We start from the raw sequence: 51,465 nt of genomic DNA on the forward strand, positions 1-51,465 counted from the left end.
TGCCGCTGTCCGTCTCTGGAACCAACTGTTCCTTACCTTGAACAAAATTCAATCCCCTGCTGCTTTTAAGAAGAAATTGAAGCATTTCCTACTATCATCCTAATAGCGTTTTCCACAAAATTAATGTACAAGGCCAGTCTTCCCCTATGTCAAATAGCAAAGCTAGTGTCTCCTATCTTGCTCCTTTCTCTTCTTCCTCTTCATCTATCTCCATTAGCCACACAATCTTCTATTACTTTATATTTACTTAATTATGTTTCACCATGTCCCTGTTCTTCTCCTCCCTTCACCATTGTAAGTAGGCTGTTTAGGTTCTTATATTGGCAACGCCACGTAGTGCTCTGTATGAAAATCACTGGCTGTGCTGTGTGCAGTCTGTGGGTAGTTTGCATTGTTGTCTGCCATTGTAGTGTTTGGCAGCTGGATGTTAACAGCGCATAGCGTTCGGCAGTTGGAGGCGAGCCGCCAGCAGTGGTGGATGTGGGGAAGTGAGATGGCGGATTTTTGAGAATGGATAATCTGGAGGTGTGTTCATCAAAAACAGTACATTTGTAAGAATGGATGTAATGAACTGCTATATGTATTATGACTATTAAGGTAAATACATTGTTTGTTCTCTATTAATATCTTTCATTTGCTAACTATGCCTATCAGTAGTTAGTGCCTTTCGTAGTTTGAATCTTTTATTTAGCTGGCAGTAGTGGCGCTTCCTGTATTGCAGTAGTTCGAATAGCCAAGATTTTTGTGAGGTAAGTGATTTGTGAAACGTATAGGTTCATGTTAGTTAGGGCCATTCTTTTGTAGGGATTTTTGAAAGTCAGATTGCGTTGCGCTAAAAGTATTGCGTGTCACTTTAGTGGATGGTTGAGTACGTTCAGTTTTGCTCAGCTGTTTGAAAAGCAAATAATGTAAGAGGTTTATCAGCACAGTAATTCAGCAATTTTTCTAAGGGGACGTTTCACCATCAGTCTGCCTCATACCCGCTGCTGCTAGGACTCCTATCTAAAATCTATCATAATGTCTAGTTACAGAAGTACTTGTCATCTACGAATACAAACTATATATGTATGCATATTTCCAAGTGTGCCTTTGTAATTGCTTATTTCAGTTTTTGTACTAGATGTAGTTTAACATGCCTACTAAAACGTATGAAAGCAAAATAAGTAGAATGCCTGGTTAGACGTAAGATAGGGCCTGATGGCCCTAATTTTGCCAAGTTAAATAAATAAATTTATACTATGTGAAAATTCTTACCAGACCGAGACAGTACCTCAGATATGAAAATTTTATGAGTGATGTTTCATATACAGGGTGATTCAAAAAGAATACCACAACTTTAGGAATTTAAAACTCTGCAACGACAAAAGGCAGAGCTAAGCACTATCTGTCGGCGATTTAAGGGAGCTTTAAAGTTTCATTTAGTTGTACATTTGTTCGCTTGAGGCGCTGTTGACTAGGCGTCAGCGTCAGTTGATGCTAAGATGGCGACCGCTCAACAGAAAGCTTTTTGTGTTATTGAGCATGGCAGAAGTGAATCGACGACAGTTTTTCAGCGTGCATTTCGAGCGAAGTATGGTGTTAAACCTCCTGATAGGTGGTGTATTAAACGTTGGTATAAACAGTTTACAGAGGATAGGTGTTGGTGCAAAGGGAAAAGTTCTGGACGGCCAAGAACGAGTGATGAAAATGTAGCACGCATCCAGCAAGCATTTGTTCGCAGCCCAGGAAAATCGACTCGCAGAGCTAGCAGAGAGCTGCAAATTCCACAATCAACTGTATGGAGAGTCCTACGAAAAAGGTTAGTTATGAAACCTTATCGTCTGAAATTGGTTCAAGCACTGTCTGCAGCTGATAAGATTAAAAGAAGCGATTTCTGTGATTTTATCCTTGCTCAAATGGAAACAGATGAATCTTTCGTTTCAAAGATTGTGTTTAGTGATGAAGCAACTTTCCAAACTAACGGGAAAGTCAACCGTCACAATGTCTGATATGGTACAGAGAGTGTGGAACGAGTTGGAGTATCGGGTTGATATTGCTCGAGTGTCTGGAGGGGGGCATATTGAACATCTCTGAACTTGTTTTTGAGTGAAAAAAAACCTTTTTAAATACTCTTTGTAATGATGTATAACAGAAGGTTATATTATGTTTCTTTCATTAAATACACATTTTTAAAGTTGTGGTATTCTTTTTGAATCACCCTGTACAAAGATCGCATTACATCAGAATATTTCCAGCAATCAGTTCTCCATCATCTGAATTCTAATTATCTTAAGGCCCTATTCAATGTTCTGCGCATGAGAGCATTCGAAATGTTAGTTCCAGTGACGCGTAGCGCCGTATAACGATCCTGCCTTGGAGGCGGTTAAGTGGGAGATGTGTCTCAGAGCTGGATAGTGACAGATGGTGATGTGAGACAGGATGCACACGTAGTTTATTTATCAGAAGATAGAGGACAGTATTGGATAGGGGAATGATTCAGTTTCGATTGTGCCCAGTTGAGTGCACTAAAGTAATAGAATGTTTTTCATAAACTGTTCTAGTATTTTCATAAAGTGTTATTATGTCTTTTTGTGAATGTAAAATGTTATAAATGTGTTTTAGCAGTATGAATGATGCGTGAGTGTGATTTAAGGTTAATATGAAGATAATTGTTTAACGAGTTATATAGTAGGATTTAGTGTGGGAACATTTCGAAGAAGTATGGATATGAACAAAGGGGATTTTTGTAGAATAGTTTTGTAAAGTAAGTTTATGATAAAATGAAAGTTAATTCAGGTATAAATAACAATAGTAAATAACTTTATGCATAATCAAAACTTCAGCATATTAGATAATTACGTCGGTAAAAAGTGCAGTCGTGAGGTTTGCTATTTTGCGATTGGTTATGGATGAAAAGCGCGGACTGACGCGGGAGAATGTTGTTTTGCTATTGGCTGTTGAGTAAACTGACCAATGGTAAAGCAATATTCTTCGCGCGCCTTTCTCTGCTGGTAGAGAAGACTTAGTGTGTTCTAGAGAAGGAGTTGAAGCCTAGCCATGAAAGAGATCGGACATGTGCAGTAGTAGTTCCGATGGAAATGATAAGTTGCCGGATCTAGCAGTGTTTCACACATCAAAAGTGTTGGAAAGTAACGGCATAATTATTCCGATGTGTGAGCATAAATTTCGCAATTTGTAAGTGAATTTTGTGACGAGAAAAGTCATATATTCCGCGTGGTGTATTGCGCAGGTCGGTGGCTAAAAACTGTGACTGCATTTGGAACCGACAGACTTAATATTTGGCGAGCATAATCAATCAAAAACAATCAGTATTTTTGCCGCTATTACGTTTTCGGGAAATGGAACACCATAAACTTGCTAACGTGTGTGAAAGGGATTGTGAGTGACTGTGTTAAGACTAGCAGTGATACCTGTTCACCTAAGTTTCAGAATATATTAATTGAGGACAAATTCTCCAACCTTTCATTTCGTGTTTCTCCCGAAACGTAGATTAGTGACTTTAATTGCAGCCTGGTTGACGTCGACGTACAGTAGGTTTCACTCGGCTTTCCTATTGATGATCTGCTGAGACAATGTTCACAGGTAGGTGCAGGTCCGTCATAAAAGGGACAGAAAGAACCGCGCCGCCGCACTAGCTCCGTCCTAAAGATTTCTTATCATAGTGTCTTCCTAAGATTGTGTCTCTTGCAACTGACATCACTCAACAACTGATTCCTCGCGCTCTTTGCTCATAGTTCAGTTTCACTTAACGGTATCAGAAAAGAAGCACGTTCAAAACTCTGAGCTGACAGATGACACCGGATAGGTGTATTTAAAACAACACCTGAAACAATGTAGATTTCTTTTGCGCCTTAGTGCCCCTGTCCAAATTTCTTTAGCTCCTTAGTGCGCCTGTCGGAATATACACTACGGTCCATTAAAATTGCTACACCAAGAAGAAATGCAGATGATAAACGGGTATTCATTGGAAAAATATGTTATACTAGAACTGACGTGTGACTACATTTTCACGCAATTTGGGTGCATAGATCCTGAGAAATCAGTACTCAGAACAACCACCTCTGGCCGTAATAACGGCCTTGATACGCCTGGGCATTGACTCAAACACAGCTTGGATGGCGTGTACAGGTACAGCTGCCCATGCAGCTTCCACACGATGCCACAGTTCATCAAGAGTAGTGACTGGCGTATGTTGACGAGCCAGTTGCTCGGCCACCATTGACCAGACGTTTTCAATTGGTGAGAGATCTGGAGAATATGCTGGCCAGTGCAGCAGTCGAACATTCTCTGTATCCAGAAAGAACCGTACAGGACCTGCAACATGTGGTCGTGCATTATGCTGCTGAAATGTAAGGCTTTGCAGGGATTGAATGAAGGATACAGCCACGGGTCGTAACACATCTGAAATCTAACGTCCACTGTTCAAAGTGCCGTCAATGCGAACAAGAGGTGACCGAGACGTATAACCAGTATGGCGATGACGAATACACGGTTCCAATGTGCGTTCATCGCGCCGTCGCCGAACACGGATGCAACCATCCATGCCCGAGGCAGAATTCGAACCTGCGACCGTAGCGGTCACGCGGTTCCAGACTGAAGCGCCTAGAACCGCACGGCCACACCGGCCGGCGATGCGACCATCATGATGCTGTAAACAGAACCTGGATTCATCCGAAAAAATTACGTTTTGCCAACCCAGGTTCGTCTTGAGTAAACCATCGCAGGCGCTCCTGTCTGTGATGCAGCGTCAAGGGTAACCGCATCCATGGTCTCCGAGCTGATAGTCCGTGCTGCTGCAAGCGTCGTCGAACTGTTCGTGCAGATGGTTGTTGTCTTGCAAGCCATCTGTTGACTCAGGGATCGTGACGTGGCTGCACGATCCGTTATAGCCATGCAGATAAGTCATCTCGACTGCTAGTGATACGAGGCTGTTGGGATCCAGCACGGCGTTCCGTATTACATCCTGAACCCACCGATTCCATATTCTGCTAACAGCCATTGGATCTCGACCAAAGCGAGCAGCAATGTCGCCATACGATAAACCGCAGTCGCGATAGGCTACAATCCGACCTTTATCAAAGTCGGAAACGTGATGGTACGCATTTCTCCTCCTTACACGAGGCATCACAACAACGTTTCACCAGGCAACGCCGGTCAACTGCTGCTTGTGTATGAGAAATCGATTGGAAACTTTCCTCATGTCAGGACGTTGTAGGTGCCGCCACCGGCGCCAACCTTGTGCGAATGCTCTGAAAAGCTAATCATTTGCATATCACAGCATCTTCTTTCTGTCTGTTAAATTTCGCGTCTGTAGCACGTCATCTTCGTGGTGTAGCAATTTTAATGGCCAGTAGTGTATATTGGCGCATGCCTTCTGTTTGCTTTCTTCCTCCTGCTTCCCCTTACTGTCTAGCAGAAAGTAACGACTTGGCTCTCGGTCTATGGCCATCTTGCCCCGGACGTCAGGTTCCCCCGTCATTCCTCACTATGAAAGGCGGCCATTCTCCGCTCCAATTAGCTCCAGGCGGTTCCCAGCTCCTCTTGTTGTGCAGTCTGGGGCGGGTGAAACTAACCTGTACGGGCAAAGTTCAGCTGGGGTCATGCTGCTTGCCACACGCCTTCGCAACACTGGAGCAAAACAAGAGATCTCTGCTTGTATCACAATATGCCCTCAGTGCTGACGAAGACTGATACATAAAACCGATACATTTTCAGAAATTAAAGAATAGATGCTCCCAGTGATTATTATTCTTAGTTTTTTCATATTTTGCAGAAAATCCCGAATTTTTATTATTTTTCCTTCAGCATCTTCAGCTGATGATGTTTTGATTAAATTTCGAAAGTTAAATTTAATAAATACACATACAGACATTAATCCTTATTCCATAGATCATGAGTACGACTTTTCGAAATGATGTGGAACTTGTCATTTTAACATAAGTTTTCTTTACACAAAATAATTAATTAATTTTTTTTTTTTTACATTTACTACTTTATAACTAAGAATTCATCTATTGAGTAGAAGGAGTTGTCATTCAGAAATTCTTTTAATTTGCTTTTAAATGTTGGTTGGCTATCTGTCACACTTTTAATACTATTTAGCAAATGACCAAAGATTTCTGTGGCAGCATAATTCACCGCTTTCTGTGCCAAAGTGAGATTTAATCCAGAATAGTGAATATCATCCTTTCTTCTAGTGTTGTAGCTATGCACTTCACTGTTATTTCTGAATTGAGACGGGTTATTAATGACAAATTTCATAAGTGAATATATGTATTGCAAAGGTACAGTGAATATCCAGAGTTCCTGAAATAAACGTCTGCAAGGTGATCTTGGGTGGGCTCCAGCTATTATTCTGATTAAATACTTTTGTGCAATGAATACTTTCTCTCTTAATGACGAGTTGCCCCAAAATACGATGCTATATCAAAGCAGTAAATGAAAATAGGCATAGTAGGCTAATTTACTGATATGTTTATCACCAAAATTTGCAATAACCCTAATAGCATAAGTAGCTGAACCTAACCGTTTCAGCAGATCATCGATGTGTTTCTTCCATTTCAATTTCTCATCAATGCAGACACCTAGAAATTTTGAGTATTCTACCTTAGCAACAGATTTCCGTTCATAGTCTATATTTCGTCAAAGGTGTGATGCCATTTACCGTACAGAATTGTATAAACTGTGTTTTCTCAAAATTTAGTGAGAGCCCATTTGCAGGGAACCACTTAATAATTTTCTGAAAGACATTACTTGCAATTTCCTCAGCTGATTCTTGCTTCTTGGGTGGGGTTACTATACTTGTATCATCAGCAAAAAGAACTAACTTTGCATCTTCATGAATATAGAGTGGGAAGTTGTTAATATATATTAATAACAATTTCCCCTTTATTCTCAACTTCTTGCATTGCCTCACCAACATTAATCTTTGAGCTTCTAATTTCTGCACCTCCATCTTACTAACTCCTTGGCTGTGTCCTTACATCTGCAAATGTTAACAGTCAAGGTTTCCTGCTTTAAATTTCCTAAAACGTTTAATTATAACAATTGTTTTAAAATATGCAAATTTCAGTTATGTAATATTTTGGTAGTCTTCAATTACATAGTTTTCAAGGTTGAACTTTTATTATTTCGTACAAAAAACTGTCTGCTGTCATGCTGAAAGTCGGTAACATACTAAATATTTATGTTTTTAATATTTGGCTATAATCTCTCATTATTTTCCAGTAACTTCCACTGAAACAGGTTAAGTATTTTAAGCGAGTATTTTATGCAAAAATTACACTACTTGAACAGGTGACTGTATAGGAACATGTATGCATGACGTTTCAGTTTGTACCTGATCGTAATTTTTCATAAGAAATGGTATGATGAACTTCTCTGCTGTATAATATTAAATTACTTCATATGGTGTTAGACAATGATGTAATATGTGGTCTGGTCAGAAACATAATAGTAAATGCAAAACAACATAATGAAAATTTCATACTTTTGCATACTTCACTAGACGCCTGTACTGTCTACACCTATACACATATATAGAGCTGCGAGTATCTGTGAATCCATAAAATTTCAATATTAGGCGTTGCGACGTTTTGATACGAAACTGGAGATCATAAGTTGGTTTGCAAATGAACACACATTCGATGTACTGATTAAAATTATGTACATTGCAATTTACACATGCATCTGAAATTTCTTAGGTCCCATAGAAGTGTTCTTTCTGTTGAAGGGGTGGCTTACACTCAAAGTTGGGTTTCAGTAGCATCTGAAACAGAAGGAACAACAAGAGCAAACACAGCCGGCCTCTGTGGCAGAGCGGTTCTAGGCGCTTCAGTCCGGAACCATGCGGCTGCTACTTTCGCAGGTTCGAATCCTGTGTCGGGCATGGATGTGTGTTATATCGGTAGGTTAGTTGGGTTTAGGTAGTTCTAAGTTCAAGGGGCTGATGACCTCAGAAGTTAAGTCCCATAGTGCTCAGAGCCATTTGAGCCAAGATCAAATACAACTGGATTTGAGGGAGTTATTGAGTGACAATGAAAATGAGTCACTCATAGAGTGTTGATGAAAAATAAAATGTCAACGTCCTATTAATGATATGCTTCCGGATATTTAGACATGTTGTTGATTCCATTTTCTGAACGGTTTCCAAGCCGCACGCTGTCGTCATCTTCAGTTATTGTGAAATGTGTTATTATGCATAAACGAAGCATGAACTTCAACAAGGCTGTGAAGTATCGTTTGTGTCACACTGCAGTCTACACCCGAGTTCGAATCCTGGCACCCGCTAAGCACTTTTATTCTCATTTGATTGTCTGAACCATTACTGTTATTCTGTGAAACGCATATATTCCTCACCTTTTTCCAGTTATGTTCTATGAGATGGCCGGCAAGATTTTAACAAACCGTTTACTGCATCCCTTAAAGTAAAAGCAGAGTTCCATTTCATTAGATTTTCTGACTTCTCTAGTTCTGTAGACTCCTTAATTTGGCTGCCCCAGGAACTTGGCGTTTGCACCATGACACGGGTCTGTCATAGTTTACTTCATGATTAAGCCCGAAGGAGTTCTCAGCCACCGCTAATTTGCTTCGATGTTTTAGCCTGTTTAGTCGCTGATTCTCCGTGCTTCACTTCTCGAATGTTCTTATGGTGTGCCCCACAACTGTGTTGCACACCCAGAAGAACACCATTAATCAAGCAAACACAAAATATCTGAGAGATCAATCAGTGTTCTACTTGCGGTCTCGGCAAACATTTTCATCTCATTTTACATGTGTATCATATTTTTCCCTACGATAAATGATAAGATTTACGAAATTCTTACTTGATGGTCGCCTAGAAATACTCCTAAACATTAGAATGACTTATGTAATCTACTCAAAACAACAAAACCGATGGATTGATTTCCTACAACCCTTTTATTCTAGCGCTGTATTAGCTGGTAGTTGCCTTAGTATCAAATGTGAAATTAGACGGCATCATTTGTAATTGTAAATTATGCTTAGTTTTGAAATATAATAGATAGTGACCAAAGATTGCTAAACAGTTGCAAATCGTAAAATAATCAGTACGTGACTGATGTTATTTTGGTTTCCAATCATAAACTGAAAAGTTGTATCCAGGTGCAAATTTCAGTATGTCGTGGGTGTGAATTAAGTCGCTGTAGCAGATTTTTATGGTATATAGTACTTTCTCTGTAAACCGCAGAGAATACTCTACGCACTTGAAAAAGTCATCGATTACTAAACACTTTTCTTTCACTGAAATTACCATCATTGCAAGGGTGAAGTTATGTTCACGTCTGGATAACAAATATCTTGAAACTGTTTCGTGTTCCCACCTTCATGACGTTAGTTCTCAAGATAATCGGTAGCGACGCCTTCATTGCATGGACGCAACGACTCCTCGGTGTTACGGAAGACTGGAAAGTCGTTTTCAGGTAACTGTAACATACATGTAGACTGTTAAGTGAGAGCATGGTCGGCTTTGAACACTGACAAGATATCGCTTTAATTCTTACAGCCCACTAAAAGGAACCTTTGTCCTTCGTGCAATGTCCATAAAGCATTAGTTTACCCTGAATTCTTGACTGAGATTTGTACATGTTTATCGACAATTTACATGCACAGAAAATGTTAGAAATCTATCAAAGATGATAGGTGTCGGCTTCCGACCGTTGGTTCATCGACAAAAATGAGAACTGGATACTGCAGGATGACAATGATCTGAAGCACCGCATCAGGCATTACAGCAACTGGGAAAAGGAGAAGGTGTGCAGGTACTAGATTGGCCCTCACAGTCGCCTGATGCTAATCCTATTGAAAATGCATAGTTTTACATCAAAATGACGTAGCAAGGAGAAAAAAATCTTCACTTTAAAACAATTGTCAAAACAAACTCGACGTATGAGTTCTCTTACATGTGATTACGTGGAAAACCTGGTTTCAACCATGCGTCAGAGATGCCAAGCAATTATTGACGCTGCAGGTTACTCGACGTATTATTAACTGTAACTGCATTTTTCTTTCGTTCATATATGATGTATGTTCATTGTCAACTTAACAGACAGTAAGTCAACGAGTAATGAACATTACCATAGAAATATGTGTACCGTGAGTTAACTTAATACGTGCAACATACAACATGATATAAATGAAAGGTGAAGTGCGTCCCAGAGTAATATCATGTTCAAACATACAACATGAATATGACATTTAAGTGTAGTACAATTATCATTGACAATTTGTGCTCCAAACAGACTACTGCATATACTGGTGAGGAAATATGTGATGCCGTGGTTGAATTTGTACACGATAGTAACTGAGGGTGTAATTGCTACGGTGCTGCTTTCAGCAAGGTAAGTGTCTCGTCTGATCTGTGAGAAGCAATTTTCTTTCTGAGAGCTTCCAAACGTCCTCATGAAATTTAGAACAGTAGCCCAAGCGAACTGTCCTCACTCTGAATTGTTTGCTGTTGAAGATATTTGAGAGACCACTGTTCTACTATCGAAAGTTACTAGTCACAATAACATCATCTATAAGTATGAAAGATGTTTACCTGTGCTGCCGTCTGATAGACCAAATTATCTGTGGACGTCATCGAGCTGTAAATTCGATTCCTTACCGTAAGAGAGCAGGTCTCACTTTATACATCTATTTTCTTTCACTTTTTGGTAGAACAACTTTGTGTTCAAGGGTGTAAAGCAAACAAAACGCGTTTCTTTTTAATAATGTTTGTTTACTACGAACCGAAAACTACCTTAACTAGAAAGAACTAGTACACGATTCCTTATTTAGGTAAGTTATCCATGCATTTAACCTTAACTCTGAAATCTGGTAATTATTAAGCATAATTTATATAAAAGGTGTCATTGTTCACATTTATTTTTGCAGCTAGGATAAAATGATTTATAAAGTAACAGTGGAATTTACAAAACCGCTTGTGCATACTATACCACACTGCTCTATTAGACTGAATTATAGGAACTAGACTAACTGAACAGGATTGCACTTGTTCATTACCTGACCCAGACTCCACATTTCCTGGTTATATTTTCGTTGATACTTTCTTGGTGACCTATATGGGTGTCATTGATAGCTCATTTTGTGTTCCTAATAATTCTCAGTTTTATATTTTTTGCACTTGCTGTGCTCTTGCTCCTATTAGAATGACCAAGATAACTTCGCATGACTTTAAATTTTATAGCTAGTCTACTAATAATTGTGATCAATAATCAATGTACTGGGAGTTCTTGGGAACATGAATAGTGTCTCTTACTACAAACTCTGTATTTACGGTACTTCACACCAGGTACTTACAACCTGTTTAATATTGCTTGTATTTGTTCTGTAGCGTGCAGTACTCTTTTTTCCATACTGTGGCATTATATTAACACTATTGCACGATATATAACTATCTGAGATTTCCCACTGCAAAAGACAACGCTACTAGTTATGTGTCGATGCATATTTTGTATTGGTCATTGGAGTTCATGTGATGTTCGTACTGAAATGAGTCTCTCATCTGTCTATCATCAGTTACATAGAAATCTATCCACTTTCTTAAAAATTTTCTGCTCAGATCTAAACATGACAGATAATGAGAGCCATTATGTATTGTAACTTTGATTCGTTACACACATTACGAGAATTCAGTTTGACGTTTCGTGTCTTATTTCATGACTATGAATTCTATGAGTTGGTAGTGTCATAATTTTTCGATGATTTTTGTACCTGTACAGCAGTGTCTTCTGTGAACGTAGTTATTACCTCAGTTAACTCATTAACTCAATAAAATTGTTAAAGTACACCCAATAAATGACCTAGTAGATAGTGTCGGAAGTTGATGCGGCTTTTCGCGGATGATGCTGTAGTATACAGAGAAGTTGCAGCATTAGAAAATTGTAGCGAAATGCAGGAAGATCTGCAGCGGATAGGCACTTGGTGCTGGGAGTGGTAACTGACCCTTAACATAGATAAATGTAATGTATTGCGAATACATAGAAAGAAGGATCCTTTATTGTATGATTATATGATAGCAGAACAAACACTGGTAGCAGTTACTTCTGTAAAATATCTGGGAGTATGCGTGCGGAACGATTTGAAGTGGAATGATCACATAAAATTAATTGTTGGTAAGGCGGGTACCAGGTTGAGATTCATTGGGAGAGTCCTTAGAAAATGTAGTCCATCAACAAAGGAGGTGGCTTATAAAACACTCGTTCTACCTATACTCGAGTATTGCTCATCAGTGTGGGATCCGTACCAGATCGGGTTGACGGAGGAGATAGAGAAGATCCAAAGAAGAGCGGCGCGTTTCGTCACAGGGTTATTTGGTAAGCGTGATAGCGTTACGGAGATGTTTAGCAAACTCAAGTGGCAGACTCTGCAAGAGAGGCGCTCTGCATCGCGGTGTAGATTGCTCGCCAGGTTTCGAGAGGGTGCGTTTCTGGATGAGGTATCGAATATATTGCTTGCCCCTACTTATACCTCCCGAGGAGACCACGAATGTAAAATTAGAGAGATTGGAGCGCGCACGGAGGCTTTCAGACAGTCGTTCTTCCCGCGAACCATACGCGACTGGAACAGAAAAGGGAGGTAATGACAGTGGCACGCTAAGTGCCCTTCGCCACACACCGCTGGGTGGCTTGCGGAATATAAATGTAGATGTAGATTAAAAGATGTAGATGTATTTATTATGTTGTACCGATGTAGCATCTTCACCACAATGGTTGTCAAATAAAGAGTGTTTAATTATTGGAAGTAAACCCTGCGCATATGTTGTTTGTTGAATTGAAATGAGCAGTAGGCCGGCCGGAGTGGCCGAGCGGTTCTAGGCGCTTCAGTCTGAGACCGCGCGACCGCTACGGTCGCAGATTATCCAGCCTCGGGCATGGATGTGTGTGATGTCCTTAGGTTGGTTAAGTTTAAGTAGTTCTAAGTTCTAGAGGACTGATGACGCCAGATGCTAAGTCCCATAGTGCTCAGAGCCATTTAAACCATTTGAACCATTTGAAATGAACAGTAATTAACCCATATTGAAATGGATATAGTAACGTGGGACGTGTACTATGCTCATCGTCACGACTCTTAACCTGCCTGTGTTTAGCTGCATGGAGACCAGATTTACGCAGAGATCAGGTAAACTGTAGCCAAGGGTGCCGTGAGGAATGGGGGCCCCGTGAGACCTCGTCGACGATAACATTTTCAGTAGACGTGGTTTCACTCACACATAAAAGAATTGATTGAAATTTGAAAATGTGGAACGTAGGTCAGTAACCACCCACACTATCGTTGCTCATTGTTGAGTTCCGCTGGAGGGTAATTGTCAGCGTCGTTTGTAGCAATTGCTGTTTCACGTCGCTTCATGTACAAGCTATTGTTTTGACTACCAGTTTCCAAAAGAAATCTCAATGACAAGATATAATAATTTCCCATTAAAATACATTTGAGACGCTCAGGGCTAGGTAATAATAAGCCACACACTGAGCAATGTTAATATCTGGAAACTATTCACGTCTATTGGGGGATGACAGGTCACTGGTGTGGTAGTATTTGAAGAAACCAAAAGACAGTAGCACACACTGTACTGTTGCATATTGCATCAAGAAATAGCACGCCATTTATGTATTTTAGTATCAGAAGCCACAGCTTCTCCAGTGGAAGACTCTGCAGGAGAGACGCTCAGTAGCCCGGTACGGGCTTTTGTTAAAGTTTCGAGAACATACCTTCACCGAGGAGCCAAGCGGTATATTGCTCCCTCCTACGTATATCTCGCGAAGAGACCATGAGGGTAAAATCAGAGAGATTAGAGCCCACACAGAAGCATACCGACAATCCTTCTTTCCACGAACAATACGAGACTGGAATAAAAGGGAGAACCGATAGAGGTACTCAGGATACCCTCCGCCACACACCATGAGGTGGCTTGTGGAGTATGGATGTAGATTTAGATGTAGAAGATGGCATCTTGTAGAGAAAAAAGCTGGAACTGTTCAGATGAAAAGCATTCGAAGCATTACAAAGGCCGATTGTTTTGAGAGTGAATCCTTCTGCAACGACAGGGATGTAGATGTGTATTATATGTCAAATCAATGTGACATTCCATTTTCATCAGCGCTAAGCAACAACAACATGTATTAATGTGGTGTGGCATAATTACTAGGCGACTTATCATGACTTTGGAGTGTATGTAGTACTCTTACATAATACTAATATTTACTACAGTATATACTACGTACTACACACTATATGCATATACTATATATTACGTACTACATACTATACACTATATAATACTAATATTTAATGGAACAACAAGCAATGAGACAATTTCTTACATATTAATCTGGAGCCCATTGACACCAAATGATTGTTAGTTACATGTTCGATGGATAATTTTGCAAGCTGGATCAAAATGATGTGGAACAAGTCACTTTACATCCACATCGCAAATTAATTTGTGCATATGGTTAAATTCCGAACATTTCTATGTTATGCAGATACGAGCCAGCAATTCCTACCAACCATCTTTTACACATTACAGTATTATAAACCCTTCTATAGAATAGAAGGAGTTATGCTGCATACACCCCGCAGAAGCAATTCGTAGTACACCACACAATCGCTGATCTGCTAGATGGATAACATTGTCTTTTGTTGATGCACACAAGTCTTTGGGGGGGGGGGGGGGGGGGGGGAGTTGCTGCTTTGTTCGGGCTCAACCATTCCTTTCCTTTCCTAATAACAGCATCAAGACACCAATTATTGTCACCAGAAACGATACAGGATAAGAATATTCCACTATGGTGAAATGATTACAGTTCATGTCATTTACCAGTTCTCGAGTAACTGAAGTGCACCGTTGTGGATTAATGCATTTAAATGATCTTTACGATGCCTTGAAAGTCTTCCTGAATGTGAAGAGTCACTAATGTCAAAACGGTCCTCCTCAAAACGGTCCTCCTTAAAATAAAATAAAAATAAAAAAAAATCTTTCCACGCTGTGTCCAATGGCATTGTCCTCATACATGATGAAAATGTTTCTGGCTGCCTCCACTGCTGTCATCCCCTACTGAACGCAAAAAGAAGAAGACGTTGGAAATACTACGATTTCTCCACTTGGCACTCCTTTTTCTAGCGACCATAGCTCCATTCAGTATCTCCAAATGACAAAATCCCAAAACTCAAATAGCAACAATGATCTGGAAATAAAAAATGACAATGGATAAATAACCATATAGTACCCGGGATAGTAACAAGCAAAACAGAAACGCGACGAATTTATGCACCAAACTAATCTAGCTGCTAAATTGTGTTGTTCATTGTAGTTTTCTAGGTTATGCTGTTAGGGTGATTTTTGCTTTTTTCCTTCCGTAAGAAGGAATGCTTAGCTCCTACAACAAGAAAAAGAGATATAGAAACAGATGGACGTCATACTAACTTTTCAGAAGCTATCGTGTTCAAATTTTCTGATCCAGATCCTAATTCAATTTTCCTGAAGTATGCTGTGCACCGAGAAATCCGCAAAATTAATGTAAAGAAGCGTGGCCGTGCTACACAGACATAATATATTACGATCTTAATTCCGAAATATCGTAGGCCTGTTCCTGGACAGCGTAAGAAACTGTCTGCTTACCTATATACACTGAAGAGCCAAACAAACTGGTACACTTGCCTGATGCCGTGTAGGGCCGCAGCGCGCACGCAGAAGTGCCACAACACGACGTGGCGTGGACTCGACTAATGTCTGAAGTAGATCTGGAGGGTACTGACACCATGAATCATGCAAATCCGTAAGAGTACGAGAGATGGAGATCTCTTTTGAACAGCACATTGCAAGGCGTCTCAAATATGCTCAATAATGTTCATGTCTGGGGAGTTTGGTGGCCAGCGGAAGTGTTTAAATTCAGAAGAGTGTTCCTGGAGCCAATTTGCGGCAATTCTAGGCGTGTGAGGTGTCGCATTGTCCTGCTGGAATTTCCCAAGTCCGTCGGAATGCACAATGGACATGAACGGATGCAGGTGACCAGACAGGATGCTTACTTACGTGTCGCCTGTCAGAATCGTATCTAGGCGTATAAGGGGTCTCATATCACTCCAACTGCACACGCCCGCCACCATTACAGAGCCTCCTCCAACTTGAAGAGCCTCCTAGTGACAATCAGGTTCCGTGGATTCATGAGGTTGTCTCCATACCCGCACACGTCCATCCGCTCGATACATTTTCAAACGAGACTCGCCCGACGAGGCAACATGTTTCGAGTCATCAACTGCCAATGTCAGTGTTGACGTGCCCAGGCGAGGCTTAAAACTTTGTGCCGTGCAGTCATCAAGGGTGAACGAGTGGGCCTTCGACTCTGAAAGCCCATATCGATGATGTTTCGTTGAATGGTTCGCATGATGACACTTGTTGATTGCCCAGCATTGAAATATGCAGCGATTTGCGGAAAGGTGGCACCTGTGTCACGTTGAACGATTCTCTTCAGTCGTCGTTGGCCCCGTTGTTGCAGGATCTTTTTCCGGCCGCAGCGATGTCGGAGATTTGATGTTTTACTCGATTCCTGATATTCACGGTACACTCGCGAAATAGTCGTACGGGAAAATCCCCACTTCATCGCAACCTCGGAGATTTTGTGTCCCATCGCTTGTTTGCCGACTATAACACCACGTTCAAACTCACTTAAATCTTGATAACCTGCCATTGAAGCAGCAATAACAGACCTGACAACGGCGAGTCCATTTCTTCCCTCCATATAATAGCCTAAGTCTTCAGCAATCCTGTCTTTCTGCTTCAGGAAGTTTGATAGTGTGAATGACAGAATCCCCTTCAATGACAGTTGTAGTTGTTTGAAGCCATTTTTGGAACTCTTTTGTGTAGTGTAGTACGTTACACATTATCAGTTGAGTGTGATGGAAGGCTTAATGACAAAATAGTAATCTGAAACGTTGTTGAAACAGTTCGAATCACTGAGTTCCAAAATTACTGATTTCAAATTATATAGTGTTTGCACGGCTGTCAATTATGAAGACTGCTTCGATCTGTCGAGTATGCCAAAACCAATAACATTTCTTAGATCGATCGAACATATTTTAAGGGATCTGCCAAGTACGACTTTTCGAAAAAAAATTATTTATCGATGCTCCAATTATTACGGGTTGACTGTAATAAAATAATTGTTTTTTTTTTAATTTTTGAGTAATATGGAATCTTAATTCCATAAGAGAACACAAAAATGTTTGAAAACTAAAAATGTCGAAAAAATAAAGTAGAAGAGAGGAGAGGGGAAGGGGATGCCGAAAAGTCCGACTGTGCCTGTATATACTCTCTACGCTCGAACTAAATCACTTCCAGTACCTGTAATGTCCGCCCCGATAGCTGAGTGGTCAGCCCGCACAGTAGCTCAGTGTGTTCGGTCAGAGAGCTGGTTAAAAAAAAAAAAAAGTACTAAGTGGAAGGATCAACAAAACGAACTTGACCGGATGTCATGTGACGTCCGCAGCGACCAAACACATCGGTCAACAACGAATAAAATTAAAAAAAAAAAATGGTCAGTGTGACGGATTTCCGTTCTATGGGCCCGAGTTCGATTCAAGCCTGGGTCGGAGATTTTCTCCGCTCAGGGACTGGGCGTTGTGTTGTCTTCAACATCATTTCATCCCCATCTAGCGCGTAGGTCGCCCAGCGTATCCATTTTTTTTCCAATAGGGGTTGGGTTGTTTGGGGAAGGAGACCAGACAGCGAGGACATCGGTCTCATCGGATTAGGGAGGGATGGGGAAGGAAGTCGGCCGTGCCCTTTCAGAGGAATCATCTCGGCATTTGCCTCCAGTGATTTAGGGAAATCACGGAAAACCTAAATCAGGACGGCCGGACGCGGGATTGAACCGTCGTCCTCCCGAATGCGAGTCCAGTGTCTAACCAATTTTTTCCAATACCTGTAATTAAATTTGTGACCGACAGGTGCATGGAAATGTAGGTCAAGTGGTTCAAATGGCTCTGAGCACTATGGGACTTAACTTCTGAGGTCATCAGTCCCCTAGAACTTAGAACTACTTAAAACTAACTAACCTAAGGACGTCATACACACCGATGCCCGAGGCAGGATTCAAACCTGCGACCGTTGTGGTCGCGCGGCACCACACTATAGCACCTAGAACCGCTCGGCCACCCCGTCCGGCGAAATGTAGGTCAGTATGGGGGTGAACGTTTCCAGTGTCAAAATACATTTGGCAATTTTCTTCACACGTGGAAGGCCACAACTAAGGTGGCTAGTGTGCTGAAGATGCGCCGGCCGCGAAGCTGCCGGCGCTGGAAGGCAAGTGGCGACCGTGCCAACGGGTGATCGTGATGCGCTGCGGCCTCCCGGTGTGGCGGTTGCATCACGACCTTGATCCGCCGAGGAGAGAGTGGCGAGCCTCCGATTACGGCAGCGCATCCCGACCTCGCTCCACCGAGGGAAAGCGCCGGTCGTTACGGCAGCGCATCCCGCACCGAGTCACGGCCGCCGCGCCAGCCGCGGCCAAGTTCACGGCAGCCCAGCCAGACACGTGTTGTCGTCAGGCCGCAGGTGCGCCGGCAAGGCCGCGCAGCCAGTTAGGCGGGGCAACGGCCGGTCGCTGCACCTGCAGCGCGCAGCGTGCGTAAGCGCTGCGGGTCACTGCCACACACACACACACACACACACACACACACAAGGCCTGTCTGCCGACTGGGACCGAAGCGAGGGCGTGCCGGCCGGCACGCTGACCAGTAAACAGCCGCTTTGTTTTGAAAACAGTTCATCTGCCTGCACATTCACACACAGTACCGTTTCGGCTGTTACTGCACATCTTCAGAACGCGGGGCAGATGCCATAGCACACTTCAACCACTGTGGAAATCACGTTGTCCTCCGTGGTTGGAGTGAACTACGGAGAGAGTCGAACGGATGTGATAAGCGAGTTGCGATGGTAATCATTAAGCCTCCGTTACTCGCGCGAAAATTCGTGACACGCTCACTCGCGCGGTTCAGCAATGGCTCTGAGCACTATGGGACTTAACATCTGAGGTCATCAGTCCCCTAGAACTTAGAACTACTTAACCCTACCCAACCTAAGGACATCACACACATCCATGCCCGAGGCAGGATTCGAACCTGCGACCGTAGCGGTCGCGCGGTTCCAGACTGAAGTGCTTAGAACCGATCGGCCACTTCGGCGGGTCGTAACATATCTGAAATGTAACGTACACTGTTCAAACTGCCGTCAGTGCGAACAAGAGTTGACCGAGACGTGTAACCAATGGTACCCCATACCATCAAGCCGGGTGATACGCCAGTATGGGGATGACGAATACACGCTTCCAATGTGCGTTCACCGCGATGACGCCAAACACGGATGAGACCATCAAGATGGTGTAAACAGAACCTGGATTCGTCCGAAAAAATGACGTTTTGCCATTCGTGCACCCAGGTTCGTTGTTGAGTACACCATTGCAGGCGCTCCTGTCTCTGATGCAGCGTCAAGGGTAACCGCAGCCATGGTCTCCGAGCTGATAGTCCACGTTGTTGCAAACGTCGTCGAACTGTCCCTGCAGATGGTTGTTGTCTTGCAAACGTCGCCAATTCTTGACTCAGGGATTGAGACGTGGCTGCACGATCTGTTACAGCCGTGCGGATAAGATGCCTGTCATGTCGACTGCTAGTGATACAAGGCCGTTGGGATCCAGAACGGCGTTCCGTATTACCCTCATGAACCCACCGATTCCATATTATGCTAACAGTCATTGGATTTCGACCAACGCGAGCAGCAATGTCGCGATACGTTAAACCGCAAACGCGATAGGCTACAATCCGAACTTTATCAAAGTCGGAAACGTGATGGTACGCATTTCTTCTCCTTACACGAGCCGTCACAACAACGTTTCACCAGGCAACGCCGGCCAACTGCTGTTTGTGTATGAGAAATCGGTTGGAAACTTTCCTCGTGTCAGCACGTTGTAGGTGTCGCCATAGGCAGCAACCTTGTGTGAATGCTCTGAAAAGCTAATCATTTGCATATCACAGCATCTTCTTCCTGTCGGTTAAATTTCGCGTCTGTAGCACGTCATCTTCGTAGTGTAGCAATTTTAATGGCCAGTAGTGTATTCTGTAACGTTTGAAACAGTTCGACCATTTGAAGTACAATATCTTCAGCTAAATTACTGGCATTACATAATCCCTCTGGTTGCCTACCAACTTACGGTTCTATATTCAAAGTGTAAGCTATTTTTACATCAACCAAAGCAAACACTTCTAACCCTTACTTTGCTGGTTTGCTAGGGATATATTTATTGCCTGAATGGAATGGGCAGTTTCCTCTAAATGCCAAGGTGAAAAATATTTTTGGCAATTTTTCGTGATTTGTTCAAGTACCTCTCTGATAGCCGGCCTGAGTGGCCGAGAGGTTCTAGGCGCTTCAGTCTCGAACCGCGCGACCGCTACGGTCGCAGGTTCGAATCCTGCCTCGGGCATGGATGTGTGTGATGTCCTTAGGTTAGTTAGGTCTAAGTAGTTCTACGTTCTAGGGGACTGATGACCTCAGATGTTAAGTCCCCTAGTGCTCAGAGCCATTTGAACTATTTTTGAACCTCTCTGATAGGAGCCAACTTGTCAGTCTCTCTGCGAACACCTCTCACCTCTATCACGGATATTATCAAACCTAAGACATCTCAACAGAAACCTGAATCAGTTTTCACTTATGCATAAATAACACGATTCAAGTCCGTTTCTCTTTGAGTGATCCCAAAATTTCGATATACTCTTCCTAGAACATCTCAAAGATCTCCACAGACATAACAAACCAATGAAAGCTCTGATCTCTATGGCATCCCTTTACCTAGAGAAGTTACGATGAACTTCACTGACCGATATATTTGTGCATGTTGCGACAATGCTTTTATGTTTACATCCAAGAACAAATTCAGAATTTCTATTTCTGTTTTACACGAGCTTGATGTTTTGGTCCAGGCAAATGCGTAATAATACTACAAGATCAGGTTCTAACAATGGTAGGATATTTATGTTTCCTCAGTTTAGTTATTCCATATTTCCCTAAAAGTAATGCATGCTCTTGAGTTACTTCTTCCTGTGACTCATATTCATCATTCTCTGGCACTTCTTGTTCTGTTCCTGAATCATGACCACTTTCATGAACACAGTCTTCAGTCTCTGAGTCAGCGCTATCACTGTGAGCTTCTTCGTCACTGAGGTCATTGAACCATTCCAACCACACATTAGGATCTCTACTAAACTCTGTCCGAGGCTTTTCTGCTTTTGACATTTCTTCCTAAATCTAAAAATAAAGAGAATACCAGGTAACACGGAAGGTAACTGCAGTCAGTTTCAATAAGCCCAAATTTATGCACATGAAAGATCGGCTGAATCTAGTAAAGCAATAAAGTAGACTTACTTTATTTCAGATTGTGGCAGCAGAGCTCGCTCGGATGACTGGTGTCCTCCAGACTACAATAATGTTTCATAAACCATTTATCTATCATAACTGAAAGCCAACAATGATTGGAGCTAACTGCTGGAGAGTTAACAGAAAGATACTGAAAACGAGTGTAATCCGCGCGAGCGACGGAGGGTTAAAAAAAAAAATACTTTGTTGCGACGAGATCTTTTCACGAAATTTCAGTCAATTTGAATCACTATCTCTCTCCTTTGAATGTGAAAAGATTTTTCTGTCGCCAACATACATAGGAAGAAATAATCATCATAACAAAACAAGAGAAATCAGGGCCCGTACTGAAAGATTTTAGTGTTCATTTTTCCTACGAGCTGCCAGAGAATGGAACGATGCAGAAGTAGCCTGAAGGCGGTTCAAAGAACCCACTGCCAGGCCACTTAAGTGTGAACTGCAAGTAGCCAAGTAGATGCAGATGTAGATATGTGTAATTTTCTGACGATGGCTAGTGACGGAAAAAACTGGTAATTTAGAAAAGCCGGCCGGTGTGGCCGAGCGGTTCTAGGCGCTACAGTCTGGAACCGCACGACCGCTACGGTCGCAGGCTCGAATCCTGCCTCGGCCACGGATGTGTGTGACGTCCTTAGGTTAGTTAGGTTTAAGTAATCCTATGTTCTAGGGGACTGATGATCTCAGAATTTAAGTCCCATAGTGCTCAGAGCCATTTGAACCATTTGAGGACTGTGCAGCTCGTCCCGGCGGAGGTTCGAGTCCTCCCTCGGGCATGGATGTGTGTGTCTGTTCTTAGGATAATTCAGGTTAAGTAGTGTGTAAGCATAGGGACTGATGACCTTAGCAGTGAAGTCCCATAAGTTTTCACACACATTTTTTGAACCATATGAATTTAGAAAGGATTTTTTCCGTGTGAACTGTCAAAAGTTTATTTATTCACCTGCATCGTGATTTCGGCTTATGATGCCATAGACACGATGTCTGCTAGTAGCACCCAGAACGAACGTAGAGCTTTAGTTGTCGAATGTCACACCTGGTGGAAGCATAGTGAAACTTAGGTGCGCAGATCACACGGATTCGGTAGCCGGTATTTGCACGAAGTGCAACGTTCTTATATATTAATGACTTACGTTCCTGTTGCCTTATACACATGTAATATTTCGAGAAAACTGTCCTTTAAAAGCAAAAATGCGTTGAGGCAGTTCTTAGTGATCTGTCTGTTGAAACTGTCTTAATAAGCCAACATCACGATCGTGATGAATAAGTAAACTTTAGCAGTCCAGGCGGAAAATTGCCATTCTAAGATATTGCATTTTTCGCCATTTGGTCTGTAAATGGGTGGATGTACCTAAATTTGGGGTTCTGAATTAACTGGTAAAATTTGTTTCTGTCTATCTCTTCACGGTTCCTAAATAGGGAGCAGAATCAAAACCCATACTGGCGAACATTGACAGAATTAAAACAGACAAGAAAAAATTCTTCAGAACTTTACAACTCAATACTATTTAAAAGGTACACGTGAACATGACGCCACCAGAACGTCTACATTAGTTCACAACATATTTTCAACTTTAATCTTCTTTGGAATTCGAAAAAAGTGCCAACGATACTCTCCTTATGCCATTTCATCACTCTCCATTAAAAGCCACCAGTAGTAATCACCCATCATCGAAGTACTCCAGTGGCCCTGCTATGCGTTCACCCCACTCACGCTTCTGGTTCCCAAAAGTTCTGGAAAACAAATTAACGCGGAATGAAAAAAGTAAATTTTAATTGACGTTCTTCACCCCAAGTTCTTGTAACTGTCTAACTGACTATCCGCAATAGAGACATAGCCATAATCTCTTTCGTCGCCCAAAAAAGCCTTTCACAATTACTTTGAAAAGTCACCAAGCAGCTGATTGCATATTTTAGAGTCTGGTACCAAATGTTGTATCATTAGTTTTCTCATTTGTGGTCCAAAAATATATATCTTCTTTAAGGTTTGCTTCTCTCAGTCGAGATAACTTTTCTTTCGAATGATCGAAGGCTCGACCTATTTTATCCACACCTTTAACAAAGTTCTTAATAAGGCCCAACTTGATATGGTTTTATCGGGCTCAGTCAATGGAGTATTTTTCACATTTTTCTTTCCAGTAACATATTATTTCCCTGTAGGTCATTGCTTCATTCTACGATGGTCCTTGCTGTCATGACTGTCCCATAGGCACAAAAAACCGCAGAGTTTCGTGATACCACCATGTAAACCTATAAGGAGTGCAACAAGTTTTGAATCACAGCAAAGTTGCCAGTCAAGGTCTTTACATGCGATTGCCTCTAGTAGCAAAGTCATGGTTTCATAAGTTTCTTTCATGTCCACTGCACAAGCCAAATGCATTGATGGAAGCGTATCACCATTATGCAGTAGTAGCGATTTTAAGTCGGTTTTATTGGAATCAGCATAGAGTCAACACTTTTGTGGGTCATGTTGTTTACCTAGGGGCCTCATCGGACTATTGATATCTTTAGATAGCCTTAACACATTGGATTCGGCACATGGAAATACTGAACAAAGAAAGTACCAACTGATCTAAAACAAAAATTAAAAATGATAGAAGTCTAAACAAAAAACAAGTGAACAGTGAATATATAAAATGAAGAATAAACAATAAAAATTCTTAAAACTCAAAAATCTTACGTGCTAGAACATTCTGAAACTTAGATTTTAATTCTATACACCAAAACACATATTAACTGCCAGTTGCAAATTATTGTAGAGTAGAGTAATCGAACCTAGTAATATCGTATTGATATTTGTGCCAGAAAATAAAATATTGACAGCTGAAACGTTTCAACAATCACTGACGACCCCAACACGAGTGAGATGTACTTTCCGCAACATCTATATGTCATTCAGACTTGTCATGGATGTCTGAGTGTTGTCATAATTCCAACTAGGGATTTTCCGCTGTTTCCGTATCACTACAGGACAAATGGCACAACAGCTTGTCATTCCCTGATACTTCCTCTACTTCGGAATGTTTATTATAAATTATTTTCTGAAAGTTAAGCCTTATGTAGAAGTGCAGCTCTTAGAGTACTGGAGTTTCCCACAAAATAGTAATCGCCACAGCTACACGTCGCCTGTGTTAGTTTAATATCATCTTCGTGTTTTCCACAGATTTATACTTTGTTTTAGCCTCATTGCATCTCAACAAACTATATATATATACATATATATATATATATATATATATATATATATATATATATATATATTTTATTTTTTTTGTCCTGGCCGCTCATCTGCTTGATCATTAGCACTCGTTCTGAAATAAATGAAGGGGCAACGAGTATTACAATGTTTTCAACTACAAAATACAGTCAACATTAAGGTTTGTATAAAAATTGGAAAGAATTGCTCAGTGAAAGAAGGTGCCAACTAGTTTCATTGTTAACACATATTAGACCAGAAGGGTACCGTGGTAATTGGAAGCTAATGCAAGTACCCTTATGCAAGGGAAGTACGTCACGCGAGGAATTGTCCCACTAAAGGTGAGTACTTTTCCTTGTCTCTGGACGACTGTCGGAATCCCAGTAAAAATGAAATGGTTATGTTGCTAATGACTCTATCAAGTTGAATAGTACTGTGTGTTATATAAGAAGAACGTTGGCAATGTGAAACCAGCACTCTTCCCTAAGAGCTGATTTTGTTGTGTAAAACAACGAAAGAATTACATAGCCTAAGAAGTGAATTGATTTTTCTCTCAGCATATGTTTTTTTTTCTTCAGAAAAGGCTCTTTCACAATAAGTGGGTAAGTCTGAGGAAGTACAAATGCCGGCCGGTGTGGCCGAGCGGTTCTAGGCGCTACAGTCTGGAACCGCCCGACCGCTCCGGTCGCAGGTTCCAATCATGCCTTGGGCATGGATGTGTGTGATGTCCTTAGGTTAGTTAGGTTTGAGTAGTTCTAAGCTCTAGGGGACTGATGACCTCAGATGTTGAATCCCATAGCGCTCAGAGACATTTGAACCATTTTGAAGAACAAATTTAAAATAGTGCTGCGCATTACGGCTATAGGGCCTAACGATAAATTCTGACTGGCAACAGACAAGCTCATCAGACGTCAAACACAGAAGAAAGTACACAAAACCTCAGAAAACAGGAAAAGGAAAATAAGCAGCGACAGATGCGATCGTCCCCCCTCCACAAGCTGAAATATCGGGGTTGGAGGAAGCCTTCTGGCACATAAATAAATGTCGTGTTACGAGGACCTCCCGTCGGGTAGACAGTTCGCCAGGTGCAAGTCTTTCGATTTGACGCCACTTCGGCGACTTGTGCTTTGATGGGGATGAAATGATGAAGAGGACAACACAACACCCAGTCCCTGAGCGGAGAAAATCTCCGACCCAGCTGGGAATCGAACCCGAGCCCTTAGGATAGACAATCTGTCACGTTGACCACTCAGCTATCGGGGGCGGACCAACCTGCACATGAAAGACTGCCACGAGTGGCTAACGGTAGTGTAGTAGTACTCGTCGCATTTCAGCGAAAGTTCTCCTGCCATTCGTTAGCGATACTATTTTGAACTAAAAACATGTCAAGAAGGAGTCAAATGATGGAAGAAGGCATGCTATATTTCCCATGAATCTAAATTATATTTCCCATGAATCTAAATGATGCTGCGCTGCAAATCTAACCTCTAAGTTTCAGCAGACCTACGTAATTTGTCGCATTTCCAACCTCGATATTGCCTACTTGGTGTTACTGGCTGTTATCGGATGCCTTATTTTTCAGAAGTTGGATTATAAGTGGGCGACTTCAAATTATTGGTGTCAGAAAGCAGTAAATGTTGGGGCCCAGTCTAAAGCTGTGTTCCTGGACTTCCGGAAGACTTGCGACACAGTTACGCACAGACCCCTAACGAAATATTACGAGCGTTTGGAGTGTTATTGTATCAGCTCCGTCTTTGGATGGAAGTCTTTCGAGTAAACACAGCACATCGTGTCTTTCTTAACGGAGAGAAATTTTCAGAGGTGAAGATAACTTCAGGCGTACCCGAAAGGTGAATTGCGGCACCACTGCTTTTGACAATATCACGTGTAAATGACGTAGTGAATAAGCTCACGTTTCGTGAGACGTTTCTCGGATGACACTGTTGTATACAGAGAAGCCGCAATCCTTGAAAATTGTAATGAAATGCAGGAACATCTACGGAGGACCGACACTTGGTGCAGGGATTATCAGTCGATCGTGACCCGAGCAAATATTACGTCCTGTGCATAAATATTATGCACATTTATTATTATTTGATTATACGACTGCAAGACAATCAGTGGAAGCAGTCGTATGCATTAAATACTGGGAGTAAGCGTAGGGAGCGATTTAAAGTGGAAATACTACATAAAACCTAGTGCATGTAAGACATATGCTGACAGATTCATTGGCAGAGCCGTCAGGAAGTGTCATCCAACCACAAAGCAGGTAGCTTTCAAAGTCCTAATTCTACAAGTATTTGAGTATTGTTCGTCAGTTTGGGACATGTAAGTAAGAGAAATGGTACAGGAAGTAGAGTGGGTTCAAGGAATAACATTGCGTTTCGTTACAGGTTCATTTGGCAAGCGTGAATGCGTCACGGAGATGCTCACCCAAACCCAGTGAAAGACGATGCCGCAGGAGAGGCGATCCATTTCACGGTGTGGTTTGCTTTAAAAATTCCGAGAGCTTACGTTTCTAGAAGAGCCAACCAATATACTGCTTTCTACTACGTATATCTCGCGAGGATTCAAGCTCACACGAAAGTGTGCCAACAACAGCTCTTCTAGCGCAACTTTAGCGACTGGAACAAGAAAAGGGAGAAGTGGCAGTGATAAACAAATTGCCCTCCACCACCATAAGATCGCTTGCTAAGAGTAGATGTAGCTTCCCATTCTGGGCGATGTGTCGCTATTCACGAAAGAGGATTTGTTGCTTCGCCGAGCTGGCCCCGGTGGGCGTGGTTCTGAGTCGTAGAGTTCCCTTTTATCGTCGGGATGTGAACCCGTGATATTTAGCGGCCTCTTGGAGAGCAGTCCGGAGTGGAGGAGTGGCGGACGAGACCGTGACCCGGGGGCGGCTGTGTGGCCAGTCTTGCGACACCGCCCCCGCTGCCCCCACCCGCCGCCCCCGGCTGGCCGGCCGAGCAGAAAGTGGAGTGGGCCGCGCCGATCGCCCTCCTCAGGGGTCATCGCTTCGTTCCGTTCCGTTCGCTTTCGAAAATTCCATTACGGTACCTGCTCCTTATTGTCGTCTGATTGTGCCTCCATAAAGTTTAACAGCTGTTATTCAGAAATGCCTCTCTGGCAAAAAACATTGCACCCTGGGAACACTGAATACCTTTCTGTCATGTACTACGTAGAAGGCGACCGCGCAGGCAACATGACTGGTCAGTAAACTATGGCTATCCGTCTCTGGACTCCTTATGACCTTTTGCGCCACGCTGTGGATAACTGCTTTAAGAACGTTCATGCCCTTAAACGTGGTTGCTCTTGGAAGAGGAAGATACAAGGCTCCTAAATGTATCGAAAATAAATTAAAAACCAGTCGAAATACGGGAATAAATGAGTCTCGTAACATAGAGACCCTTGCAGCAAAATTTTGTACATTCGTTTCACCGAACTGGTGCAAGGCATTCAGTTGGCCTCCAAATCCGCGAATTGTGTGTCTCTGAGCCAACGGCACCAGGAGTACCTGACGGGTACCCATCCAAATACTCACTGCGCCTGACTTTGCCTAACTTTGGTGGTCGTTCGAGAATGTATGAGGGCGTATTCTACGTGACAAGGCCATTGGCATTTCAGACCGTAGAGAGATGTTACGTAGGCAACACAGAGTTAACAAATAATAGGAGCCCATTTGACACATACACCAAATGGATGCTCAACCGAAAAGACTAATTTATTTTGTATTATTTACGATGCATTTGGAACTTTATTTCGCAACGCTGTAACAAGTTTCGACCAGCCAGCGGTCATCTTCATCTCAACAGATGAAGAGAAGAAACAAAGAATTATTTCGCAACCTATAAAACTATCTAAATACTTATCTACGTAAACATCATTTCTACGGAGACGATCTCCAGCTTTACCTAAGCGCCATACCTGAAGACATCAACACTGCCATCGTCAAGTCTTCACTATTAGGATGATGAGGTCGCATACTCCGCGGAGCACAGAGAACGATGCGGGAGACACGCACCGCCGACAAGGCAAGGTCCTAGCGGATGTGGTTTGCCATTGCCTTCCTCCGACCGTAATAGGGATGAATGATGATGATGCAGACGATACAACAACACCCAGTCATCTACAGGCAGGGAAAATCCCTGATCCCGCCAGGAATCGGACCCGGGACCCCGTGCGCGGGAATCGAGAACGCTACCGCAAGACAACGACCTACGGGCCTTCGTTGTTAAGATGGGTGCAAAACCCGTAACTTAAATTAAATGTGAGAAAGTCGTAAGTAATTTAAGTATCTCATTAGAAATTAACAAGTTCTGAATTACTCGAAAAATTAGCTTCTTATTATTCCCAACGGTATTCCAGTAACTTATCAAAAATCCTGTCGTTGGTTGCCGATGTAGAGAAAATAATTGCTGTTGATAGTAACAGATTGTGTAAGAAACAATACAGACTGTGTTTAAAACGTAGGTAGCACGCTACAGTGTAAAAAATAAAGAAATAACCTTATCAGAAAATAGTGAAGAACTTGGGTGTAGCTTTGGATGTGCGTCTCAGCTGGGTAGGAGCTACAGTTGCCACACGCGGGAAGACTCACGCTTGCCTCTATGCCCTTAAAACGTTTCGTATTTCCTCAGGGTGTAACACGTAAACAATTGTAGTCAGCCGTTGTCCCGAACCTCCAGTGTCGTGATGTAATCCACCACGGACGAGTAGTGAGAACAGTAGCCGCCTAGAACTAACCATGGATGCTTGTGTGTGCTGTGCGCTATAACTGCGAATACCCATCTATTTCATTATATCAGTGACTCATACACCCAGTTATGTAAGTTGCTGCCAGCTAAGGTGCGTCACTACCATACACTATGTTTACATCATCGGCTCCTCGGTGCCCATGCTCCCTAGCACCTCGCATTAGAGATTAAGTACCTGTAATCTCATCGTAATCGAAACACAAATTCTAACTTAACTATGAGCCTAGATAAGCCCGCGAAGAAGACAAAAATTTTCGTAATAACGTTCTATGTTCTTTCTGTCCGCCTCGGGAACAAACTAACCCTCAGTCCCAGCACAATTATATGCTCCAATGCTTTTAAGAAGAAGATGAAGTAGTTCCTTCTGTCACACTCATAATGTTTCCCCATAGTTGATGTACACCACCAGTTTCCCCTCTGTCAAAGAGTAAAGGAAATGATTCTCCCCATTTACGCTTCGTTCTACTTTCATTTCTCACTCGATGACGCCATTTTTTTCTCCAGTCTTTAAGAATCTGCGCGGTGTGGATCCATACTAGGTAGGATCGATGGAGGACATCGAAAAAGTGCAAAGAAGGGCAGTACGTTTCATGTTATTGTGCAATAGTGGTGAGAGTTTCACTTATATGATACACGAGTTGGGGTGGCAGTCACTGAAACAAAGGCAGCTTTCTTTGCGGCGAGATCTGTTTACGAAATTTCAATCACCAACTTTCTCTTCCGAATACGAAAATATTTTGTCACCCACCTACGTAGGAAGAAATGATCATCATAATAAAATAAGAGAAATCAGGGCTCGAAGGGAAAGATTGTATTCCTGTTTCCCACGCACCATTCGAGAGTGAAATGGTAGAAAAGTAGTATGAAAATGGTTCGCTGAACCCTGCGCCAAGCACTCAAGTGTGAACTGCAGAGTAATCATGTAGATGTAGACGAATTATGTTTTTAAAAATGGTTCAAATGGCTTTGAGCACTATGGGACTTAACATCTCGGGTCATCAGTCCCATAGAACTTACCACAACTTAAACCTAACTAACCTAAGGACATCACACACATCCATGACCGAGGCAGGATTCGAACCTGCGACCGTAGCGGTCGCGCGGTTCCAGACTGAAGCGCCTACAACCGCTCGCCCACCAGCGGCCGGCAAAATATGTTTTATCTCGTTCGTCTCTCTCTCTGCCTCCTCCATGCCTCTTCTCACATCCACTGCTCATGGTTTAAATATCCCTTCTTGTAACTTGTCTTTATTGTTACACTTTTCACGAGCGAGTGTAAGCCGTGTCTTTTTTACCCTTTCTGAATTACAGTTATAATATTGTACATTAGATGTACCATAATTATCGTGCCGACCGGGGTGGCCGAGCGTTTCTAGGCGCTACAGTCTGGAACCGAGAGACCGATGCGGTCGAAGGTTCGAATCCTGCCTCGGGTGTGGATGTGTGTCATGTCCTTAGGTTAGTTAGGTTTAACTAGTTCTAAGCTCTAGGCGACTGATGACCTCAAAGGTTAAGTGCCATAGTGCTCAGAGCCGTTTGAACCATAATTATCGTAAATAAATGTAAGGAAATTTATGTAAAATGAGTACTTAGATGTGAGAGAGGGACTGTTAGTTCTGATCTTGTCAAAATAAATAAATTAATTAATTAATAAAAATCAGACAAGTGCCGGTAGAATTCGGGCTCTGATGGCTCCGTACAAGCTTAATTGTGCGTATAGGTAATAATAATAACAATAATAATAATAATAGTAATAATAATCTGATGTGACTCAATGGCTCGGTGAAAGTCTTTCTACTCGACGCCATTTCGGCGACTTACGTGTCCCTAAGCGACAACAGTTATCCATCCGTGGAATAGGGACCAGAGGTTAAACGTGGCATTCGAACCACGTGTCGTTACTGGAAACTCCTCACATTGATGAGAGGTGCAGGCTAGGTTTCTACATCTACATCTACATCTACATCCATACTCCGCAAGCCACCTGACGGCGTGTGGCGAGGGTACCTTGAGTACCCCTACCGGTTCTCCATTCTATTCCAGTCTCGTATTGTTCGTGGAAAGGAGGATTGTCGGTATGCCTCTGTGTGGGCTCTGATCTCTCTGATTTTATCCTCATGGTCTCTTCGCGAGATATATGTAGGAGGGAGCAATATACTGCTTGACTCTTCGGTGAAGGTATGTTCTCGAAACTTTAACAAAAGCCCGTACCGAGCTACTGAGCGTCTCTCCTGCAGAGTCTTCCACTGGAGTTTATCTATCATCTCCGTAACGCTTTCGCGATTACTAAATGATCCTGTAACGAAGACTTTTCTGTAGACTAGAAATCTACTCTGTAGGAATCAGCATTGGTTTCGAAAAAGACGGTCGTGTGAAACCCAGCTCGCGCTATTCGTCAACGAGACTCAGAGGGCCATAGACACGGGTTCACAAGTAGACGCCGTGTTTCTTGACTTCCGCAAGGCGTTCGATACAGTTCCCCACAGTCGTTTAATGAACAAAGGAAGAGCATATGGACTATCAGACCAATTGTGTGATTGGATTGAAGAGTTCCTATATAACAGAACGCAGCATGTCATTCTCAATGGAGAGAAGTCCTCCGAAGTAAGAGTGATTTCAGGTGTGCCGCAGGGGAGTGTCGTAGGACTGTTGCTATTCACAATATACATAAATGACCTTGTGGATGACATCGGAAGTTCACTGAGGCTATTTGCAGATGATGCTGTGTTGTATCGAGAGGTTGTAACAATGGAAAATTGTACACAAATGCAGGAGGATCTGCAGCGAATTGACGCATGGTGCAGGGATTGGCAATTCAATCTCAATGTAGACAAGTGTAAGGTGCTGCGAATACATAGAAAGATATATCCCTTATCATTTAGCTACAAAATAGCAGGTCAGGAACTGGAAGCAGTTAATTCCATAAATTATCTGGGCGTACGCACTAGGAGTGATTTAAAGTGGAATGATCATATAAAAAATCCGAAAACAAAGGAAGTAGGTTACAGTACGCTTGTTCGCCCACTGCTTGAATACTGCTCAACAGTATGGGATCCGTTCCAGATAGGGTTGATGGAAGAGAGAGAGAAGATCCAACGGAGAGCAGCGCTTCGTTACAGGATAATTTAGTAATCGCGAAAGCGTTACGGAGATGATAGATAAACTCCAGTGGAAGACTCTGCAGCAGAGACGCTCAGTAGCTCGGTACGAGCTTTTGATGAAGTTTCGAGAACATACCTTCACCGAAGAGTCAAGCAGTATATTGCTGCCTCCTACGTATATCTCGCGAAGAGACCATGAAGATAAAATCAGAGAGATTAGAGCCCAGACAGAACCATACCGACAATTCTTCTTTCCACGAACAATACGTGACTGGAATAGAAGGGAGAACCGATAGAGGTACTCAGGGTACCCTCCGCCACACACCGTCAGGTGGCTTGCGGAGTATGGATGTTGATGCAGATGTAGATGTAGAAACCCGCACCACCATACTAGGCAAGGTCCTAGCGGAGGTGGTTTGCCATTGCCTTCCTCTGACCGTAATGGGGATGAATGATGATGATCAAGACGACACAACAACACCCAGTTAGAAAACAAAACTGTTGTAAAAAATGAATAGTGTCTGTAACTCGAAACAAACTGAGAACGAAGATGGAGGCTAGACCGTCGTCTGGATGGCACCGCCCAGTATTCCCTAGGGCAGCAAGGCGAGAGGGGCCGCTCCAGCGCTCGAAATGCCAAGGCCAGCTGACTGAGTGACGCGGAGGGCGGGTACTCGCGCCCTGCCCAACACCTGAAGACCTGCGCCCACGATGAAGGCGTCATATTTCCCGATTCTCACTTTCCCGCGATGCACCCAACAGCGGCGCCCACTATAAATACGCCGCGCAGCGCCGGCTGAGGCACATTCGGTCGCCGATCGCAGCCTCCTCCGGAAGTCCAACAGCCACGATGCAAGTACTGGTGAGTATCGCTCCGGCCTCGACTAGCCAGGTTCTGCTCCAAGGGCGTGCCCTTCGTGCCTTGCGAATTATACTTTTACATAGATGCGCTGAACGACGACATTCTCACAGCAACCTGTTCTTTAACGTTTCTTTACTTTCTTCAAGAAAGTTGCAAATAGCTGGGAATTCTCTCACACTGATGTTGTGCATATGCACAGTTTAGGTCAACACTTTATGCGATAACTCTCTTTTCATTGGGCAATGCTGTTTTCGCAGTCACTTGCTACCCTCACTACATCATTTCCGCTACACCCGTATCTTGCGATTTTGTTTGTTTATTAGGACAAAAAAAGGGTTCAAATAGCTTTGAGCACTATGCGACTTAACTTCTGAGGTCATCAGTCACCTAGAACTTAGAACTAATTAAACCTAACTAACCTAAGGACATCACACACATCCATGCCCGAGGCAGGATTCGAACCTGCGACCGTTGCGGTCGTTCGGTTCCAGACTGCAGCGCCTAGAACCGCACGCACACTCCGGCCGGCTATTAGGACAACTACTTCACTATTTCCACTGTGGCAATCCATGCGTGCTATGGTACCCACAGTACAAATGAGTGAACGTAATGTGTGAGATTAATGTTCACAAAGACTAATTTCGTTCCAGTGCGCGCTCACTAAAAACACTCTTTTCTTTCTGCGTCCTTTTCTGACCATTTGATGAAGTAACAATAAACGTGAGCAAACGGGTGCCAAAACATCGTTAAGATGTAACTCCATAGATTTGGAGCTTAAATGTCACTCTACGTTGAAACTTCCTGGAAGATCAAAACTGTGTGCCGGACCGAGACTCGAACTCGGGACCTTTGCCTTTCGCGGGTAATGCAGCAGAGCACTTGCCCGCGAAAGGCAAAGGTCCCGAGTTCGAGTCTCGGTCCGGAACATAGTTTGCCAGGAAGGTTCATATCAGCGCACACTCCGCTGCAGAGTGAAAATCTCATTCTGGAAACATCCCCTAGGCTGTGGCTAAGCCATGTCTCCGCAATATCCTGTCTTTCAGGGGCGCTAGTTCAGCAAGGGTCGCAGGAGAGCTTCTGTAAAGTTTGGAAGGTAGGAGACGAGGTACTGGCAGAACTAAAACTGTGAGGACGTGGCGTGAGTCGTGCTTGGGTAGCTCCGTTGGTAGAGCACTTGCACGCGAAAAGCAAAGGTCGCGAGTTCGAGTCTCGGTCCGGCACCCAGTATTAATCTGCCACGAAGTTTCATATCAGCGCACACTCCGCTGCAGAGTGAAAATCTCATTCCGTTACCCTTCGTTATTTATTCTAGTCGAGTATTATTTTGAATGGAGAAAAAGGCCATCGTGTACCTTAAACCCTCCAAAACCTAAAATGGTCCAATTTTTCTGTCCAACTCTATTATAATCCCTCACACATCCTTAGAACTTCAGTTAGGACTGTGGAGCACTAGCCAATACAGTGTTCGAAGCATTCATGGGTGTAAGGAAGCTGTCTCTAATCTCTAATTGTGGCCAGTTATCGTTGGCAAGAAGAAGAGACTGGATGATAGGACACCTTTAACAACCTCAGGGAATATCTTCCATAGTACTAGAGAGACCTGTTGAAGGTAAAATCAGTGGGGGAAGAAGGAGATTGTAATGCACCCAGCCTATGATTGACGTCATGGGTTGCAATCAGACGACTGATGACTAAAATTAAAGAAAATAGCAAAAAAAAAAGAGGTCCAAGTCTGGAGAAGCGATGCTTATGAGGGCATGAAGCTAAGATTTTTATCATTATTGCAGTTATAATAGACACTGACAAATTTAGATGTACATCTTTTTATGTACAAATGGTTCAAATGCCTCTGAGCACTATGGGACTCAACTGCTGTGGTCATCAGTCCCCTAGAACTTAGAACTACTTAAACCTAACTAACCTAAGGCCATCACACACATCTATGCCCGAGGCAGGATTCGAACCTGCGACCGTAGCAGTCGCACGGTTATTTTATGTACATATATTTTCCTGTTGGCCAACGGCCTTGCTGCAGTGGTAACACCGGTTCCCGTCAGACCGAAGTTAAGGGCTGTTGGGCTGGGCTAGCACTTGGATGAGTGACCATCCGGTCTGCCGAGCGCTTTTGGCAAGCGGGGTGCACTCAGCCCTCAAACTGAGGAGCTACTTGGTTGAGAAGCAGCGGCTCCGGTCTCGGAAACTGACATGCGGCCGGGAGAGCAGTGTGCTGACCACATACCCCTCTATATCCACATCCAGTTACGCCTGTGGGCTGAGGATGACCCGGCAGCCGATCGGTGCCGTTGCGCGTTCATGGCTTGTTCGTGAGGAGTTTAGTTTAGTTATTTTACTGTTGCAGCTTCTCCTCCAAATCGAATGAGGTGGCGCAGCAGTTAGTGTTCTGCTGTTCCCACTTGTCTAATATAGGGTGCCTAGGAAATCTGCTTTCTCGGATCGCAAAACAACAATTCAAGCAAATCGTATTACTGAATTTTTATTACAGTAAGATAAATGACAATACTTAACTTATGAGAAATTTGCAGTGGAATGTCGCAAGTAAATTGCAACATGGAACGTAGCCATCTCTTCAGTATACGCAATTTCCAACACAAGCGAAACAACACGCCTGCTAAATCGCTGCTGCAGCGTTCGTAAACCGGCTAGTCTTCAACTGTATGTGGGTGGTATCTGTACTTTCTGACATGTCCGAAAGAACATACACCACCGGTGACGATGCAATTCTCTTAGAATGAAATGATAATTAAATCAAGACCCTAAACTGTAGACAGGCGCTGATATACATCAATGGAGACAGTTGAAAATGTGTGCCCCGACCGGGAATTGACCCCGGGATCTCCTACTTACATGGCAGACGCTCTATCCATCTGAGCCACCGAGGGCACATAGCGCGACTGCAGGAATTTATACCTGGCACATTCCCTGTGAGACCCACATTCCCAACTTAATGTCTACACACTGCAATCGTAATGCCTCTGCCCATGACAATCATTACTTGAGGCAGACAATCTTACCGAGTCCCGTAAGAGTTCAGGCAATGCGAGTGTATCCAGAACAGCAGAAGAAGGTCAATGGCCGGTTAGCCTTAACTATATGATGATGGTATCTGTTCTTGGTAAGATTTTCTGCCGCGATTAACGAGCGTAATGGGCAGGGGCACTATGAATGTAGTGTGTGGACATTAAGCTGAGAATGTGGATTTCATGGGGAATGTGCAAAGGATAAATCCCTGCAGCCCCACTATCCTTTGCACCCTCGCTGGCTCAGATTGCCGGCACGGTACCTCAGCGTGTTCGGTCAGAGAGCCGGTTGGTCTCTGTAATAAAAAACTGAGTGGAAGGATGAACAAACGAACTTGAACGGATGTGATGTGACGTCCGCAACGACTAAACACAACGATCAACAACGAACAAAATGAAAAAAAAAGAAGATGGATAGAGCGTCTGCCATGTAAGTAAGAGATCCCGGGTTCAAGTCACGGGCAGGGCACACTTTTTCCACTGTCATCGTTGATGTATACCAACGCCTGTCGACAGCTTAGGGTCTTGAATCAATTATCATTTCTGTCTTCAACTGGGCCGTGGCCAGGCGCCACGGCGCTTACTTCCTCTTCGTGTAGATGCCGTTACTGCCTCTCTGTCGGCCTAGTGTACTATCGGCTACCGTCGTCTCACGGCCCCCCCCCCCCCCCTGCTCTAACGTTCTCGTCGTCGTGCCAGCGCTTGGCGTTTCGCCGGATGATTTAGACTGGCAGTCTGGAGGTCGGTGGTTCAGACCCGCGTCCGATAATATATATTTAGGTTTTTCGTAATTTCCCCAAATTGCTGTAGGCAGACGCTGGGATGGTTCCTCTGGAGGAGCAAGGTTGATTTCTTTCTCTGTTCTAGAAACCATTCGACTCTGTTTCTAATTACCTCGATTTCTATGGGATGTAAAACCCTAATCTCCTTTACATCTATTCCTCCAATTTCCAGATACACTCAAGCTGAGTACGTGCACAGCTTAGGTTCAGTGGTGAAAGTATAGTGTTCTCTTGGAGCAGTTGTTGCGTTTGAAAGTTGTACGCTTGTTTGTGTGGAGTTACCATCTACTAGACACAAGTGTACCAGTCTGCACGCATTAGTCGATCAACTGTTGCCTGCAGACGGTGTTGAGCTGCCTGCTCTCCGCCGCCATGGCGAGGCCCGGCTTCCTGGGCGCCGCCCCCGGCTTCTTGGGCGCGGGCTACGCCGGACCTGCGGCCTACGGCGGCTACGCGGGCGCCCACCACTTCGCGCCGGCCAACATCGTGATCGGACCCGGCGGCGTGCCTTTCGACACCCCCGAGGTGGCGGCCGCGCGCAAGGCGCACCTCACCTACGTGGCCGAGACGCGCGCCCGCGACGCCGCCGTCAACGCCGCCGACGCCGCCAGCGGCGCCGCCTACGCGGGCTACGCCGGCGCCGCCTACGCCGGGGCTGCCGCCGCCGGCTACGCGGGGGCCGGAGCGTACGGTCCTGCCGGCCTGGGCTACGCGGGGGCCGGCCTGGCCGCCCCCAGCATCCTGGCGCTCAAGGCCGGACACCACCTGGGCTGACCCTCAGCCTTGCTGACCCTCCGAGACTGACCGACGGACGCGTGTAGCTATTTATGAAACACACCTCATATGTATTTGTACAAAGTTATTTATAAATAAATGTAGTTTTTGCAAATGAACACAGTTTTGTTTTCTCCATTAACAGAACTTCATCAAGATACACCAGTTCACATCTAGTTCAGCTTCCTATGTATGTGACTGCTAAACAGATGACGCTATATCTCCATCGGTAAATGTAAAGTTCTTTCGCTGATAAAAGGGACATTCTCGTCTTCTCAGTCTCATATCGACGAGAAGTAGCTTGAAGTAGCGTCTTCTTGAATGAGATTTTCACTCTGCATCGGAGTGTGCGCTGATATGAAACTTCCTGGCAGATTAACCCTAGGACGCCTAAGGGGGGGTTCACTAAACCCACATTTTTTATGTCCCCTGCTTTTGCCCAACTAACTTTCATACTACATATTCCCTTTGAGTTATTGTTTGTTGGCTGTTTTATGAAATGTTAGTGTCAATATATTTTATAGAAAATTCCTGTTTTGAAAGAAAAAATAAATAAACTTATTATGGGTCCAACAAACCCCGCCCCCTTCTTAGGCTTCCATGCTATAGAAAATGTCCCTTAGTAGGATTTCGTATTTCTCATCTCTGCAACAATGTAAGGTGCTTTCTTGTTGGTTGGTGTTGTTGATATTCACAACAATTGGTTTACTTTCAGAGGAAGTGATTGTTGATGTCAGTCAGCTGTTATTTATCTTGTAAACTTGCAGTGAGTTAGTGCAGTTCCCAACACGTAGGCCTCCAGTAAAATCTTACTGATGTCGTCAACAATGCACCAAGATAAAGTCACTATTGGAGGAGAGAAGAATAAAACTGAGATAAATGCATATTATAATTCCACTAAAGGTGGAATTGATACCATTGATCAAATGGCACGTATGTACACCTGCAAGAGGGGAACAAAGGGATGGCCTCTATCTGTATTTTACTCTCTCATCGATATTTGTGCTATCGGTGCAACCACCATATTCATCCAGCAACATCCAAGATGGAATGGAAAGAAACACAGTAAACGGAAACTTTATCTTCTGCAAGCTGGGATGGATCTAGTGAAATTTCAGGTACAAGAAAGATGTGCCAGTGCAAGAGGGTTATCTAACCAAATTGTTCAATCAGTGGAGACTGTTCTACAAAAGAAAATCAAAGAAGTGACAACAGAAGCACGCCAGCCTCCTGCAGGGAAAGGTCGGTGCCATATTTATGTACGAAAAGGTAAAACAAAGAAGCAGAAGTTCAACAATCTAAGAAAACCAAAACAGTATTGTGGACAGTCTCATAAACATGTGTCAAACACACATTCAGAAAAAATTGTGAAGTGTGTCTCTTGCCTTGACGTTGAGGACTCAGAGTATTGTATATGAACACATCTCTATTTTGTTTTGTAATATGTCAATTTTTTATTCACTCAATCCAATATTTATAACAATTAACAATATTTATAAACCGATGCCTTAGTTAAAATACATAAACCATTTTGAAAGTTGTATATTTCGTCAGTAAACTTATTTAATACCTGTGGGCTCGCCGAACTCCCTCGTTAGGCATCCAAGTTAGAAAAAAAGGCTTGAGCGTCTTAGGGTTAAAACTGTGTGCCGGACCAAGTCTCGAACTCGGGATCGTGAGTCGTGCTTGGGTAGCTCAGTTGGTAGAGCACTTTCCTGCGAAAGGCAAAGGTCCCGAGTTCGAGTCTCGGTCCGGCACACGGTTTTAATCTGCCAGGAAGTTTCATATCAGCACACACTCCGCTGCAGAGTGAAAATCTCATTCTGGAAACATTCCCCAGGCTGTGGCTAAGCCATGTCTCCGCAACATCCTTTCTTTCAGAAGTGCTAGTTCTTTAAGGTTCGCAGGAGAGCTTCTGTAAAGTTTGGAAGGTAGGAGACGAGATACTGGCAGAAGTACAGCTTTGAGGACGGGTCGTGAGTCGTGCTTGGGTAGTTCAGTTGGTAGAGCACTTGCTCGCGAAAGGCAAAGGTCCCGAGTTCGAGTCTCGGTCCGGTACACAGTTTTAATCTGCCAGGAAGTTTCATACTAGCGTCTTCTTCCTTGCATCCCCGACATCGATGACTGGAGAGTGCTCCACTTGGTTCTCACTCAGCAGTTACATAGAGGATGAAGTTAGGATGATTCAACACCGTGAAGTCCCTTAATCCTAATGAAGAAGTGACCAATATTTACACTGCCAGAAGAAGAAACAGAACAAACAAGAAGAGTTTTCCAATTCATTCGAGACTCACTATAGTCGACATAATCGTCTTGACAGATTCAGCAATTGTTTAGATAATGAAGATAATTCTCATTTATCGTTTCATTTCAATAGCACATTTTTAATTGGATCACATAATTATTAAAAATGTTATAAAAACTATTCATATGGAATAAATGGTATGATTATATCTGCTGGAACATCCATATTGGTTCGCAGTGCAGCCTCCAGAGGTGGCAAATGCAGTCACTGTCTCTGGCATGCAGTCGATCATAAAGGGGATGAATACTGTCTCGGGATATGTTATTCCATACCTGGTCGACTTGTTCCCATAACATCGTACGGATTATGGGTGGATGAATCGTACGAGTCACATGGGGTATCATATCCCATCCCTGTTCGAATGGAGACAAGTCCAACGTTCATGATGGCCACGGAAGTCGCTACACGTCTTGCAGAGAAAGTTGAGTTTAATCGGCAGTGTGTGGGTGAGTATTATCCGGTTGGAACAGCACATCACGTTGATGCTGCCAGAATCGCACAGTAAGTAGTCAAACAGCACTGAACATGCATCGAAACCTAGGGCGTTCTCTCCACAAACATCAAAGATGAACGAGAGCTGTAGCTTGTTTTATCTCAGACCTTAAACGCTTAGGGTGGGACCAGTGAATTGTTCGAGCCGGCGTTCGCCATGCAGACAAGGTCTGATTTAGTCGCTGGAGTCGACGGCGTGTCATTTCATTCTCCAGATAAATTTCTGACGGCACCAGACAAGCCGTTCACGTTTTGAATTTAAGATGAGCCAGAGATGTGTCATCATTTCATCCCCAACCACACGCAAGTCGCCGAAGTGGCGTCAACTCGAAAGACTTGCACCAGGCGAGCGTTCTACCCGACGGGAGGCCCTAGCCACACGGCATCTCCATTATCTATGCTGTAGAAGCCGTAAGATCTGCCGCTGCTTCGCTTGCAATAGGCCAGCCTCGGCGGGCATCTATGCTGTGTGGACGACCACAATCTACGAATGTAAGAATCCTCACGTCGCCAGTGTTGCCATCATCGTTGCACAACTGTAGTGATACATCCAAGTTGTGTGGTAAGTCTCCTACCAACGTGACACTCGGAAAGCCACAGTGCAACTTCTCTCAATCTCGTTGACTACACTACAACATGATGCCTACTTGCTCCCTATGTCTACCCCATGCTGATCCGTATGACCACGGGTACGGTAACACACATGGCGTTCTGGTAGCTATGTCACTATCCCATCTCCTCGTGGACGACGTTAAAACCGTTATCAGTATATCTGTCACTCTCCAGGTAGTATACTCTGTCATCGAATCAAAATCTACACCGTATATCCAGGTATTTTTTCCTTTCTAGCAGCGTACTGGTCCTGTGGATAAGCAGCTTACTCAGAAAGTATCTGATTAAATTCCCACCTACTCACCTCAGGTTAAAAAGTCTTATAAGAGCATAACTTATGAATAAAACACAAAGAGCTTCCATGACTAAATAAGCAGTGGCATTAACAAGAAATCTTCCAAGCAGGCATCAAATCGGATAGACTGATTCATGTTGTGACCCACACTACAGTATTATTTCCATGTATAATAATAAAACATTATCAATAACTGTGAAAGATCTACTGACTGTAGCACTCAACATAGACAATTGCAGAACAGATAGGTATAAACATATTACACAGTGAAGAGCCAGAGAAACTGGTACACCTGCCCAATAGCGTGTGGGGAGCCGGTGAGCACGCAGAAGTGCCGCAACACGATGTAGCATGGACTCGACTAATGTCTGAAGTAGTGCTGGAGTGAACTGACACCATGAATCCGGCAGGGCTGTCCATAAATTCGTAAGAGTACGACGGGGTGGAGACGTCTCCTGAACAGCACCTTTCAAGGCACCCCAGATATACTCAATAATGTTCATGTCTGAGGAGTTTAGTTGCCAGCGGAAGTGTTTAAGCTCAAAATGTTCCTGTAGCCACTCTGTAGCAATTCTAGATGTGTGAAGTGTCGCATTGTCCTGCTGGAATTGCCCAAGTCCGTCGGAATGCACAATGGACATTAATGGATTCCGGTGATCAGACGGGATGCTCACCTACGTGCCGTCGTATCTACACGTGTCAGGGGTCCCATATCACTCCACCTGCACACGTCCCACATCATTACAGAGCCTCCACCAGCTTTAACAGTCCCCTGCTGAATTGCAGGTACCATGAATTCATGAGGTTGTCTCCATACTCGTATGACCAGGCAAAATGTTTCCCATCATCAACAGTTCAATGTCGGTTTTGATAGACCCAGACGAGGCATAAAGCCTTGTGTCGTGCCGTCATTTTGCTATCAAAAGTTTGAAATTTTCATCAATTTGCTTATTTGCAGTCCAACAAATATACATTACTTCAGCTTTGCTTCACTCAATTCAGGAAGCTTTTCTTCCAAATGACTGAAGGCCCACAAGTAAAAATAGCTGAAAAACTCAAAAATCTTATATGTTGTGACATATTAAAGGTAGATACGGGCTATATACATAGAAGTACGAACTAATTGATACATCACATGCCAGAAACAAAATGGCTGATGAGTAGTGTTATTTTGTTGAATACTGTATGTACCAACTTGAATTACGTTATGTATATGGGACAGAAAATCTATAATATACCAAGTCATAAATAAGATAGAGAACTGTAACTCATTATTATTCATATGGCTCATCATGTCACAAAGGCAATTAACACACTTAATCACATTTGTCAAATTGATTGCTATTCTGCGTTCATGTTCTCAGTGAATCATTTCAATAACTTAGGTTCCCATGGCTTATTATTACTTACGTTATTGTTTAATTAATTACTTAAATAAACATATTGTTAATATTTGCGACCATTATCCTGAGCTCCATTTTAATTATATTTGATTATGTAGATAAGAAATTTTATCTTTTGCCGCTGAATGTTTTTTTCACATGTCTCAAACAGGTTTCGTCGATTAATGCTAGTAATCTTCAGGGCTCTACAATGTACAAGAAAATTATTTAATTGTAACACATATCTTAATAAGAGATCTGTAGCGAATTCTGTTAGCTCCTTCAAATTAAATATTTGCAACTATATCCTTGAATTTTCAGACTTACCTCCATTTTTATCTTCTTTTCATTTATTCAAGGGTTCTTCTGTATGCATTAATTGCATATAGTACACTTAGATTCCAATCGATAAGTCACATTCAAAAATTGCATTTAACCTTTACCGCAGTGGATCGCACATGTTGCTCACATGCTGATTAAGGGCTGATTGGTGAGTCACTGGAGCTGTTGAGGTTGAGAGCAAAGTAGGGTGTTTGGGTGAGGATAGAGGGAGGGTAGGTGTTGCAGGACAGTGTGTGTGTGTGTGTATGTGTGTGTGTGTGTGTGCCACGCGGGATTAGCCGAGCGGTTTAAGGCGCTGCGGTCATGGACTGTGCTGCTGGTCCCGACGGAGGTTCGAGTCCTCCCTCGGGCGTGGGTGTGTGTGTTTGTCCTTAGGGTAATTTAGGTTAAGTAATGTGTAAGCTTAGGGACTGATGACCTTAGCACTTAAGTCCCATAAGATATCACACACATTTTGTGTGTATGTGTGTGTGTGTGTGCGATTTTTTACATTTATGCTAAGCTGCCAACTGGTTTGAATTTTGTTTTCTGTTATTCCTATTTTGGTCATTCGCCGTATTTTACAACTTCTTTTTGGAGTTCTATACGTAATATTCTTGATATAGGGAGAACATTTTCTAACTTGTGTTGTTATGGCACAAGAGTGTCATGTGCTTGTATCCCAGTGTAGAAGTGATTTTTCTCTTATGTGTTCTGCATATGCGGAATGCGTGTATACAGTCTACAATACCATTATATGTACAGCTCCTGAATGACGATATACAAGAAATTAAATCACCTACACTCTCAAACTATGGAACACATCTAGGGAAAGAGAAGTATCAAGAAGAACTAAACATAGCAGGAAATAATGAATACAACTGCAAGGCAGTACAGAAACTAAACGACACCACTCAAGGAAAATACAAACGGAAGACAGAAAAATTATAAACTACACATATATATCCACACATATCGGTAACACACACTTCACGCTCTCCCCACGAAACGTATCCCTCAACACAAACACAAAATGCCATACAACTCATATACAAGAATAGTAACATCTTCAATAAACAAAAACGTAATTTATCCTTGAATAACAAAAAACAGTTGCAGAAGGGAAATATCAATAGAATAGTTCAGGAACATAATATGAATTAATATGTAATAACAGTAGTTATAAATCTCTTTCGATCTATTTTATTTGGTGCAGAGAACATATAAGGGCACCGAAGAGTGAATGTGCCCACTCCACATATCCAGAACATCTTATGAAGAAACTCACCTTCTACGGTGTCAACTCCGGTTTTATATACCCCTGCATGTGTCAGAATGTTCTGTATTGGCTGTACTGACCGATGGTTAAATCGCTTCCTATGGACTCATATGTTTCAATTTAACTGTAGCGCAATAGACAGGAAAAATATGGCTATACAAACATAAAACAATGGATGTCCAAACTCACAACATGTATCAAAAATCAACTAACTTTGGAATGAAATAATGGTCCAGACTAAAACCAATTTATGTAGTACTTTGCTAGCAACATACATGAACAAGAATTAATCTCAAAATCGTTTCGAGCTTTAAAAATATAAATACGAACACTGACACTGATATGAAATAGTTGTCATCCACCACTTAAATAACCTGGCGAAGACTGGATAGGAGTTAGGTGAATTGGAAGACCGGCGTCTTACAAATTCGCGGTGGGCACATAATGATTGCCTGAAGCCACCTTAAAACGGAAGACTTCTACAAGCAAACAATATCACTGGTCGAGCCATAAGAATGAGTCCTCACTCACTCAAGAAAAGTAGGAGATTCTCTGAACCTATTTGACCCTAACAACGCACGTACAAACGACCATCGCCTCGTAATAAGAAATTCAACGGACGGAATCGTTTAAAACTACTTCAGTAAAACTAGAGCGCAGGATCTCTCTCAAAACGATAAGAAATCTTGGTCATGGGTTAAAGCTGGCTGTATCGAAAAAATTAGTACATAAAAAACTCATGAATTTCAAGGACGACAATGTAAATGTAAAATCAGAATACTGAATTCTGTTTCCAGCTATTTCCACAGAAACCGAAGTGTATCCTAGTCGCTTTTTTCTTTCCATGTCATCTCATAGCTCTGACTTAAGTTTTAATTTTTGCTCCATCACTGCCATTCTTACTGATAGTACCAATTTCATTTCCTCTACGTCTTTACGTCAAAAATGTAGATTTACTGTATATAAAGGGTTATTATTAGTAGGTTACTATTATAATTGCTAGTACGATTATTACTGGGATATTTAGCGTTACTGGAACATCTAATTAGGCATAAGAGTTTAAAGAAAATACCTCATTAGATGTAGAACAGAACCTGCAGACGGTAATAGTGTCGTGTAAAATAAATACATAACTAGAAAGTAACAATGTGCCATATACTGAAATACACAAGAGCGGTTCGGGAAGTTGAGCATGAATTTCCGAAAGCATTTCTTGAACGACAGGTATTAACCAGAAGTACTTTAGGAAAGAGCAGAACAACAAAATTTGCCTCGCCTTACTGAGATTTTAGTAGTGAACCTGCTGAAGATCTATCTTCTGCTTGGTTCTGGTCACACACAGTAGATTACTTTCGTAAAAGCACACCAAAACAGCACAAAACGAAGTAAAATACGCCTTTTTGCATCACCCAAAAACAGTTTTAAGTATTTGGTCCTCCTGTTGTTCGATTTTTAACTTCGCACTATCTCTGGTGCCTTGATGCACAGGGACCGATGACCGCAGCGGTCTGGTCCCTTTAATCCCACAAACCAACCAACCAACCAACCTTGATGCACGCCGGCCGGAGTGACCGAGGGGTTCCAGGCGCTACAGTCTGGAACTGCGCGACCGCCACGGTCGCAGGTTCGAATCCTGCCTCGGGCATGGATGTGTGTGATGTCCTTAGGTTAGTTAGGTTTAAGTAGTTCTAAGTTCTAGGGGACTGATGACCTCAGACGTTGAGTCCCATAGTGCTCAGAGCCATTTGAACCATTTGAACCTTGATGCTCGTCTGAATACACATAAATTCTGGTAATGTTCAGAAAAGCAGCATAGAAAAAAGGGAAACTGTACCAGAATTGATTAAATTCCGAGATGACATTCGTATCAGTAAGATTTTACGCAAGAAATTAACGTATTCAACATATACGTTACGTATTTTCACGTCCTAATTATTTTAAATCATACAGCTCCCACCGGAAATTCAGTACATTAAGAAACAATAACTTCCCTAACATTCACTTGTAAAGAGTAGTTAAATTGCAGTGGATAAGAAATGTAATTATTCAACAGTAATCTTTATTTCAATACAGCAAAAGAAAACATAATGAACTATGTATTTAAAGAAGTTTAACCTTTTTTCAAATTAATAATATTTTTCACCACAAAAGTTGTTCTCCTCTCGCAGATTTATATGATTTATTTAGAAATATTTTAAATAGAGAACTCGCCACGATTTTAACACAACTGTTGATATTGTATTTATATTGGGCTTTTTCTATTGTGAAATCAAATTTGAAAAATACACTTAATAACACTCATTCCTTAACGTAGGCTGTCTGAGCAACAAAGCCTAACTGTGTGCACGGATAAACCAAAACATTATGACCACCTTCTTAACAGCAAGTTCGTTCACATGTGGGACGTAATACAGTAGCAAATCCAGTGACATGAATTCGAAAATTCAGTGGTACGTTAGTAGAGAATTGCGGCTCAAAATGTCTACGCAGAGGTCATGCATGCCCGCAGATTTGATGACTGAGACTTAACGTGACTTCACTATCATGTTTCTCAAACCAGTGTACCTCTATTGTGGGCTTGTGATAGTTATCCTGCTGGAAGGTACAGTCGTCAGGGAAGATGCAGTCATTGGGGAAGATGCAGAAGTTGGGGAAGATGCAGTCGTCAGGGAAAAAGCAGTCGTCAGGGAAGATGCAGTCGTCGAGGAAGGTGCAGTCGTCGGGAAAGCTGCAGTGGTCGGGGAAGAGGCAGTCGTTGGCGAAGATGCAGTCGTCAGGGAAAATGCAGTCGTCAGGAAAGATGCAGAAGGTGGTTAAGATGTTGCCTTTGGGGAAGATGGAGTTGTTGGGGAAGATGCAGAAGCTGGGGAAGATGCAGTCATCAGGGAAGGTACAGTCGTCACGGAAGATCCAGTCGTCGGGGAAGATGCAGTCGTCAGGGAAGATGCAGCCGTCAGGGAGAATGCAGCCGTCAGGGAAAATGCAGCTGTTGGGGAAGATGCAGCTGTCAAGGAAGATGCAGTCGTCAGGGAAGATGCAGTCATCGGGGAAGATGCAGTCGTCAGGGAAGATGAAGTCGTCGGGGAAGGTGCAGTCGTCAGGGACGATACAATCGTCGGGGAATATGGGATAATCGTGGATGAGATCATCCATTAAGGGATGCAGGTAGTCTGAAATAAAGTTCGCGTAATCCACAGCTTTCAGACGGACTTCGATTGCTACCACATCTCCCGTGGAAGCACTGATGAATGTCACCCACAGCATAAAACTGCCCCCTACGGCCTGCATATGCTGTGCGTAGTAGTGCATGTTTCGAGTATCCGTTCTCCTGGATGACAGTGTATTCCAACAGGACCATTGACCAGATGTAACGAGAAACGTGAGTTATCTGACAGGCCACCAATCTCTACAATACCCAAATTATTTTGTTGGGTCAATATGGGAACACGTGGGGATCGCCTGCTGCAGAGCCCCATGTTCAACAGTTTTACATAGCGGGCAAGTCTCCTTCCTCTGTGTTCTGTGATGAAACTTGGACGTCCAACCGACACGTTGTCGGCTAACGGAGGTTACATCGTCCATCAGCTCTTCTCCACAGATGCTCACGGCAGTAAAACGCGAACAGCCGACCTCCATCACCATTTGTGGGATGCTCGTTTCCAGGCCAAACTGCTCTTCTTCAAGTGGATTATGCCAGTGCATTTCTCCACCTACGGCCTGTGTCGACTTTAGAATGATTCCACTTTCGTCTCTGCTCATGTCATATATTTTTCTCAGCACTCCATATACTTGCTACCTCATCAGGGGCGTTCAATCTCGCGGTGGGCGTTGACCATAACGTTCCGACTCATCTCAGTATATTTGGTGTTTTCGCGAAGTGTCCACTGCTTTATAGTCGGGACCTAGACCACCTGCTTCACCGAACGTCAGCTTCAGACGATACTCCTATTTAGACGAGAGGCGGAGGCCACAATGAACTCATACCCATAAAAATTCCGTATTACCGATTTTTTAAGCGACAAACAAACCGTCGACATTGTCATGGGAGCCATTCCTAGAAAGAAAACATGTACGGAGCAAACCCCGCATGTGCGGACGACCTAATGTTACTTAACAGAGGATGTGTAGACTGCAGTCAGACAGCTCGAGATACTTAAAAATGGGCAGGAAAAGGTAGGTTTATACATTCCATTTGAGAAAACTGAATTCTTAAGTTCAAAAAGAGAAACTGTGGGCCTAAAAAAAAAAACACGGGAAATCATCAGAGTCCCGTACTTACATCGGAAAACTCATCGAAATCGTCGAAAAATATGAGGAGTAGTCCGTAATCTCTACAATAAAAAATCCATGTCGTCAGCACTAGAACAAACACACAGAACGAAAAGTCGTCTATGGAAGTGAAACACTGAAAACACGAACTTGAAGAAATCAAAAAGAAGGGAAGAAGATCATTAGGAACATTTTAGGAGTAAGACACACCAAAGAGGGCCACAGGCTACAATCAATCAAAACAACAGGCAAGTTTTCAAACGTGGAAAGTGACACTGAGAAGGGGCGAATGAAATTCTTTGGTCATCTCAATAGACTGCTAGTAAAGTGACTAACAAAAAGAATAATGGGCTATGTACCGTCGCTTAAGAATTCAATATCTAGGCTGAACGAAATTGGAAAGGACTTCAAAAACGCAAACGGACAGCTTCAGGCACAAAGTAGACAAATGAGAATTTACATCACAGCAACCAAAAAAAAAAAAAAATACACACCAAAGAGGTCGTAAGAACGTCAACAAACCTTCTCGGAAACAATGAAATCCTATTGGAACAATAAGAAGAACCTAAAGAAAAGCTGACAGTTATTTGCTTAACTTTTCCATTGATTGGGAGAATTCGTTAAAAATATAGTAATAATAGTAATGATCATCGTCGTCGTCGTTATTATTGTTGTCACCCAGTTGACATCCATCCTCGATGAAAGGTCTTGGTACACTTTTCCGAGCACAAAGGAAGAGCTATATGTCACCATGTTATTGCTATATGTTTCGTAATGAAATCTACCAATTTTACACTAGGTCCTTATATCAGCATTTTCATACGTGTTTAAATCCGGAATATAGCTTCTTTAGTCCAACCATTCGTGCGGTTATATGTAACATCCTCATCTTCATTACAAGCACTGCAGTTTATTCCTTGATTAATCTCTTTACCTGACAGTTTTTCCCTGTAATTCGCAACATAGAACTCGTGTTGGTCACGGACTAGCTCTCAGCTCTTCAATTCCCTTCGCATTAAAAGTACATGTTCCATTCGCATTTAATTCTACATCTACCTCTGCATACATACTCCGCAATCCACCATACGGTGCGTGGCGGAGGGTACCTCGTACCATAACTAGCATCTTCTCTCCTTGTTCCACTCCCAAACAGAACGACGGAAAAATGACTGCCTATATGCCTCTGTACGAGCCCTGATCTCTCTTATCTTTGTGGTCTTTCCGCGAAATGTAAGTTGGCGGCAGTAAAATTGTACTGCAGTCAGCCTCAAATGCTGGTTCCCTAAATTTCCCCAGTAGCGATTCACGAAAAGAACGCCTCCTTTCCTCTAGAGACTCCCACCCGAGTTCCTGAAGCATTTCCGTAACACTCGTGTGATGATCAAACCTACCAGTAACAAATCTAGCAGCCCGCCCCTGAATTGCTTCTATGTCCTCCCTCAATCCGACCTGATAGGGATCCCAAACGCTCGACCAGTACTCAAGAATAGGTCGTATTAGTGTTTTATAAGCGGTCTTCTTTACAGATGAACCACATCTTCCCAAAATTCTACCAATGAACCGAAGACGACTATCCGCCTTCCCCACAACTACCATTAAATGCTTGTCCCACTTGATATCGCTCTGCAATGTTACTCCCAAATATTTAGTCGACTTGACTGTGTCAAGGGCTACACTACTAAAGGAGTATTCAAACATTACAGGATTCTTTTTCCTATTCATCTGCATTAATTTACATTTATCTATATTTAGAGTTAGCTGCCATTCTTTACACCAATCACAAGTCCTGTCCAAGTCATCTTGTATCCTCCTACAGTCACTCAACAACGACGCCTTCCCGTGCACCACAGCATCATCAGCAAACAGCCGCACATTGCTATCCACTCTATCCAAAAGATCATTTATGTAGATAGAAAACAACAGCGGACATACCACATTTCCCTGGTGCACTCCAGATGATACCCTCACCTCCGATGAACACTCACCATCGAGGACAACGTACTGGGTTCTATTACTTAAGGCGTCTTCGAGCCACTCACATACTTGGGAACCAATCCCATATGCTCGTACCTTAGGAGTCTGCTGTGGGGCACCGAGTCAAACGCTTTCCGAAAGTCAAGGAATATGGCATCCGTCTGATACCCTTACGTACTCTTAATTTCAGTGAGCTGTTTTGCGATGACAACATTCACTGTCATTCTGCACGTCTGATAAATACGAGTATTAACATTAGCGGTTACTAACATTTACGCGGCAAAACTCTAGAATCGCTACAACATATTAATCTTCGTCAGTAGGTGGAAGTCACGATCCTAGGTCGCCTAGGGCACAGTTACTCAGACGTTCTGCTGCAAGAAATTTTCTCACGAGTCTAGTTTCGAGGAGTGTGAGTGCAGGTTATGACGACATCGGCATACCGCTATTAACTGCTCGGCACGTAACATCGTCAGCAAGGTACGTGGTCATCGCGATGTGTCTCCACTTCTGCTTAACGAGCAGAGTCGGGTAATTAGCGCAACAACTGCGGCTCAGAACTGAAGCTACTCGAGTGGTCAGGGTTATGACCCTAA

At 43.0% G+C, this 51,465-nt stretch overlaps 1 protein-coding gene across 1 annotated transcript; it reads left to right on the plus strand.

The window, feature by feature from the left end:
* The first annotated feature begins 18,348 nt into the window (after positions 1-18,348).
* On the plus strand, positions 18,349-37,940 carry LOC124789203 (spidroin-1-like). Its single transcript, XM_047256497.1, has 3 exons — positions 18,349-18,641; positions 33,247-33,346; positions 37,509-37,940. The coding sequence occupies exons 1-3, from the start codon at positions 18,349-18,351 to the stop codon at positions 37,938-37,940; spliced, it is 825 nt and encodes a 274-aa protein (XP_047112453.1).
* The last annotated feature ends 13,525 nt before the right edge of the window (positions 37,941-51,465 follow it).

The sequence above is a fragment of the Schistocerca piceifrons genome, chromosome 3 (assembly GCF_021461385.2).
Source record: "Schistocerca piceifrons isolate TAMUIC-IGC-003096 chromosome 3, iqSchPice1.1, whole genome shotgun sequence".
NCBI classification, from domain to species: Eukaryota; Metazoa; Arthropoda; class Insecta; order Orthoptera; family Acrididae; genus Schistocerca; species Schistocerca piceifrons.

Bases quoted from the DNA above. Each gene is read 5' to 3' on its own strand.
- LOC124789203 (XM_047256497.1), top strand. From the start codon at position 18,349: ATGCGCTGCGGCCTCCCGGTGTGGCGGTTGCATCACGACCTTGATCCG. The intron at 18,642-33,246 runs GTAAGCGCTGCG...TGCACCCAACAG, and splicing joins ACCTGCAGCGCGCAGCGTGC to CGGCGCCCACTATAAATACG. The intron at 33,347-37,508 runs GTGAGTATCGCT...TGTTGCCTGCAG, and splicing joins CAGCCACGATGCAAGTACTG to ACGGTGTTGAGCTGCCTGCT.